Source organism: Aegilops tauschii, chromosome 3, assembly GCF_002575655.3.
Source record: "Aegilops tauschii subsp. strangulata cultivar AL8/78 chromosome 3, Aet v6.0, whole genome shotgun sequence".
In the NCBI taxonomy this organism is placed as follows: Eukaryota; Viridiplantae; Streptophyta; class Magnoliopsida; order Poales; family Poaceae; genus Aegilops; species Aegilops tauschii.
Genome location: NC_053037.3, coordinates 410,414,363 through 410,485,774, shown reverse-complemented (window position 1 = coordinate 410,485,774; position 71,412 = coordinate 410,414,363). Strand labels below are relative to the sequence as shown.

Below are 71,412 nucleotides of genomic sequence, written 5' to 3'. Positions count from 1 at the left end.
GGTTGTATTTGTCCTCCACGGGTTTAGAGGCTGACTTGTGGGCCTACCAAGTTGACGCGTACACAACCAGGAGATGATTGTACGTGGAGAGGATGACAGTAGGGACCCGCCAAGGTCATGGCAGTACGCAAGCAAAGTGCCTCCTTATTTCAATCCAATAAAAAAATGGCTCCTCGTAATGGATTTCTGACATCTGGGTCCCATGCCATTGTCAACGTAGTCAATAAACGAGAGAGTTGCACAACGAGCGGCTGACATCAGGGACCCAGCAGCTCGCCCAGTTATTTTTGTTTTCGGTTAATTTGATAAATGCCACTCCAAATCTGGTGTTTCTAAGAAATGCCATTGCAATTTCCAAGCTTTGAAAAATGCCATTTCATGTCATCCCCAGTGGCATTTTTCGAAGTCTGGAGTGGCGTTTTTCAAAGTTTGCAAATTGCAGTGGTGTTTTCCAAAGTTTGCAAAAATTGCAGTGGCATTTTTCAAAGTTTGGAAATTGCAGTGGCATTTTTATGTATCGCCATATTTGTTGTGGCATTTATCTAATTTGTTTTTGAGACGGAAGCAGGGTGTCAACTGGGCTGTGCGGGTCACTCTGGCATGTCTAGACAGCCTTCTCTTTTATGTTCACCACAGACCAGCCCAGTAGTTTTTTTTTCTTTCTGAAAATGGCTAGCCCAGTATTTTTGTGATTTGCCAAGTAAGTCGCTTTGTCAGGCCTATTGGGCTGCAAATCTTTCAAGACGAGGAGAGCTTCATTCGGCTGGACGAGAAAATGGCCTATCAGTAATGAGAAATGGGTTGTACATTTTTAAAACACATCAAACCGGCAATTACTTTCAAATTTCTTTTTTTCATTTCAAGATTTTAAATTGCATTAATTTTTATGCGTGGACAATTTGTTGGATTTTATATTGATATACATTTATTTTTAAAATCAGTTTGAATGTGACTCAAAATTTCGGGATTAAAAACAGTTCGGACCGCACCGAAATATGCAACATTTCGTATAATTTTTTAACCGTGGCCACAATATGGGCTGTAATGCTAATAAAAAGAATATGGGCTCCAAAAAACCCATTAGAATTAGCAAATGGGTTGTAAATTATTAGAAATAATGGCAGATGGGTTGTATGCTGTTTTCCACAGATTTGAGGCTTTCCTAAAAAAAGGTTGACGCACAAGCAGTGACTGTTGGATGTCCATCCAGCGGCCATCGTGCTTCTTCAATCTCTGTTCTTCCTGCTCGAGCCGCTCAAACAAGCATCGGCGGGACTGCCTGCTCCCTCCTCCCCGCGGCCGGCTGTGCTGCCGCGCAGGCTTTACCGCCCCACCGTACACCCATCGCTGGCCTAGCCATCCCTCTACACACCCACACCTGTTGTTATTCTCCGGCGACGGCAGACGAACCAGTAAACCCTCGTATAGTCGTACTCCCCTTCGCGTGGGAAACAACTGCCGAGTCTTCCCTGCCTCCGTGTCGTTCCCTTCCTAGGCCTTGCCGTCGTCCACCGCCCTGGTGCTCCCAGCGCGGCCTGGTCAACGTGGTCAACGACCGACATGCATCTGAAGTGGACTGTACGTGGAGAGGCTGACAGCTGGGTCCATGGCCGCACGCAAGGAAATGCCTCCTTATTACGCGCAAAATAATGATTCCTCCACCTGACATCTGGGACCCACCGAAAGGGCCTCTGTATTTCGCGAAAAAAATGTTACCGCCGCTGACAGCTCGGACCCACCAGCTATATCTTCGCATGCAAGGAAGTGTGCCCTTATTACGCACAAAAAAATGAATACTCCCCCTGCTAGCTGGGACCCAGTATAGTGGCAGGCTGACTTGTGGGCCTACTAAGTTGACGGGGACGGAGGGCTTTGTCAACTTAGTCAATATGCACGATTCTAGCTCCAGTGACCGTATGATGTCCATCCAACGGTCGTAGTGCTTCTTCAACCTCTGGTCTTGTTGCTCGAGCCGCCCAAAGCAATGTCGGTCGTGCCGCATGCTCCTGCCTCCCGTGGCGGGCTGTGCTACCGCGGAGAACTCACCGCCCCTACTATTCCCACCGCTGGCCAGGCCCTGCTGCGACCACAGCCTCACACCGCAGCCGAACCAGTGAACCCTCGTACTCCTCTCCGCGCGGGCTTCCACTGCCGCGTCTTCCCCGGCTCCGCGGCATCCCCTTCCTAGGCCTCGCCGTCGTCCACCGCCCTGGTGCTCTCGACGCGACGTGGTCAACGTGGTCAAGGAACGGCTTTCATCGGACATGGACTGTACATGGAGAGGCTGATAGCTGGGTCCACAGCCGCAGCAAGGAAGTGCCTCCTTATTACGCGGAAAATAATTATTCCTCCACCTGAGAGCGGGGACCCACCGGACGGCCATCGTATTTCGCGAAAAAACGTTTCCCCCTGACTGCGGGGACCCACCAGCTACATCTTCGCACGCAAGGAAGTGCGTCCGGGCAAAAAAAAAACGATTCGCCCCCCTGACTGCTGGGACCCACCAGCTACATCTTCGCAGGCAAGGAAGTGCCTGACAGTCGGGACCCACCTGGTCGAAGCGTACGTAGCATTGTCATTCTGGTCGCGAACGTGTATGTACATTCTGGTCGATGTAGAGGCGCGCACGTGTCGTAGTAGAGGCGCGCACGTAGCATGTACACGTACGTACAGCGGCCAGTGTGCAAGAAAGAAAATACGGCCACGTACGTACATACGGGCAGGGTCTCGAACGCCTACTCGCGCATACGTACGGCCAGGGCTCGTGTACATAGCTGGGTCAGAACGAAGAAACACTGTCGTCGTCGTGTTCATGGGGAGCCAACTGGCTGGGTCGGAACGAAATGCGTCGTCGTGTTCATCGGGAGGGCTTGGACGGAACAGCCGATGGAAACGAGGCCTGGCGTACCGCAGAACGGAGTAAACGGCCTTGTGTTCGACCAGCCACGTTTGAAACGGGATCCTGTTCATCGGGAGGGGTCTGGCGTACCGCAAAACGGAGGAAACGGACCTCCTATGGTCGAAACGGGGATACTGTTGATCGGTAGGGGTGTGGCGTACCGCAAAACGGAGGAAACGGACTTGTGTTGGAGCGCTACGGTCGAAACGGGGGTCCTATTCATTGGGAGGGGTGTGGCGTACTGCAAAACAGGACTCCACGGGACACTGTTCATCTCCACCGTCGACCCCCTCCAGCCTCCACGGGCTACTGTTCATCCACTGTCGACCTCCTCCAGCCTCCACCAGCGACTGTTCATCCACGGGCTCCTGTTCATCCAGCCTCCACCACACGCTACTCCACTGGCTACTGTTCAACTAGCCCTCTCCACGGGCTCCTGTTCAACCACCCCTCCACGGGCTACTGTTCATCCAGCCCTCCATCGTCTACTGTTCATTCTGCCCTCCACGGGGTGGTCCTGTTCATCCTGCCCTCCACGGGGTCCTGTTCATCCAGCCCCAACCAGCTCGATCGATCGGGGTCCTGTTCATCCAGAGGCAACACCACGGGGTCCTGTTCATCCACCCCCACCGGGAACTGTTCATCCAAACCCCCCCCAGCAACGCTCACTGTTCATCCAGAGGCAGCATCGATCGGCTTCAGTTAGCAGCAGTAGCGAAGGAATCGCTCGATCGGGTTCAGTTAACAGCCATCGATCGATCGCTCGGGTTCAGTAACGCATAGCCTGCAGTGCAATCACTCGGGTTCAGTTAACAGCCATCGATCGATCGCTCGGGTTCAGTAACGCGTAGCCTGTAGTGCAATCACTCGGGTTCAGTTAGAGCCAACACCTCGCACACACGCGCGTACGTGTACGAGAGAAATGCACATCGCTCGGCCCCCGACCTCCCACCGTAACCGGGAACTCCCCGAAATTTTCCCCGCCCTCGCTTCTACCATGGTTTTTTCCGTCATGGACGGCCCAAAGAATGTCATGCAGCTGCGTCTCCGGGCCGCCCAGGACGAAAAGCCCATTTTCTGTCATGATTTTTTGTCATAGAAGTAGGAGCCCACCACATCTATGATGATACCGGGTTTTGTCACAATTATCGTCATAGAAGTGTCATATGTATGACAGAAAAAAATTTCGTTCGGCCCAAAATGTCACGGATGTGTCTTTTTTTTGTAGTGCCTTTTGAGGACGGCACAGTGGAACTCTCAAAGAAAGCACCAATGTCGGTGTCAAAACCGGCGGATCTTGGGTAGGGGGTCCCGAACTGTGCGTCTAAGGTCGATGGTAACAGGAGACGGGGGACACAATGTTTACCCATGTTCGGGCCCTCTCTATGGAGGTAATACCCTACTTCCTGCTTGATTGATCTTGATGAATATGAGTATTACATGAGTTGATCTACCACGAGATCATAATGGCTAAAACCCTAGAAGTCTAGCGTGTATGACTATGGTAATGAGTATATCTATCCGGACTAAGCCCTCCGGTTTATATAGACACCGAAGGGGACTAGGGTTGTACAAAGTCGGTTACAGAGAGAGGAATCTTCATGTTTGGTCGCCAAGCTTGCCTTCCACGCCAAGGAGAGTCCTCTGGACACGGGAGAAAGTCTTCGATCTTGTATCTACACAGCCCATAAGTCCGGCCCATGTCCAACAGGCCGGACGCCCGAGGACCCCTTAGTCCAGGACTCCCTCGCCTGTCACCGTGCGCATGCGCGTCCTCATTGAGATCTGCGGCATCCTAGATCACACATGGGGCCGCGCCTCCGCCGACATCTTGCTGGCCCCCTTCTGCCTCATCGAGGACCTTGCCCCAGAAACGCGCTCCGGCCGCGACATGTCCGTGTTCCGCCTCCCTGCTTGGACGGCAAACCCCGACGGCATTCCCCGTCCGTCCGAGCTGCTCTTGCCGCCGTGAGATGGCTTTGAGCTGGATGCCGACCCAGACTGTGTGTCTGAAGGAAATATGCCCTAGAGGCAATAATAAAGTTGTTATTTATATTTCCTTATATCATGATAAATGTTTATTATTCATGCTAGAATTGTATTAACCGGAAACTTAGTACATGTGTGAATACATAGTCAAACAGAGTGTCACTAGTATGCCTCTACTTGACTAGCTCGTTAATCAAAGATGGTTAAGTTTCCTAGCCATGGACAAAGAGTTGTCATTTGATAAGCGGGATCACATCATTAGAGAATGATGTGATTGACTTGACCCATCCGTTAGCTTAGCACAATGATCGTTTAGTTTGTTGCTATTGCTTTCTTCATGACTTATACATGTTCTTATGACTATGAGATTATGCAACTCCCTAATACCGGAGGAACACTTAGTGTGCTATCAAACGTCACAACATAACTGGGTGATTATAAAGATGCTCTACAGGTGTCTCCGATGGTGTTTGTTGAGTTGGCATAGATCGAGATTAGGATTTGTCACTCCGAGTATCGGGGAGGTATCTCTGGGCCCTCTCAGTAATGCACATCACTATAAGCCTTGCAAGCATTGTGACTATTGAGTTAGTTGCGGGATGATGCATTACGGAATGAGTAAAGAGACTTACTGGTAACGATATTGAACTAGGTATTGAGATACCGATGATCGAATCTCGGGCAAGTAACATACCGATGACAAAGGGAACAACGTATGTTGTTATGCGGTTTGACCGATAAAGATCTTCGTAGAACATGTAGGAACCAATATGAGTATCCAGGTTCCGCTATTGGTTATTGACCGGAGATGAGTCTCGGTCATGTCTACATAGTTCTCGAACCCGTAGGGTCGGCATGCTTAACGTTCGGTGACGATCGGTATTATGAGTTTATGTGTTTTGATGTCCCGAAGGTTGTTCGGATTCCAGATATGATCACGAACATGACAAGGATGACTATGTTTGGACATCGGAATGGTTCCGAGTGAGTTCGGGCATATACCGGAGTACCGCGAGGTTACCGGAACCCCCCGAGAAGTATATGGGCTTATTGGGCCATAGTGGGAGAGAGGAGAAGGAAGCCTAGGAGGGTGCGCGCCCCCCAAGCTCAATCCGAATTGGGTGGGGGGTCGGCCCCCCCTTTCCTTCCTCCTTCCTCCCCCTCCACCATAATCCACCTCGGTCATATTGTTGCAGTGCTTAGGCGAAGCCCTGTGCCGGTAGCTTCATCATGACCGTCATCACGCCGTCGTACTGACGAAGCTCTCCCTCGACACTCAGCTAGATCGAGAGTTCGTGAGACATCACCGAGCCGAACGTGTGCAGATCGCAGAGGTGTAGTACTTTCGGTACTAGGATCAGTCGGGTCGTGAAGACGTACGACTACATCAACTGCATTGTCATAACGCTTCCGCTTACGGTCTACGAGGGTACGTGGACTACACTCTCCCCTCTCGTTGCTATGCATCACCATGATAGATCTTGCGTGTGCATAGGTTTTTTTTGAAATTACTACGTTCCCCAACAGTGGCATCCGAGCCAGGTCTATGCATAGATGTTATATGCACGAGTAGAACACAAAGAGTTGTGGGCGATAATAGTCATACTGCTTACCAGCATGTCATACTTTGATTCGGTGGTATTGTTGGATGAAGCGGCTCAGACCGACATTACACGTACGCTTACACGAGACTGGTTCTACTGACGTGCTTCGCACACAGGTGACTAGTGGGTGTCAGTTTGTCCAACTTTAGTTGAATCGAGTGTGACTACGCCCGGTCCTTGTTGAAGGTTAAAACAGCACACTTGACGAAAAATCATTGTGGTTTTGATGCGTAGGTAAGAACCATTCTTGCTCAGCCTGTAGCAGCCACATAAAACTTGCAACAACAAAGTAGATGACGTCCAACTTGTTTTTGCAGGGCATGTTGTGATGTGATATGGTCAAGACATGATGCTAAATTTTATTGTATGAGATGATCATGTTTTGTAACAGAGTTATCGGCAACTGGCAGGAACCATATGGTTGTCGCTTTATTGTATGAAATGCAATCGCCATGTAATTTCTTTACTTTATCACTAAGCGGTAGCGATAGTCGTAGAAGCAATAGTTGGCGAGACGACAACGATGCTTCGATGGAGATCAAGGTGTCAAGCCAGTGATGATGGTGATCATGACGGTGCTTTGGAGATGGAGATCAAAGGCACAAGATGATGATGGCCATATCATATCACTTATATTGATTGCATGTGATGTTTATCCATTATGCATCTTACTTTGCTTAGTTCGGCGGTAGCATTATAAGATGATCTCTCACTAAATTTCAAGGTATAAGTGTTCTCCCTGAGTATGCACCGTTGCTACAGTTCGTCGTGCCGAGACACCACGTGATGATAGGGTGTGATAAGCTCTACGTTCACATACAATGGGTGCACGCCAGTTTTGCACATGCAGAATACTCAGGTTAAACTTGACGAGCCTAGCATATGCAGATATGGCCTCGGAACGCTGAGACCGAAAGGTCGAACGTGAATTATATAGTAGATATGATCAACATAGTGATGTTCACCATTGAAAACTACTCCATCTCACGTGATGATCGGACATGGTTTAGTTGATATGGATCACGTGATCACTTAGATGATTAGAGGGATGTCTATCTAAGTGGGAGTTCTTAAGTAATATGGTTAATTGAACTTTAATTTATCATGAACTTAGTACCTGATAGTATTTTGCATGTCTATGTTGTTGTAGATAGATGGCCCGTGTTGTTGTTCCGTTGAATTTTAATGCGTTTCTAGAGAAAGCTAAGTTGAAAGATGATGGTAGAAACTACACAGACTGGGTCCGTAACTTGAGGATTATCCTCATTGCTGCACAGAAGAATTACGTCCTGGAAGCACCGCTAGGTGACAAACCCGCTGCAGGAGCAACGCCAGATGTTATGAACGTCTGGCAGAGCAAAGCTGATGACTACTTGATAGTTCAGTGTGCCATGCTTTACGGCTTAGAACCGGGACTTCAACGACGTTTTGAACGTCATGGAGCATATGAGATGTTGTAGGAGTTGAAGTTAATATTTCAAGCAAATGCCCGGATTGAGAGACATGAAGTCTGCAATAAGTTCTACGGCTGCAAAATGGAGGAGAATAGTTCTGTCAGTGAACATATACTCAGAATGTCTTGGTACCACAACCACATGACTCAACTGGGAGTTAATCTTCCTGATGATAGTGTCATTGACAGAGTTCTTCAATCACTGCCACCAAGCTACAAGAGCTTCGTGATGAACTATAATATGCAAGGGATGGATAAGACCATTCCCGAGCTCTTCGCAATGCTAAAGGCTACGGAGGTAGAAATCAAGAAGGAGCATCAAGTGTTGATGGTTAACAAGACCACCAGTTTCAAGAAAAAGGGTAAAGGGAAGAAGGGGAACTTCAAGAAGAACAGCAAACAAGTTGCTGCTCAAGTGAAGAAGCCCAAGTCTGGACCTAAGCCTGAGACTGAGTGCTTCTACTGCAAAGGGACTGGTCACTAGAAGCGGAACTGCCCCAAGTATTTGGCGGAGAAGAAGGATGGCAAAGTGAAAGGTATATTTGATATACATGTTATTGATGTGTGTCGGGTCATGGGTTCCGGCAAAACCCTCAAGGTTCGAACACTGGGGTGCGCGCGAAGGTTTCCTCCCTACCGATCCACGCCCTAGCTCGCTAAGATCTCGCGGACGAACTCGACGAACTCACAACACAAAAGACACAAGATTGATACTGGTTCGGGCCACCATTGTGGTGTAACACCCTACTCCGGTGTGGTGGTGGTGGATTGCCTCTTGGGCTGATGGTGAACAGTACAAGGGGAAGAACAGCCTCCTGAGGTTGAGGTGTTCTTGTGCTCGACGAACTTGTGTGGGTGAGATGCCTCTCAATCCGTTCGGGCTCAGTTGCCTCCTACTGTGGTGGCTAGTCCTATTTATAGAGGCCTTGGTCCTCTACCCAAATATTGAGCGGGAAGGGATTCCACAACGGCCAATTTGAAAGAAGACAACAAGTACAAGCTATCCTGACAAAAGTAGTCTTCGCCTGCCAAAGGCTCTGGTGGTGACGTGCTACCTCTTGAGCACTGCGTTGGTTTTCCCTTGAAGAGGAAAGGGTGATGCAGCAAAGTAGCGTAAGTATTTCCCTCAGTTTTTGAGAACCAAGGTATCAATCCAGTAGGAGGCTACGCACGAGTCCCTCGCACCTACACAAAACAAACAAATCCTCGCAACCAACACGATAAGGGGTTGCCAATCCCTTCACGGTCACTTACGAGAGTGAGATCTGATAGACATGGTAGAATAATATTTTTGGTATTTTTGTGATAAAGATGCAAAGTAAAAATAAAAGCAAAGTAAAAGGCAAAGGAAATAACTAAGTGTTGGAAGATTAATATGATGAAGATAGACCCGGGGGCCATAGGTTTCACTAGTGGCTTCTCTCAAGAGCATAAGTATTTTACGGTGGGTGAACGAATTACTGTTGAGCAATTGACAGAATTGAGCATAGTTATGAGAATATCTTGGTATGATCATGTATATAGGCATCACGTCCGAGACAAGTAGACCGACTCCTGCCTGCATCTACTACTATTACTCCACTCATCGACCGCTATCCAGCATGCATCTAGAGTATTAAGTTCATGAAAACAGAGTAACGCCTTAAGCAAGATGACATGATGTAGAGGGATAAATTCATGCAATATGATAATAAAAAACCATCTTGTTATCCTCGATGGCAACAATACAATACGTGCCTTGCTGCCCCTACTGTCACTGGGAAAGGACACCGCAAGATTGAACCCAAAGCTAGGCACTTCTCCCATTGCAAGAAAGATCAATCTAGTAGGTGAAACCAAACTGATAATTCGAAGAGACTTGCAAAGATAACCAATCATACATAAAAGAATTCAGAGAAGATTCAAATATTGTTCATAGATAAACTTGATCATAAACCCACAATTCATCGGTCTCAACAAACACACTGCAAAAAGAAGATTACATCGAATAGATCTCCACGAGAGAGGGGGAGAACATTGTATTGAGATCCAAAAAGAGAGAGAAAGCCATCTAGCTAATAACTATGGACCCGAAGGTCTGAGGTAAACTACTCACACTTCATCGGAGAGGCTATGGTGTTGATGTAGAAGCCCTCCGTGATGGATGCCCCCTCCGGCGGAGCTCCGGAACAGGCCCCAAGATGGGATCTCGTGGGTACAGAAGGTTGCGGCGGTGGAATTAGGTTTTTGGCTCCGTCTCTGATCATTTGGGGGTACGTACATATATATAGGAGGAAGAAGTACATCGGTGGACCAACAGGGGGCCCACGAGGGTGGAGGGCGCGCCCCCCTACCTCGTGATCTCCTGGAAGCTTCTCTTACGTAGGGTCCAAGTCTCCTGGATCATGTTCGTTCCAAAAATCACGCTCCCGAAGGTTTCATTCCGTTTGGACTCCGTTTGATATTCTTTTTCTGTGAAACTCTAAAATAGGCAAAAACAGCAATTCTGGGCTGGGCCTCCGGTTAATAGGTTAGTCCCAAAAATAATATAAAAGTGGATAATAAAGCCCAATATTGTCCAAAACAGAAGATAATATAGCATGGAGCAATCAAAAATTATAGATACGTTGGAGACGTATCAAGCATCCCCAAGCTTAATTCCTGCTCATCCTCGAGTAGGTAAATGATAAAAACAGAATTTTTGATGCGGAGTGCTACTTGGCATAATTTCAATGTAATTCTTCTTAATTGTGGTATGAATATTCAGATCTGAAAGATTCAAGACAAAAGTTCAAATTGACATAAAAATAATAATACTTCAAGCATACTAACTAAGCAATTATGTCCTCTCAAAATAACATGGCCAAAGAAAGTTCATCCCAAAAAAATCATATAGTTTAGTCATGCTCCATTTTCATCACACAAGAATGCTCTCATCATGCACAACCCCGATGACAAGCCAAGCAATTGTTTCATACTTTAGTAATCTCAAACCTATAAACTTTCACGCAATATATGAGCGCGAGCCATGGACATAGCACTATGGCTCGAATAGAATATGATGATGGGGGTTATGTGGAGAAGACAAAAAAGGAGAAAGTCTCACATCGACGAGGCTAATCAATGATCTATGGAGATGCCCATCGATTGATGTTAATGCAAGGAGTAGGGATTGCCATGCAACGGATGCACTAGAGCTATAAATGTATGAAAGCTCAACAAAAGAAACTAAGTGGGTGTGCATCCAACTTGCTTGCTCACGAAGACCTAGGGCACTTGAGGAGGCCTATTGTTGGAATATACAAGCCAAGTTCTATAATGAAAAATTCCCACTAGTATATGAAAGTGACAAAACAAGAGACTCTCTATCATGAAGATTATGGTGCTACTTTGAAGCACAAGTGTGGAAAAGGATAGTAGCATTGTCCCTTCTCTCTTTTTCTCTCATTTTTTTGGGCCTTCTCTTTTTTTTGGCCTTTCTCTTTTTTTATTCCTCACTTGGGACAATGCTCTAGAAAATGATGATCATCACACTTCTATTTATTTACAACTCAATGATTACAACTCGATACTAGAACAAAGTATGACTCTATATGAATGCCTCCGGCGGTGTACCGGGATATGCAATGAATCAAGAGTGACATGTATGAAAGAATTATGAACGGTGGCTTTGCCACAAATACTATGTCAACTACATGATCATGCTAAGCAATATGACAATGATGAATGTGTCATGATAAACGGAATGGTGGAAAGTTGCATGGCAATATATCTCGGAATGGCTATGGAAATGCCATAATAGGTAGGTATGGTGGCTGTTTTGAGGAAGATATAAGGAGGTTTATGTGTGAAAGAGCGTATCATATCACGGGGTTTGGATGCACCGGCGAAGTTTGCACCAACTCTCAATGTGAGAAAGGGCAATGCACGGTACCGAAGAGGCTAGCAATGATGGAAGGGTGAGAGTGCGTATAATCCATGGACTCAACATTAGTCATAAAGAACTCACATAATTATTGCAAAAATCTACAATTCATCAAAAACCAAGCATTACGCGCATGCTTCTAGGGGGATAGATTGGTAGGAAAAGACCATCGCTCGTCCCCGACCGCCACTCATAAGGAGGACAATCAAAGAACACCTCATGTTTCAAATTTGTTACATAACGTTTACCATACGTGCATGCTACGGGACTTGCAAACTTCAACACAAGCATTTCTCAAATTCACAACTACTCAACTAGCACGACTTTGATATTATTACCTCCATATCTCAAAACAATCATCAAGCATCAAACTTCTCTTAGTATTCAACACACTCATAAGAAAGTTTTTACTATTCTTGAATACCTAGCATATTAGGATTATTTAAGCAAATTACCATGCTATTTAAGACTCTCAAAATAATCTAAGTGAAGCATGAGAGATCAATAGTTTCTATAAAACAAATCCACCACCGTGCTCTAAAAGGTATAAGTGAAGTACTAGAGCAAAACTATATAACTCAAAAGATATAAGTGAAGCACATAGAGTATTCTAATAATTTCCAAATCATGTATGGCTCTCTCAAAAGGTGTGTACAGCAAGGATGATTGTGGTAAAATAAAAGGCAAAGACTCAAATCATACAAGACGCTCCAAGCAAAACACATATCATGTGGTGAATAAAAATATAGCTCCAAGTAAAGTTACCGATGGAAGTAGACGAAAGAGGGGATGCCTTCCGGGGCATCCCCAAGCTTTGGCTTTTTGGTGTCCTTAGATTATCTTGGGGGTGCCATGGGCATCCCCAAGCTTAGGCTCTTTCCACTCCTTGTTCCATAATCCATCAAAAATCTTTCACCCAAAACTTGAAAACTTCACAACACAAAACTCAACAGAAAAACTCGTGAGCTCCGTTAGCGAAAGAAAACAAAAGACCACTTCAAGGTACTGTAATGAACTCATTATTTATTTATATTGGTGTTAAACCTACTGTATTCCAACTTCTCTATGGTTTATAAACTATTTTACTAGCCATAGATTCATCAAAATAAGCAAACAACACACGAAAAACAGAATCTGTCAAAAACAGAACAGTCTGTAGTAATTTGTAACTAACGCAAACTTCTGGAACTCCAAAAAAATCAGCCAAAATAGGAAGACCTAGGAAATTTGTTTATTGATCAGCAGAATTTGGAATCAGTATTTTATCACGTTCTGGTGATTTTTAATAATTGTTTTTGTGAACAGAAAGTTTCTGGAAATTTCTGCAAGATCAAATAACTATCATCCAAGAAGAGCCTATAGGTTTAACTTGGCACAAACACTAATTAAAACATAAAAACACATCTAACCAGAGGCTAGAACAAATATTTATTCCTAAACAGAAGCAAAAGCAAAAAAAACTAAAAATAAAATTGGGTTGCCTCCCAACAAGCGCTATCGTTTAACGCCCCTAGCTAGGCATAAAAGCAAGGATAGATCTAGGTATTGCCATCTTTGGTAGGCAATTCTTCAATGAGACATCTATTATCCTTAGAAATTTCTTTCTTTTTAGTAATTATCAAACTTTTAGGCACAAGATCGAAAAATTCATTTGTAGCAAATGGTTCCTTAATGATAGCAACAGGATTGGGATGAATACTTATAGATTTGAGATCCGCAGTTTCCTTACTAGAGGATTCACCCTTATTTTTAGGAACATACATAAGCTTGGAAATTTTAGTAGGAGGACTTGGAGTATTCTTCACGGAAGAAAAAGCGATTCCCAAGTTGGTAATGATATCTTCAAGTTTATCGATCCTAGTGGAATCCTGATTTATTTTCTAAGTAACTGTGGGTTCCTTCTCTTTAATATTTTTCAAAGTGACTCCTACTTTAGATCCATATTGAGTGATTCGGTTGTGGATCTTTTTATCCAAATTTTCAATTAACTCTATGGTAGCAACCTTATTTTCAATAATTTAAAGCCTTTGCATTACATGCTCCAAAGTTAACATAGTTCCATTAACCAAAAGAGGTGGTGAGCCAAATAAATCTATCATAGCATTATAAGAGTCAAAAGTATGGCTACCCAAGAAATTCCCTCCGGTAATGGTATCAAGAATATATCTATACCAAGGATTAGCACCTACATAAAAATTGCGGAGAAGAACAGAAGTAGATTGCTTCCTGGTAGATCTATTTTGAGCATTGCAAATTCTATACCAAGCGTCTTTTAGATTTTCTCCCTCCCTTTGTTTAAAATTTAGAACTTCATTTTCGGGAGACAACGGAGAAGATAGAGGACTACCCATAACGACAAGCAAAAGAAAAAGAGGCGAACGAAAAAGAGGCGAACGAAAAAGAGAGGGCGAATAAAATGGCAAGGGTGAAGTGGGGGGGGGAGGAAAACGAGAGGCAAATGGCAAATAATGTAATGCGAGAGATAAGGGATTGTGAAGGGTACTTGGTATGTTGACTTTTGCGTAGACCTCCCCGGCAACGGCGCCAGAAATCCTTCTTGCTACCTCTTGAGCACTGCGTTGGTTTTCCCTTGAAGAGGAAAGGGTGATGCAGCAAAGTAGTGTAAGTATTTCCCTCAGTTTTTGAGAACCAAGGTATCAATCCAGTAGGAGGCTACGCGCGAGTCCCTCGCACCTACACAAAACAAACAAATCCTCGCAACCAACGCGATAAGGGGTTGTCAATCCCTTCACGGTCACTTACGAGAGTGAGATCTGATAGACATGGTAGAATAATATTTTTGGTATTTTTGTGATAAAGATGCAAAGTAAAAATAAAAGCAAAGTAAAAGGCAAAGGAAATAACTAAGTGTTGGAAGATTAATATGATGAAGATAGACCCGGGGGCCATAGGTTTCACTAGTGGCTTCTCTCAAGAGCATAAGTATTTTACGGTGGGTGAACGAATTACTGTTGAGCAATTGACAGAATTGAGCATAGTTATGAGAATATCTTGGTATGATCATGTATATAGGCATCACGTCCGAGACAAGTAGACCGACTCCTGCCTGCATCTACTACTATTACTCCACTCATCGACCGCTATCCAGCATGCATCTAGAGTATTAAGTTCATGAAAACAGAGTAACGCCTTAAGCAAGATGACATGATGTAGAGGGATAAATTCATGCAATATGATAAAAAACCCATCTTGTTATCCTCGATGGCAACAATACAATACGTGCCTTGCTGCCCCTACTGTCACTGGGAAAGGACACCGCAAGATTGAACCCAGAGCTAGGCACTTCTCCCATTGCAAGAAAGATCAATCTAGTAGGTCAAACCAAACTGATAATTCGAACAGACTTGCAAAGATAACCAATCATACATAAAAGAATTCAGAGAAGATTCAAATATTGTTCATAGATAAACTTGATCATAAACCCACAATTCATCGGTCTCAACAAACATACTGCAAAAAGAAGATTACATCGAATAGATCTCCACGAGAGAGGGGGAGAACATTGTATTGAGATCCAAAAAGAGAGAGAAAGCCATCTAGCTAATAACTATGGACCCAAAGGTCTGAGGTAAACTACTCACACTTCATCGGAGAGGCTATGGTGTTGATGTAGAAGCCCTCCGTGATGGATGCCCCCTCCGGCGGAGCTCCGGAACAGGCCCCAAGATGGGATCTCGTGGGTACAGAAGGTTGCGGGGGTGGAATTAGGTTTTTGGCTCCGTCTCTGATCATTTGGGGGTACGTAGGTATATATAGGAGGAAGAAGTACGTCGGTGGAGCAACAAGGGGCCCACGAGGGTGGAGGGCGTGCCCTGGGGGGGTAGGCACGCCCCCCTACCTCGTGGCCTCCTGGAAGCTTCTCTTACGTAGGGTCCAAGTCTCCTGGATCATGTTCGTTCCAAAAATCACGCTCCCGAAGGTTTCATTCCGTTTGGACTCCGTTTGATATTCTATTTCTGCGAAACTCTGAAATAGGCTAAAAACAACAATTCTGGGTTGGGCCTCCGGTTAATAGATTAGTCCCAAAAATAATATAAAAGTTGATAATAAAGCCCAATATTGTCCAAAACAGAAGATAATATAGCATGGAGCAATCAAAAATTATAGATATGTTGGGGACGTATCATGACGCCGTCTTGGGCTCCATGGTGACCTCCGTCCCGCTGGTCTTGGTCTTGTTGCACTGATATGGAAACCTTTGCTTGATGCCTCGGTACTCTGCGCCTACACTTGCCTCCTTAGCACCAAAGGGGAAACAAGGACGCTGCGCGCGTTGGCGCCCTCCTGGTGCCCGCCTGATCTTGATCGTCATGGCTCACGTCACGAGAGCCTCGCGAGGTTTACCCTGCCTTGATTTCTCCGCTCCTCGCGAGGTAGCCTGGTGAGGCCGCTCCTGAGGAGGTCTTGCGTCGTCCGCCACGCGAGGCTTGGCCCCTCGCGAGGGTCTTGAATGTCTCGTTGATGAAGATGGGCCGTACATGCCTGCTAGCATAGCCACGTCGTGGGCCGCAGGCAGGAAAGTCTGGGGACCCCCGTTCCTAGAACACTGACAGTAGCCCCCGGGCCCAAGGCGCGCTCGGGCTTGGCTTCGAGGCGAAGCCAAAGGTCAAGCGCGGAGCGCCGCGGGCCCCAAAAGCCTGCGGCCTTGGTCGATGCGTGGCGGTTGATTGGACGTGGGCGTCTCCGCTTCCCCACGCTGCCTTGGAATCCGCCTGGCTGTGCGGCCCCCGCAACCTACATAGTTATTCTTCCATCGCCCACGCCTTGCTTCCCCAATCCCTCTGCTTTCTCGAGACTCTGCTCCTCCTCTCCAATCTGACCTGCACCCTGTCCGCTTTGTCGCCATGGCGCCAAAACAAGCAGACAGGGGGAAGAAACCCCTGTCTTCACCAAGTGCGCCTCCGGCCGTCGAGCCTGCGGTCGGCCGATCCTTGGTGCTCAATGACGAGGCCATGGACAAGGTGCGTCCAATGCTCGCTTCCAGCTTCAACGAGTGGGGGGAGACGATAGCTTGGCCTGCGTCTCGCGCTCGCATTACCCGGGCAGCCACCGAGGTCCCAATCTTCATCGATGCCCTTTGGGCTGGCCTGATTCCTCCTTTCCCTGCCTTCTTCAATGCGGTGCTTGAGCATTATCAGATCCACATGCTGCATCTCGACCCTCAATCCGTGACTCTCCTTGCCGCCTTTGCCTTTGTGTGTGAAGCCATGGTGGGCATCGCTCCTTCTGTGGCCCTCCTACATCATTTCTTCTCATTGCATCTGATTGACCCACAGCAAAGCTCAGGGTGCATGAGCTTCTAGGCCGTGGCCGCGACAGCGGGTGCGGGGATTGACTTCGAGCTTCCTCCATCCACGAGCGAGTTTCAGACACAGTGGGTGTTTGTCGACGCCGGTGTGCTCAGCCCTCTGCTCTACGCCCTGTCAGCGCCTGCCGTTTCCCACCCCGGCTGGGGCCAGGAGAGGCTCGCGAGCCCCCATCTGAGGAGGCTGAAGGACCGCGGCGTGACCGCGCCTATGGTGGTGAAGGAGTTCATCAAGCGCCGGGTCACTCCGCTTCAGCGCCATTCTCGCCCGATGTGGACCTTGCTCAGCAGTCAGGACCATATGATGTTTCAGGAGTCCGGGCTCCCCCTTGGGACGCGGCAAACGGTGCTCGAGGTCCTGACAGGTGTCCCTTCGCCGGACGACTTGCCTGGGAAGAACTGTCTGCTGTACCGCTACAAGAACAAGGCTGAATTTGCAGGGAGCATGCCTCCCTTTGACGAGTGGGGACTGCGTCCGAACGGCCTGGTGGGGTCCCGCGAGAACCCTATCAATGTGGTTCCCTTCTTCGTCGCCGGCGCCGAGCTCGTCCCGAATGTGGGTGCAGGGGGACGAGCGGCGCCAGAGGCTGGCGGCACGAGTGCTGATGTGCGGACCCCGCCTGGGGCTCCTGGGGCGTCGTCCTCAGGAACCCGTGATTCTGGGACGTTGGTCGCTGAGATGATGCAGCACACGGCTCCCGAGGCTGAAACTCCGGAGGCCTCGGGAGGTCGCGGTGAGACGGCGCCCGACTGTTCTGTGCAGCCAGGCACCCCTGAAGTTGTTCTCTCGAGCACTTCTCCGGTTGCACCCCGTACTGGCCGCCACGTTCAGCGCTTCGGTCGGCTTTGTGTGGACTTCGAGGAACTCCGCAAGAGGAAAGGGTCTCCGAGCGGCAGCGGTATCTTCGGGCCGTTGAAGCGACGAAAGTACATCGCCGTTGACGTGTAAGTACTGCACCTTGTGATTTCTTGATTGCTGCTTTCCTCCCTGACGCTGGCTCTTCAGGACCCCTTCTGCCAGGGCCATTGAGTCCCCCGAGAAGCAATCCCTGCCTTCTTCGGCACCCCCATCGGCCTTGAGCATCCCGAGCCTGCATGCCGCGCCTGGAGCTGGGCCGGTCGAGGGGGTGCGCTCACCTTCATGGCGCTTTGAATCTGCGGCTCCTTCGCCCTTCCTCCACGGCCTGGCTTGGAGCATGGCGGGCGTTCCCCGGACTCCTCCTCTGGTCATGGACAGCAGCTGGTTGGCTTCGGTCTTCAGCTCCTCCTCAAGCAGCGGGCCCTGACTGGCCGGGGCCCCTCGTGAGGTCGGGCTGGCACCTGGAGCGGCACCAGCCCCCAGCCCCCTGCTGAGAGGGGGTGCGCCGCTTCACGTCCCGCCTGCAGCCCCCGTGGCGGAGGATGAGGTGGGTCGTGCGTTGGAGTTTGAGTGCGGGCGAAGCGTCGTTGGTCATGAGCTCTTCCAGGAGACGATGGGCGCGATGAGCCGACTTGGTGAAGAACTCGCGGGTGTCGACTCGCGCCTTGAGGCTGAGGGTCTTCGGCTGGTGGAGGAACGGCGTAAGCTGAGGGTGGCCACCAACCTTGGCCGCTACCAGCGTGATCTTGACAATGCGAAGGCCGAGGCGTCCCTCAAGGTTTCCCGTGAGGCTTGCTCCCGAGCCTTGGAGGAGGCTCGCGAGGTTGACCGCCGTCGCAAGGCTGCGGAGAAGCGCGCGTGGGAGCTCCAAGCCTGGAGTGCGTCCCTCGAGCGGTAAGTGGAGGCGCGCAGAGCCGCCCTTGCATCGCTGAGGGGGACGCCCGCCGAGGAAGAGGAGGTCTGGAAGCGCGAGGAGGCGTTGGCTCTGGAAGCCGTGGAGCGTAGCCTCGAGCTTGAGCAACTGGAGATGAGGGAGCGTCAAGTTGCCCAAGCGGAAGATGTCATCGGGGCTCGCGAGGCCAAGGTCCAGGAGGAAGTCGACCGCCGGGTGGCCGAGGTTCGCGCGGATCTTGAAGGTTGGCACGACCTGAAGCTGAAGCTTTCGGGAACTGAGGCAGCGGGCAGGACCGCCGCTCTCAGGCCCAGGTTAGATGAGGCGGAGAGGTGTGAGGAGGCCACGGCTACCGCCCTGGTCATGGCGCAGGCGGACTTGGCCTCCGCCCGCGCCGAGTTGCTTTCTCTTCGGAAACGGGTTGATGACGCCGAGGCCGTCGCGCGGCAAAATAGGGAGGAAGTACTTCAACGGCGGACGCTGGAGCGCGAGCACGCCCCCATGCTTCAGGACCTCCGGAGCAGGGCTAATACCGCCCTGGGCTACATCTGTGATGAGAATGCACCGCACCCCCACTCGAATGACTACGCCATTCACATGAGCTTCTTCATCAACGTGGTGACGCGCCTGGAAGCCCGGTCTGATAGGGCTCGCCAGCTTGTGGAAGAGAGAAGCCGGGGCCTGCTCGGGCGCGTGTTCTCCCGTGTCTTCAGCCATATTCGGAACTCCTTCCCCGACTTCGACTTCGACGCCGCCATTGCCCCTGTACCGCAGGCCATTAGTGGTGACTTGGCGCGGTGGGTGGAGGACAACGTGGACGCGCTGGTCAGGGCCTTCACTTCCGAAGACGAAGCGGTGGTGGTCGTGGCAGATGAAGGTGCCGTGGTCAACGACGGCGATGGAGGCGTCGCCGAAGGCGGCGATAATGCCGGCGAAGACGACGATGACGCGAGTGACGTGTCCGAAGGTGATGCGGCGAGTGACATATCTGGCTGATCCCATGTTCCTCTGCTGTTTTATCCTGTATGCAAAAACTCGGGCATGGCCCCTAAAGATTGTGAGAGCATTTTGAGACGGGGAGCCCCTCGTGTAAACAAACCGCTGCCTTCATTCTCTTATGTCAAACTGAGTGTGCGCCTTCGCGAAATCGTAAATCTGGCGGCAAGTTCCCATCGTGGCTTACCTTAGTCGGGCGGGTCACAAACCGAATCGTGAGGTCATGAGCTTTCGGGACTCCTGGAGAGCCCGTCAATCCACCCGAGGGGGCCTCGTGAGAGGCGAGCACCATCTATGGCGTTAGCGTGCACGCGCGGCACACGTGTGCCTCGCCCAATCCAGCTCGCGAGGGGCTCGTGAGTGGAAGGCGTGGTGCGTGAGTCCAAAACAAGGCGAGAACCAGATAACGAGAAATTGCTCCGAACGAGAAAAGGCACCCCCCCAGCGCGCATCAATGAAAACTCAACTTCAACTCAAATCCAAATCCAAAGGGCAAGGCTAAAGAAAAGGGATTCAAAGCAAATGGCCGCGTCCGGCACCTAGTCTAGTCTTCTTGTCTTCAAGTCTTCTCACCAGCGCGGAGCTAAGTGCTACCACTAGGCGTGGGAGGGAGCCCCCGAGGCCCGAGGGCGGCTCTCCAGAGACTCCGGGGCGTGTACAGCCCCACTCATTATTACGTGAGAGTGTCACGGGCGGCGATCTTCACAGGCACTGGGCCTTCTTCACAGGTACCGGCCTTGCTTCATATTGCCAGATGAGGGCCCCGCCTTGCGCCGCCCTCGACCACCTTTGAGCCAACCGGCAACCAGGACGACACAAAGGGGGGAAAGGGGACGCCGGCGGGGCCCTCGGCGACCACGGGTCTTCTGCCAGGGGAAGGCTCGCCGGCACCTCCCCGGCAGAAGGCCTACCTCCGGGTGACGCCTGGCTTCACGCGCCGTGGGGAGGGGCCTTGCTCCTGGCTCCCTCCATGCAGCCCCCGACGTGCTTCCCCTGGCGGGAGGGGGGCCGCTGCGCCCGGGTCGTCGGCCGACGTTGTGACCTGATTCACTTGCAGCCCACGGTTAGCGTAAGCCTGCTCTTGAGAGATTAGCGGTACCCTGTAGTTGTTTTCACAGGCGCGGTCGTCGTGGTTCCCCGTCGGCACCCGGAAGGCCTCAACTTCTAGCGCCTCTTCTTCCTAGCCTTCTCCGAGGAACGCGCCAGGGTCGTCTACCGGCGTGTACTCTTGGTCCATCATGCGGAGCACGTAGGCTTCCGGGGCTGTTACCCCGAACACCTCGCCGTAGTGCCCCACACTCCACGTTGCTCGGCCCAGCGCGGCGTCCTGAGGATGGTAGCGCGACATCTCGCTGGGACCGTGGGAGGCGACGCTCGTGCCCATGCTTGTCGCAGGCGGCACGGGGGCGGCGGGGCCCCCAGCACCGTCGGTCGTGCTGGTGTCGATGAAGCCCCCAGGCACGCCTGAGGGCGCGTGGTTGCGGCGAGGCCCGCTGTGAGATCCCGTAGTGGCCTGAGAAGGAAGCAGATAGCAGAAAGGCGGCGCTCCCGACGCCGCCGCATCCAGCAGCTCAGCGACGCGTTCTAGCAGTGCATCCCGGCCGCTCTCCATCAGTCGGCACCCCAGCAACTCCCGCGCCACCGTGAGCGCGGCCTGCATGTTCGCCTGCTCCCGCCGTGTGTGTGGCGCCATTGCTGCGGCGTGGCTTGCGGCCCTTGCAGCGGCTCGCGCTTGTCGTGGAGTGAGGGTGGACGGCGCCCCGCCACGCCGCTCATGCCCTGTGGCGTTAGGCGGTTCTCGGGCCGCCTGGAGCGTAGGATTGAGGTCTTCATGGGCAGGTGGCGTCGCCCGGGCTGGCCAGGCTGCCCAGCGGTCGGAGTCGGCCCTCGGGTCGCCGGACATTGGGGCCGCGGAGCGTCGGTGGGTCGATTGGCGGGGAAGAGGCTCCGGCGCACCCCTACATGGCGCGCCAAGTGTCAGATCACGGGTTCCGGCAAAACCCTCAAGGTTCGAACACTGGGGTGCGCGCGAAGGTTTCCTCCCTACCGATCCACGCCCGAGCTCGCTAAGATCTCGCGGACGAACTCGACGAACTCACAACGCAAAAGACACAAGATTTATACTGGTTCAGGCCACCGTTGTGGTGTAACACCCTACTCCAGTGTGGTGGTGGTGGATTGCCTCTTGGGCTGATGGTGAACAGTACAAGGGGAAGAACAGCCTCCTGAGGTTGAGGTGTTCTTGTGCTCGACGAACTTGTGTGGGTGAGATGCCTCTCAATCCGTTCGGGCTCAGTTGCCTCCTCTGTGGTGGCTAGTCATATTTATAGAGGCCTTGGTCCTGTCCCCAAATATTAAGCGGAAAGGGATTCCACAACGGCCAATTTGAAAGGAGACAACTAGTACAAGCTATCTTGACAAAAGTAGTCTTCGCCTGCCAAAGGCTCTGGTGGTGACGCCGTCTTGGGCTCCATGGTGACCTCCGTCCTGCCGTCCTGCTGGTCTTGGTCTCGTTGCACTGATATGGAGACCTTTGCTTGATGCCTCGGTACTCCGCGCCTGCGCTTGCCTCCTTAGCACCAAAGGGGAAACAAGGACGCTGCGCGCGCTGGCGCCCGCCTGATCTTGATCGTCATGGCTCACGTCACGAGAGCCTCGCGAGGTTTACCCTGCCTTGATTTCTCCGCTCCTCGCGAGGCAGCCTGGTGAGGCCGCTCCTGAGGAGGTCTTGCGTCGTCTGCCCCGTGAGGCTTGGTCCCTCGCGAGGGTCTTGAATGTCTCATTGATGAACATGGGTCGTACAAGCCTGCTAGCATAGCCACGTCGTGGGCCGCAGGCAGGCAAGTCTGGGGACCCCCGTTCCCGGAACACCGACAATGTGTACCTATGCTCGCAGTAGAGCCTGGGTATTTGATACTAGTTCCATTGCTAATATTTGCAACTCGAAACAGGGGCTATGGATTAAGCGAATATTGGCTAAGGCCGAGGTGACGATGCGCGTGGGAAATGGTTCGGAAGTCGATGTGATCGCTGTCGGCACACTACCTCTACATCTACCTTTGGGATTAGTTTTAGACCTAAATAATTGTTATTTGGTGCGAGTGTTGAGCATGAACATTATATCTGGATCTTGTTTGACGCGAGATGGTTATTCATTTAAATCAGAGAATAATGGTTGTTCTATTTATATGAGTAATATCTTTTATGGTCATGCACCCTTGATGAGCGGTCTGTTTTTACTAAATCTTGATAGTAGTGATACACACGTTCATAGTATTGAAGCCAAAAGATATAAGTTTAATAATGATAGTGCAACTTATTTGTGGCACTATCGTTTAGGTCATATTAGTGTAAAGCGCATGAAGAAACTCCATGCAGATGGACTTTTGGAATCACTTGATGCTTGCGAACCATGCCTCATGGGCAAGATGACTAAGACTCCGTTCTCCAGAACAATGGAGCGAGCAACAGACTTGTTGGAAATAATACATACTGATGTATGCGGTCCGATGAGTGTTGATGCTCGCGGTGGGTATCGTTATTTTCTTACCTTCACAGATGATTTAAGCAGATATGGGTATATCTACTTGATGAAACATAAGTCTGAGACATTTGAAAAGTTCAAAGAATTTCAGAGTGAAGTGGAAAATCATCTTAACAAGAAAATAAAGTTCCTACGATCTGATCGTGGAGGAGAATATTTGAGTTACAAGTTTGGTCTTCATTTGAAACAATGCGGAATAGTTTCGCAACTCATGCCACTTGGAAAACAACAACGTAATGGTGTGTCCGAACGTCATAATCGTACTTTACTAGATATGGTGCGATCTATGATGTCTCTCACTGATTTACCGCTATCGTTTTGGGGTTATGCTTTAGAGACAACTGCATTCATGTTAAATAGGGCACCATCTAAATCCGTTGAGACGACACCTTATGAACTGTGGTTTGGCAAGAAACCCAAGTTGTCATTTCTTAAAGTTTGGGGCTGCGATGCTTATGTGAAAAAGCTTCAACCTGATAAGCTCGAACCCAAATCGGAGTAATGTGTCTTCATAGGATACCCAAATGAGACTGTTGGGTACACCTTCTATCACAGAGCCGAAGGCAAGATACGTTGCTAAGAATGGATCCTTTCTAGAGAAGGAGTTTCTCTCGAAAGAAGTCAGTGGGAGGAAAGTAGAACTTGATGAGGTAACAATACCTGCTCCCTTATTGGAAAGTAGTTCATCACAGAAATCGGTTCCAGTGATTCCTACACCAGTAAGTGAGGAAGCTAATGATGATGATCATGAAACTTCTGATCAAGTTACTACCGAACCTCGTAGGTCAACCAGAGTAAGATACACACCAGAGTGGGAGTATCGGACATATACCGGAGTACCGGGGGTTACCGGAACCCCCCGGGAGTTTAATGGGCCAAGATGGGCCTTAGTGGAGAAGAGGAGGGGCGGCTAGGGCTGGCCGCGCGCCCCTCCCCCTCTAGTCCGAATTGGACAAGGAGGGGGGCGGCGCCCCTTTCCTTCCCCCTGTCTCCTTCCCTTCCTTTCCCCTCCTACTCCAACTAGGAAAAGAGGGAGTCCTACTCCCGGTGGGAGTAGGACTCCTCCCTGGCACGCCCTCCTCCTGGCCGGCCGCCTCCTCCCCCTGATCCTTTATATACGGGGGCAGGGGGCACCTCTAGACACACAAGTTGATCTATTGATCTCTCCCAGCCGTGTGCGGTGCCCCGCTCCACCATAATCCACCTCGGTCATATCGTAGCGGTGCTTAGGCGAAGCCCTGCGTCGGTAGCATCATCATCACCGTCATCACGCCGTCGTGCTGACGGAACTCTCCCTCGAAGCTCTGTTGGATCGGAGTTCGTGGGACGTCATCCAGCTGAACGTGTGCTAAACTCGGAGGTGTCGTGCGTTCGGTACTTGGATCGGTCGGATCGTGAAGACGTACGACTACATCAACCACGTTGTGCTAACACTTCCGCTTTCGGTCTACGAGGGTACGTGGACACACTCTCCCCTCTCGTTGCTATGCATCACCATGATCCTGTGTGGGCATAGGAATTTTTTTTGAAATTACTACGTTCCATAACAGTGGCATCCGAGCCAGGTTTTATGCGTAGATGTTATATGCACAAGTAGAACACAAGTGAGTTGTGGGCGATACAAGTCATACTGCTTACCAGCATGTCATACTTTGGTTCGGCGGTATTGTTGGATGAAGCGGCCCGGACTGACATTACGCGTACGCTTACGCGAGACTGGTTCTACCGACGTGCTTAGCACACAGGTGGCTGGCGGGTGTCGGTTTCTCCAACTTTAGTTGAACCGAGTGTGGCTACGCCTGGTCCTTGTGAAGGTTAAAACAGCACTAACTTGACGAACAATCGTTGTGGTTTTGATGCGTAGGTAAGAACGGTTCTTGCTCAGCCCGTAGCAGCGACGTAAAACTTGCAACAACAAAGTAGAGGACGTCTAACTTGTTTTTGAAGGGCATGTTGTGATGTGATATGGTCAAGACGTGATGAGATATAAGTTGTTGTATGAGATGATCATGTTTTGTTGAAGTTATCGGCAACTGGCAGAAGCCTTATGGTTGTCTCTTTATTGCATAAGATGCAAGCGCCAAATAATTGCTTTACTTTATCGCTATGCGATAACAATAGTTGCAAGAGCAATAGTTGGCGAGATGACCATGTGACGAGACATTGATATAGATCAAGATGATGGAGATCATGGTGTCATGCCGGTGACGATGGAGATCATGACGATGCTTTGGAGATGGAGATCAAAGGCACAAGATGATGATGGCCATATCATGTCACACATTTTGATTGCATGTGATGTTTATCTTTTATACATCTTATTTTGCTTAGTTTGATGGTAGCTTTATAAGATAATCTCTCACTAAATTTCAAGGTATAAGTGTTCTCCCTAAGTATGCACCGTTGCGAAAGTTCTTCGTGCTGAGACACCACGTGATGATCGGGTGTGATAAGCTCTACATTCAAATACAACGGGTGCAAGACAGTTTTGCACACGCGGAATACTCAGGTTAAACTTGACGAGCCTAGCATATGCAGATATGGCCTCGGAACACTGAGACCGAAAGGTCGAGCGTGAATCATATAGAATATATGATCAACATAGTGATGTTCACCATTGAAAACTACTCCATCTCACATGATGATCGGACATGGTTTAGTTGATTTGGATCACGTGATCACTTAGATGATTAGAGGGATGTCTATCTAAGTGGGAGTTCTTAAGTAATATGATTAATTGAACTTTTAATTTATCATGAACTTAGTCCTGGTAGTATTAGCATATCTATGTTGTAGATAAATAGCTCGCGTTTAGCTCCCCTGTTTTATTTTTGATATGTTCCTAGAGAAACTAAGTTGAAAGATGTTAGTAGCAATGATGCGGATTGGATCCATGATCTAAGGATTATCCTCATTGCTGCACAGAAGAATTATGTCCTTAATGCACCGCTAGGTGACAGACCGATTGCAGGAGCAGATGCAGACGTTATGAACGTTTGGCAAGCTCGATATGATGACTACTTGATAGTTTAGTGCACCATGCTTTACGGCTTAGAATCGGGACTTCAAAGACGTTTTGAACGCCATGGAGCATATGAGATGTTCCAAGAGTTTAAATTAGTATTTCAGACTCATGCCCATGTTGAAAGGTATGAGACCTTTGACAAGTACTTTGCCTACAAGATGGAGGAGAATAGCTCAGCTGATGAGCATGTGCTCAGAATGTCTAAGTACTACAATTGCTTGAATCAAGTGGGAGTTAATCTTCCAGATAAGATAGTAATTGACAAAGTTCTCTAGTCACTATCACCAAGTTACTAGAACTTCGTGATGAAGTATAATATGCAAGGGATGACGAAAACAATTCCCAAGCTCTTCGCGATGCTAAAATCGGCGAAGGTAGAAATCAAGAAGAACATGAAGTGTTGATGGTTGACAAAACCACTAGTTTCAAGAAAAGGGCAAAGGGAAGAAGGGGAACTTCAAGAAGAACGGCAAGCAAGTTGCTGCTCAAGTGAAGAAGCCCAAGTCTAGACCTAAGCCTGAGACTAAGTGCTTCTAGTGCAAAGGGACTGGTCACTGGAAGCGGAACTACCCCAAGTATTTGGCAGATAAGAAGGATGGCAAAGTGAACAAGCTATATTTGATATACATGTTATTGATGTGTACTTTACTAGTGTTTATAGCAACCCCTCGGCATTTGATACTGGTTCGGTTGCTAAGAGTAGTAACTCGAAATGGGAGTTGCAGAATGAACAGAAACTAGTTAAGGGCAAGGTGACGATGTGTGTTGGATGTAGTTCCAAGATTGATATGATCATCATCGCACACTCCCTATACTTTCGGGATTAGTGTTGAACCTAAATAAGTGTTATTTGGTGTTTGCGTTGAGCATGAATATGATTTGATCATGTTTATTGCAATACGGTTATTCATTTAAGTTAGAGAATAATTGTTGTTCTGTTTACATGAATAAAACCTTCTATGGTCATACACCCAATGAAAATGGTTTGTTGGATCTCGATCGTAGTAATACACATATTCATAATATTGAAGCCAAAAGATGCAAAGTTAACAATTATAGTGCAACTTATTTGTGGCACTGCCGTTTAGGTCATATTGGTGTAAAGCGCATGAAGAAACTCCATGCTGATGGGCTTTTGGAATCACTTGATGCTTGCGAACCATGCCTCTTGGGCAAGATGACTAAAACGCCGTTCTCCAGAACAATGGAGCGAGCAACAGATTTGTTGGAAATCATACATGTTGATGTATATGGTCCGATGAATATTGAGGCTCGCGGCGGGTATCGTTATTTTCTGACCTTCACAGATGATTTGAGCAGATATGGGTATATCTACTTGATGAAACATAAGTCTGAAACATTTGAAAAGTTCATATAATTTCAGAGTGAAGTGGAAAATCATCGTAACAAGAAAATAAAGTCTCTACGATCTGATCGTGGAGGAGAATATTTGAGTTACGAGTTTGTTCTTCATTTGAAACAATGTGGAATAGTTTCGCAACTCAGGCCATCTGGAACACCACAGTGTAATGGTGTGTCCAAACATCGTAACCGTACTTTATTAGATATGGTACAATCTATGATGTTTCTTACCGATTTACCACTATCGTTTGGGGTTATGCATTAGAGACAGCTACATTCACGTTAAATAGGGCACCGTCTAAATCCGTTGAGATGACACCGTATGAACTATGGTTTGGCAAGAAACCAAAGTTGTCGTTTCTTAAAGTTTGGGGTTGCGATGCTTATGTGAAAAAGTTTCATCCTGATAAGCACAGCCCAAATCGGAGAATTGTGTCTTCATAGGATACCCAAAGGAGATAGTTGGGTACACCTTCTATCACAAATCCGAAGGCAAGACATTCGCTGCTAAGAATGGATCCTTTCTAGAGAAGGAGTTTCTCTCGAAAGAAGTGAGTGGGAGGAAAGTAGAACTTGATGAGGAAATTGTACCTTCTCCCGAGTTGGAAAATAGTTCATCACAGGAATCAGTTCCAGTGATGCCTACACCAATTAGTGAGGAAGATTAATGATGATGATCATGAAACTTCAGATCAAGTTACTACCAAACCTCGTAGGTCAAACAGAGTACGGTCCGCACCAGAGTGGTACGGTAATCCTGTTCTGGAGGTCATGCCACTTGACCATGACGAACCTACGAACTATGAGGAAGCAATGATGAGCCTAGATTCTGCAAAATGGCTTGAGGCCATGAAATCTGAGATGGGATCCATGTATGAGAACAAAGTATGGACTTTGATTGACTTGCCCCATGATTGGTGAGCCATTGAGATTAAATGGATCTTCAAGAGGAAGACGGACGCTGATTGTCAGGACCCCGATTCCAAGTCACATCGATCTAGCCGGTAACACCTCATATCACTTTGCGGCCTCACGCACGGTATTCCCACGGGTGTCGCCTTACCATGGCCCGGGACCGTTTGCGCCTTTTGGCTCACGTATATGATAGTGTCGCTAGCATCCATATGACAGAGAACCCGGGCCGACATGACTAGTCGTGAACCCAAAGTGGCACTAACTTACGGGGACAGGCATACATGAATCAACATCGAGCATGTCGGTCAGCAGCGTGTGAATCCGGGCTGTAGCACTGGGCTAACAGGACTCCGGGAACCCGGGCTGTAGCAGGCTAGGCAGGACTCCGGATGTCACCGCGTGACATTTCCCCGAAGGGACAGACACAGGAACGAAGTGAATCACATGCGGGCCAGTCAAGTGTTCCGGAGCAGTAGTGCTGGGCTAGCAGGACTCCGGTGAACCGGGCTGTAGCGGACTACTATGGCTCGTGGAAGCACAAGACTACATTTCCCCATAAGAGAGGCTACCAAGGATAAACAACTAGGTTGTCGGATCCCACACATACCAAGCATTTCAATCATACACACAATATGCTCGATATGTGCAAATACAACATGGCATCACAACAAGACTCTACGACTCAGAGTATTTATTCATTAGGCTCCGAGGAGCCAGATATTACAAACATGGGTCTCATGACCCAACATTCAGAGCATACAAGTCAAACACATGCGGAAGCTTAACATGTCTGAGTACAGACAACTATAAATGGAAAAGGCTGAGAAGCCTGACTATCTACTAGATCCTGCCGATGGCACAAGATCGTAGCTGAGGTAACAAGCTAAACGTCGAAGTCCACACGGAACTACTAGCGAGACTGTCGTCTCTCTGCAAAACATAAAATAAGCAAACGTGAGTACAAATGTACCCAGCAAGACTTACATCAGAACTATCTACATATGCATCGGTGTCAACAAAGGGGGTGGTGGAGTTTAACTGCAGCAAGCCAGCATTGACTCAGTGGCTATCCTGAACTACGACTGCAAGTAACTCCTTGAGGTGGCGCACACGAGTCCACAAATTCACCATACCAATACACCACTATGGATCCGCTCCTGTCTCCCTACGAGAACGCCATCCATAGCACTCACGCTTATCTTGCGCATTTTAGAGTATCCACTTTCACTTGTCTATGAACTGTACAGGCAACCCAGAAGTCCTTTACCGCGGACACGGCTATTCGAATAGATCATATTAACCCCGCAGGGGTGTACTTCGTCACACACGCTCTCGCCACTTACCACCATGTACACGTCGTGTACCTCGGCAACCTTCAAGCGGAAGCCTGGCGAGGGAGTCGGCCACGACCTGACTAACCACACAAGTCTCTCGTCCAGGTTTATCGCCTATTCGGGTTCCATCCGCAAGGAGATCCGGCCGGGGTGTCGCTCACGGCCCCAAACGATGTGTGCAGGGTTCCCGAGCCCACCATCCGGGTGCCACTCGGTACACCAGGCCACGTGTGCCTAGTCTGTCCCAAGCCCACCTATACCGGGTGCCACTTGGTAGACTACTAACACTACCTACAAACACCAGAAACTAGTTGCAACTCCTGGACAGAGATCAGGTTGATTAATAAGTCGAGAGAGCTTGGAGCGCCCGGAGCCCAATGTGTGGTAGTAACTGTTCATGGATCACAAACACAGAACTCAGTTCCTGAGGACGGTTTCAATGAGACAACCCACCATGTACTCCTACATGGCCTCTCACCGCTACCTTTACCAAATCGTGTTCACACACTTAGCTCTCACACCGTAGGACATGTTCACCACTTTCCAATTCATTCCCGATGAATCAGACCTGACACAACTCTAAGCAATAGCAGGCATGACAAACAAGCATGAATGAGTAGGCACATCGGGGCTCAAACAACTCCTACTCATGCTAGTGGGTTTCATCTATTTACTGTGGCAATGACAGGTCATGCAGAGGAAAGGGGTTCAACTACCGTAGCATGTAACAGTTGAATCGCTGTTGTCCTAATGCAGTAAAAGAGAGCAGGAGCGAGAGAGTGGGATTGTATCGGAATGAACAAGGGGGTTTTGCTTGCCTGGCACTTCTGAAGATAGTATAACTCTTCATCGGTGTCATCAAACTCATCGTCGGAACCACGTCTATCGAGAGGGGACAACCACCGGCAAACAAGGAAGAACACAATCAATGCAATGCAACAATTATGATGCATGCTAAGACATGGCAATATGAATGTGTTTTGGCTAATGCAACTACAAACAGATGGGTTTGGGTCATTTTGAACCAAAGGTTCAATCCCAAACTCAGATTATGAATTTAAAAAGTGCCTTATCATGTTTTGAACTAAACAGCAAGGTTAAGTTGTTTAGACATGCATGAAACCAGTACAGATGGATAGATTGGATTTTTCTGATCATTTTTCATATATAAATCTTTTCATTCTGAGTTATAGATTATTTTCTATGATTTTTAGAAGTTTATAGGATTTTCTGGAATTTCCTGTATAAGAATAATTCCAGAAAATAATTAACTGCATCAGCACTGCGTCACTGTGACGTCAGCAGGTCAACAGACCGGGTCCAGGTCAAACCTGACCAGTGGGGTCCACTGGTCAGTGAGATAGACACTAATCCCGCGTTGACTCCGGCTTTGACCCGCTGCGGGGCCCGCTGTCAGCGTCTACTGGTGGTCCAACTGGCGGGGTTAGTGCTAATGACGAGGCCACGTCAGCCCTCGCCGGAGTTTCGCCGGCGACAACCAAAACTGCGGCGGCAACTCGCCGGACTTGAGCTACAGACGGCGGTTGGACGCGCGGGAACCACCAGGAGGTAGCCCACGCTCTTCCGCATCCAGGGGAGGTGTCAGAAGGTCGCAGGGTGGCCTGGTTCACCGACGGCGAGCACTTGGGTGGCCGCCAGAGTTTGGTGTGTGCGGCAGCTGCGCTAGAGCATGTGGCGGAGCAAGTTAAGCAGCGGGGCGGCAGCTACGGCCCAGTAGGAGCACAACCATGTGCTCGGACGCAAGCTTTGGGTGCCCTGGCCACGGCGGCGCCATGGCCGGCGACATGGAGCTCTCGGCTCGGGTGGCTAGACTGGCTAGAGGAGGGGATTGACTGCGGGAGAGGGGGAAAATGCTCGGGGGCTCACAGCGGTGCCGTAGAGATGGCCAGCGTGCTCGGGGAAGGCTTGGCGACGGCGAATCGACATCGGCGGTGACCGGCTCCCGAGGTTGAAGACGGTGGCGATGACGACGCTACGGAGCGTCCCGGCTGGCTTGGCTCGGTGGAGATGACGAGGAAGACGGCGCGGAGCTCGTGGGCACAACAGAGGGGCAAGGGGGTAGCTGTGGCCGTGGTGGTTCTCGTCGGCGGTCTCGGGTCCGTACGGTCGGTCATGGGAGAGAGAGTCAGAGAGGGGATGGGGACGAGCAAGCGGTCGAGGAACGCGCGGGAGAGTGTGTGGCGTCCGTAGCCAGCGCTAGGCGTTCGGCGGCAAGCAGGAGGTGCACAGGCGCGTGCCAGCGCGCCGCGGCCACGCGCTCCTGTCCTCCTGGCGTGAGGAGGTAGACGACTGGCAGCAGCCAGCTGGTGTGGGCCGTGCTGGGCCAGGCCAGGTAAGCGCCAGGTGAGTTTTCTCTCTCTCTCTTTTATTTGTTTGTGTTTTCTAGTTTTTTGCTATAGTTTGAGCTTAGGAAAAATACCAAGGCATTTCCTAAAATCCTGAAAATATTCATGGACACTTGCTGGATTATTTCAGTGGCCCAAAAATAGTTCCAACATTATTTGAGCATTTAAATTATTTATAGTACTTAAATGCCCAAAGTCAAATACAATAAGATTTAATTCAAAAATCCAGAATGGCCTAGTAATATGTGCATCATTTTTGTCAGAGGTACTGGACCAAATCAGAAATGATGAACATTTCTAAAGGGCATTTTGGGATCATTGAAAAGATTTAAGTTTGAACCTAGTTGAATTTCATTTGCTGCTAGGGTTTATCATCCCCCATTTCAAGTTTCTTCCAAATATTAAACATGATGCACACATGAAGCTAGCCTAGTGCATTGCCAGAACTAGGGATGTGACACTGATAGTAGTGTTACTATCTACAAAGCTAGAATTGTCACAAAAAGGTTTTCAACAAGTTCAAGGTGTTAACTACGATGAGTGTTTTTCACTCGTATCTATGCTTAAGTCTGTCCGTATCATGTTAGCAATTGCCGCATTTTATGAAATCTGGCAAATGGATAAACAAAACTGCATTCCTTAATGGATTTATTAAAGAAGAGTTGTATACGATGCAACAAGAAGGTTTTGTCAATCCTAAAGATGCTAACAAAATGTGCAAGCCCCAGCGATCCATCTATGGACTAGTGCAAGCATCTCGAAGTTGGATAGACGCTTTGATGAGTTGATCAAAGCATATAGTTTTATACAGACTTGCGGTGAAGCCTGTATTTACAAGAAAGTGAGTGGGAGCACTACAGCCTTTCTGATAAGTATATGTGAATGACATATTGTTGATCGGAAATAATGTAGAATTTTCTGGAAAGCATAAAGGAGTATTTGAAAGGAGTTTTTTCAAAGAAAGACCTCGGTGAAGCTGCTTACATATTGAGCATCAAGATCTATAGAGATAGATCAAGACGCTTGATAAATTTTTTCAATGAGTACATAACTTGACAAGTTTTTGAAGTAGTTCAAAATGGAACAGTCAAAGAAAGAGTTCTTGCCTGTGTTGCAAGGTGTGAAGTTGAGTAAGACTCAATACCCGACCACAGCAGAAAATAGAAAGAGAATGAAAAATCATTCCCTATGCCTCAGTCATAGGTTCTATAAAATATGCTATGCTGTGTACTAGACCTATTGTGTACCTCACCAAGAGTTTGGCAAGAGGGTACAATAGTGATCTAGGAGTAGATCACTGGGCAGCGGTCAAAAAATTATCCTTAGTGGAATAAGGAAATATTTCTCGGTTATGGAGGTGATAAAGAGTTCGTCGTAAAGAGTTACGTCGATACAAGCTTTGACACCGATCTGGATGACTCTAAGTCTCGATCTAGATACATATTGAAAGTGGGAGCTATTAGCTAGAGTAGCTCCATCCAGGGCATTGTAGACATAGAAATTTGCAAAATACTTACGGATCTGAATGTGACAGACCCGTTGACTAAAATTATCTCACAAGCATAACATGATCACACCTTAGTACTCTTTGGGTGTTAATCACATAGCGATGTTGTCGGAGTAAATGGCCATGGGTAGCCATACCGACTCCCCCTGGCTCTTCGAAAATTTATCAGGCCAATCGAGCCTTCAAGCATCCAGAGCATGGGGCCGCCTTCCTCTGGCCGGCTATCCCCAGGGCTGACTACCAGAAGGCGACCCGGCCTCAAGAACCTTCCCGAAGAAAGCTACGAGATGGCCGACTCCAGGAAGCCGGCCCTGAGAGGGCCGACTCCCACAAGCCGGCCATGAAGATGGCCGACTTCCAGAAGCCGGCCATGAAGATGGCCGACTTCCAGAAGCCGGCCAAGACTGCACCCACCAAAACTGCACCCACATAACGGTGATAAGACGGGGCGCGGCCGCAGTACAGCCCACTACCCCCGAATCCCGAAACATGCGTGGCCACAGGGCGCCGTACGGGACAGCCATCCCCCGTCCGGCGCGGCACTGTAGCCATGTTGACCTCAACGTCACCCATGACAGGCGCCAGTACGGCCCGCGGGCGGCGGGCCCCTTTAGCCAGAGAGACGCTCGAAGGCGGCCCGGCCTCCCCTAGTCGGCCTGGGGCGTAGCCGACTCCCAATAGCCGGCTACTTCCCTCCCTCGAAACGTGTGCCTCATTAAGGAGACAAGACGAGGTGAGGCTACAGTGAGAGCCCGCAAGGCGGCAGCACTATAGCCATGCTCACCTCGACAAAGCCCTCGTCATCAGGGACGAGGCAACAGTAACCAGCCGCCGATGAGGCCCCCAGGCGGTGGGGCCGGCCTGTCGGCCAAGAGGCCGGCAGCCGGCGGGACCCACCAGTCGGCGGGCCCCAACGGCCGGCGGAGAAGCCGGCGAGCACAGACACTAACGGCTGGGACCCGCGCCCAGCCGGATTACCATTGTACCCCTGGGGGTAGGCCTATATAAACCCCCCCGGGACACCCATGCAAAGGGTTGATCTCATAGAGTTTCACACACCACATAGAGAGAAAAGGAGAGCTAGCCTTACCCTTCTTCTTCCCCTAGCCAAACAGCTCAAGGAGCACTTGTAGCTACTCGTGTTGATCTAGTGATCATGCGGAGACCCCGCAGAGCAGGACTAGCGGTGTTATCTCCACGGAGAGCCCCGAACCTTGGTAAGATCCGCCGGCATGCATGTCTTCGCCTTATCCCGTTTCCAGGCACCGGCGATGTCTTACTGGCTCCCACAATGATAAGCCACCCGTTGGCATATGTCGCACCTACCACCCGACATTTGGCGCCCACCGTGGGGCCAGGTGCACCGTCGTCCGGAGACCTGTTCTGGACGGGAACCCTTTTCCTCCCCCGCGAGCGTAGCCAGCCCGCTACGCCCGATGGCTCTTGCCCTGACGCGCAGCAAGGCGTCGACGACGCCTACGCGGCGAGCTGCCTCGCCGACCTTCTTGGCGAGACTCGCATCTCCGACGAGCCCGCGTCCGACGCGGGCACAGACTACCCCAAGAGCCGCCTCGTCAGCCTCCTCGACCAGCTTCACGTCTCCAGGGAGCTTGCTCTGGACTTGGAGTCGGTCGGCTCCACCGACCCGATGCTTGTCGACTCCGACACGGCATCGCTTGATGCCTTCCCCACCGACGTGGTGATCTGCGACGACCCTCTCCCTCGAGCCGACAGTGGCAGCAGCGCTGTCACTGAGGTGCTGGTCATCAGCCACGGCGCCAACTCGGGCGAGAACGCCCACGATGCCCTACAAGCGGCGCTACACGACTTGTCCGTCCCCATCCCGGCCGACGCCGACGCCGAGACTCTGGAGGCACGCCACCTCGCCCTTATTGCGGAGGGCCAGAAGATAGCCTCCATGAGACGCCTCACAGAGGCTCACCAGCGCGAAGTCGACCGCGCCGCCTTCGGTACGCCGCCTCCTGGCGGGCCGAGCCGAGCCGGCCCCGTCAAGAAGCGCGGCGCAGCCATCGCCAGCATGCTGGGAGCAGACCGCCCAGTCTACGCCACGCCACTCGAGAACCTGCGTGCCGCTCAGGCGGCCGCAGAAGAGCTGAACGGGCTGGGGGCTGATGAGCTCTCCTACATGACTAGACGCATCCAGCAGCTGATTGACGCGGCCGCAGAACGGCATGAAGCCGGCGCCTGCGCCGAGAGTCCTCCCCCGCGCCGAGAACACGCCGCGACATCCCGGACGCCGACTGCAAGCGGCACCCGCGCAAGGAAAGACAAGAGCCGGCTGCTAGCCGCAGCCAGACTCGGGTCACCATCGAGCGCGACGCAGATGGTCGCCCCCGAGCGGTGGAACGACAAGGCAATCCGCCTCCCCCCCCCCCCCGCCTCGTGGGGAGAGATATCCCACCCCGCCGCCTGTCACGCATCCGACTCTCGGTGGCCGACTAGGCCACCGTGAAGGAGTCGGCGAGAATGATGCCAGCCACCGGATCGATCGCCTAGCGCGATCCCTGGTGCTAGAAGAAGAAGATGATGTCGGCCCGCCTTGCTTCAGCCCCCGCATCCGCGACGAGCCCTTCCCCAAAGGGTTCTCACTCCCCAGAGACACGCAAAAGTACAACGGCTCCGTGAAGCCGGAAGATTGGCTGATCGACTACTCTACCGCTGTCAGCATAGTGAACGGCAACAGGCGCGTTGCCGTGAAGTACGTCCCTCTCATGCTTCAAGGCACGGCACGCACCTGTCTGAACAGCCTCAAGCCCTACAGCGTCAATAGCTGGCTAGACTTCACGGAAGTCTTCGTCCGCAACTTCACCAGCACATACAAGCGGCCTCCCAAGCCCCGCCAGCTCTCCTTATGCGTCCAAGGGCCCAGCGAATTGACCCGCGACTATCTCACGCGTTGGGCTGAGCTCCGCAACTCCTGCGAGGGGGTGCACGAGGTTCAAGCCATAGAATACTTCACCGCCGGGTGCCGAGAGGGCACCCTCCTCAAGCACCGACTCCTCTCCGACGAGCCGAATACCCTCGACGAGCTGTTGATCATAGCAGACAAATACGCCACGGCCGACTCCTCGATAAAGACCGAGCTCCGAGTGGACGCCTCTGGAAAGGTGCTCGCTCCGGCTCCCAAGACGCCGGCTGGTGACTCCAACCAACGCCCCTACCAGAACACCACAAGCGCAAGGCCCCCATGCCGCCTTCCACCAGTCGGCAAGTAGCCACCGTCGAAGACGAACAGCCCGAAGAGCGGCCCGCTCCCAAGAAGAAGGGCGGCAGGCCGGCTTGGCAGCCGGCTTTCTCCTACGAACAAACTCTCGATGCCCCCTGCAAGTTCCACAGCGGCGCGAAGCCGTCCAACCACACTACCCGGAAGTGCCATTGGCTCACGCGGATCTCCAAGGGCGAGGGGCTGGTGCCGCCTCCGCCTCCCGGCCCGCCGCCTCCAGCCCCTCAGCAGCCGGCTGCTCGACCAGCAGTCGGAGCCATTCAAGATGAGTTCCCAGATGAGCACGCCGCCTACGTCGTCTTCACGAGCCAGATTGAAGACAAGCGCAGTCGGCGCCGACAGCACCAAGAAGTCAACGCGGTCGCCTCCAGCAATCCCGAGTTCATGCATTGGTCTGAAAGGCCTATCAGTTGGAGCCAGGCCGATCACCCAGAGGTGATGCCGTCTCCTGGCTCCTACGCATTGTGTTGGACGTCACCCTCGCGACGGAAAGGCGAGCTGCCCGTTTCTCCCGCGTGCTGATTGATGGTGGAAGCAGCATCAACATACTGTACCGCGACACGATGGAGAAGTTGAACCTCAAGGCGAAACAGCTCATGCCAAGCCGGACTGTGTTCCATGGCATCGTACCCGGCCTGTCATGTTCCCCAATCGGCAAGATCAAGATGGATGTTCTCTTCGGAGACAAGGATCACTTTCGCCGAGAAGTGATCTGGTTTGAAGTAGTGGATCAAGAGAGCCCTTACCACGCCTTGCTCGGCCGACCTGCCCTGGCCAAGTTCATGGCTGTGCCCCAGTACGCCTACCTCAAGATGAAGATGCCGAGTTCAAAGGGGATCATCACTGTAGCCGGAGACTACAAGAAGTCCATCGAGTGCGCTGCAGCCAGCAGCCGACTGGCCGAGTCCCTCGTGGTTGCTGAAGAGAAGAAGATGCTGGACCGAGTCGTGGCCATGGCCGGCAAGCAGCCGGCCCTGTCCCCCAGCCCCAAGGAATATGATGCTCAGGGCTCCTTCCAGCCGGCCAAGGAGATAAAGAAGATACCTCTGGACCCGGAGAACCCGGAGAGGTTTGCTATCATTGGTGCAAACCTGGACAGTAAATAGGAAGGCGAGCTCGTTGACTTCCTCCGTGAGAATCGACACATCTTTGCATGGTCCCCAAAGGACAGGCTGGGTGTTCCGAAGGATTTCGCCGAGCACAAGCTACACGTCCGAGCGGACGCGAAACCAGTCAAGCAGCCTCTCCGCCGACTGTCAGAGGAGAAAAGAAGGATCGTAGGAGAAGAGATAGCCCGGCTCTTGGCCGCCGGCTTCATTATGGAGGTGTTTTTTCCCGAGTGGCTTGCCAACCCGGTCTTGGTGTTGAAGAAGAACAACAAATGGCGTATGTGTATAGATTACACCAGCCTCAACAAAGCCTGCCCCAAAGATCCGTTTGCCCTACCATGGATTGATCAAGTGATAGACTCCACAGCCGGATGCGAGCTGTTGAGTTTCTTGGATGCTTACTCAGGATACCACCAGATCAATTTGGACCCAGCCGACCGCCTGAAGACCGCCTTCATCACACCATTTGGAGCTTTCTGCTACCTGAATATGACATTCGGCTTGAGAAATGCCGGTGCCACTTTTCAGCATTGCATGCAGAAATGCCTCCTCAAGCAACTCGGCAGAAATGCCCACGTCTATGTAGACGATATTGTGGTGAAGACGGAGAAGCGCGGCACCCTGCTGGAAGACCTCGGAGAAACATTTGCCAACTTGCGCTGATTCCAGATCAAGCTCAACCCCGAGAAATGCGTGTTCGGAGTACCAGCCGGCCAGCTTCTAGGCTTTTTGGTCTCTGAACGCGACATTGAGTGCAACCCAGTGAAGATCAAGGCCATTGAGAGAATGGAGATTCCCACCAAGTTGCGAGACGTTTAGAAGTTCACCGGGTGCCTGGCCTCCCTAAACCGCTTTTATCAGCTGGCTAGGGGAAAAGGCTCTCCCCCTGTACCGACTCATGAAGAAATCCACCCACTTCGAGTGGAACGACCAAGCAGACCAAGCTTTTCACGAGTTGAAGAAGATGCTGACCACACCACCTGTCCTGGCAGCGCCGACTGAGAAGGAGCCCATGCTCCTCTACATTGCTGCGACTAGCCGAGTGGTCAGTACAGTCATCGTGGTCCAGCGCCCAGAAGAAGGCCGAGCTCAGTTAGTCCAGAGGCCGGTATATTATTTAAGCGAAGTACTGTCCACCTCGAAGCAAAACTACCCGCATTACCAGAAGATGTGCTATGGAGTGTACTTTGCCGCCAAGAAGCTGAAGCCCTACTTTCAAGAGCATCCCATCACGGTCGTATGCACTGCCCCGCTTGCCGAGATCATGGGTAGCCGGGATGCATCCGGCCGGGTGGCTAAGTGGGCCATTGCGCTGGCTCCTTACAAAATCTTCTACCAGCCCCGCACCGCCATCAAGTCCCAAGCATTGGCCGACTTCCTTGTCGACTGGGCCGAGACCTAGTACCTACCGCCGGCTCCCGACTCCACTCATTGGCGGATGCACTTCGACGGGTCCAAGATGCGCACCGGCTTGGGAGCCGGCATCGTCCTCACCTCTCCCAAGGGCGACAAGCTTAGATACACATTGCAAATCCATTTTGCCGCCTCCAACAATGTGGCTGAGTACGAGGCGCTCATACACGGGCTCCGGCAAGCCAAAGAGCTCGGCATACGCCGGATCCTGTGTTATGGCGACTCGGATTTGGTGGTCCAGCAGTCATCTAGCGACTGGGACGCCAAGGACGCAAACATGGCGAGCTATCGATTCTTCGTCTAGCAAATCAGTGGATACTTTGAAGGGTGCGAGTTCCTCCACGTGCCACGGGCCAACAACGAGCAAGCAGATGCCCTCGCACGGATCGGCTCCACCCGACAAGCTATACCAACCGGTGTCTCTCTCCAGCGCCTCCTCAAACCGTCTATCAAGCCGTCTCCAGAATCAGACTCTATCTTCGTACCGCCTGCCCCTGATGCAGTCGGATCCGACTGGGGGAACCCAGCAGACGGCTCGGGGACTTCGACAAGCGACCCGGGGACTGCCGTAGTCGCACCCGGCTCGGGGACTTCAGAACCCGGCCCGGGGACTGCGGCAGTCGGCCCGGGGACTGCAGCGACACAACAGGCGGTGGCCGACTCCAACTCTCCACCACCCAACCCACCCACCCGGGTCACAGTGGCCGTACTGACAATAGAAGAAGTCACAACTCCATCATGGGCCCAGCCCATCCTCAACTTCCTAGTAAACAAAGAGCTGCCGACTGATGAGATCTCGGCAAGACTAGTGCAACGCCGAGCCGGAGCATACGCAGTAATAAACAGAGAACTTGTTAAGCGTAGCGTCACTGGAGTCTTCCAGCGCTGCGTCGAGCCAGAGAAGGGCATAGCAATCCTCAAGGGTATCCACCAAGGCGAATGCGGCCACCACGCGGCCTCAAGATCACTTGTCGCCAAAGCTTTCCGCCATGGTTTCTTCTGGCCGACTGCTTTGGAAGACGCCAAGGAGTTAGTCAAATGCTGCAAAGGATGCCAAGTCTTCAGCTCCAAGCAACACCTGCCGGCTTCTGCACTCAAGACCATCCCCCTCACCTGGCCCTTTGCCGTTTGGGGGCTGGACATGGTGGGCCCATTCAAGACAGCCCGTGGCGGCATGACACATCTGCTTGTCGCCGTGGACAAATTCACCAAGTGGATCGAAGCGAAGCCAATCAAGAAGCTGAACGGGCCGATTGCCGTGACATTCATCGCAGACATCATTGCTCGGTATGGTGTACCACACAGCATCATCACCGACAACGGCACGAATTTTGCCAAGGGAGCACTGGCACGTTTCTGCGTGATACAGGGCATCCGACTGGACTTAGCGTCCGTTTCCCACCCGCAGTCAAACGGCCAGGTCGAGTGAGCAAACGGCCTCATCCTCTCCGGCATCAAGCCCCGGCTGGTCGTACCACTGGAGCGTTCGGCCGGCTGCTGGCTCGATGAGCTGCCGGCTGTCCTCTGGAGTCTGCGTACTACCCCGAACAAGTCAACCGGCTTCACTCCTTTCTTCCTTGTATATGGTGCCGAGGCTGTCATCCCAACTGACATCGAGTTCGACTCACCTCGGGTCACCATGTACACGGAGGCGGAGGCCAAGGAAGCGCGAGAAGACGGCGTCGACCAGCTGGAAGAAGGCCAGCTGTTAGCACTCAGCCGGTCCGCCATCTACCAGCAGGGTTTGCGCCGTTACCACAACCGGAAGGTCAAGCCAAGATCCTTCCAAGAGGGCGATCTTGTGCTCCGGTTGATCCAGCGAACAACCGGCCAGCACAAGCTCTCGGCCCCTTGGGAAGGCCCTTTCGTCATCAGCAAGGCCCTAGGCAACGACTCCTACTACCTGATCAACGCACAGAAGCCAAGAGCATGCAAGAGGGATGATTCCGGCAAGGAGTCGGAACGACCATGGAACGCTAATCTCCTGAGAAGATTTTACAGTTAAAAGCAGTATGTATCATGCTACCCTTTTTGTATTAAGTACAAGACAATGGTCCCCCCGAGGCGCACTCGGGGACTGCTCTCCTTTATCTATGAATGACGAGTGTCATACCCATGAATGTACTATTACATTTGATTCTCTATTCGGCACCGGGTTCGACTAGTTGGCCCGGGGACTAGCCGCCTTGAGTTATATTAAAAGTTCTACCTGAAGTCAGACAAGTAGTGTGCCAGCACCCGAGCCCTCTCTTGTTGTAAGTCGCAGCTCGAAGAACCGACTGTCTGAATGGCAAGAGCCAAAGGCAGGAAAGGATGCCCACACGAAAAACGGCTTAGGACTAACGAACTTATATAACACGAGCCGGCCTCCCACCACGCCTACCGGCTGTCAAAACAGCCGGCTGGCCGACTTCCCAATCACTTCGCTACAATCCAAGAAAGCTAGAGTACTTGCCCTCCCAACCAGCCAAGCACTTCTCCAACCACAGATTGCAGAGCAGCTGTCCGGCTGGGAAGGCGGCAACCAAGGGAGGGCGGCAAAGGAAACAACCAAAGGATGAAAAGCAAGAACAGTGGAAAGCGAAACACATGCATGATTATATTTACACATAAGGCCTTCAACAGGCCGGCAGTCAATATAGTTCGAATACACCCCCAGTGGGTGAAAGTGCGCAAACTTAAGGAAATATTGTTCAAAGAGTAATCAAACAGGAAAGTAAAGGCAGCAGATCAGACTAAGGGCGCAGCAGGGGAGCCGGGCTGGTCGGTGGAGACGGCAGCGCCGGCTGGAGGAGTGGCCGGCTGGCGAGTCTCGGCTTGATCATCGCCGGCTGCAGGCGATGCGCTCGCACGCGCCTTGTTGCTGGAGGCACGGTCAAGCTGAGGCTGGCCGGCTGCTCCACCGTCTGGCATGGCGTCTTCACCCTCCTCCTCCTCCTCGCCCTCGTCGCTGGAGTCGATCTCCTCCGCCGAGTCCTCGCCATCTGCTGGGTTCAGCCCGAACCACTCCTCCGGCTGGGCAACGCCGTTGTCATCCACCTCAGGAGCAAAGGCGCTGGTGTCGGTGTAGTCAGCGATCGCCGAGGCACGCTGGATGATAGCCGGCCGCACCGGCTCCAGCTCCGTGTCAGCCTCCTGCCGCCAGGTGGCCAGCTGGTCCAAACTCAGCTCAGGATACCAGGCCTTGACGAACTCCAGCGCCCGCCTGGCGCCTGACCGAGCTGCGGAAGCCTTCCAGGCCTCGAAGCGGCCGGCCGCTACCTCCAGCCAGTCGGCTGACCGACTGGGGGTGCGGGGAATCACCTCGCCGGGCCAGAGAGCGGCCAACACCTGCGCCCCAACACGCTGAAGCCGGCGGAGCATGCGGTGAGCCGGCTGGAGACGGGCTTGAATCACCAGGAGCTGTTCCTCAAGCGACCGGCGAGCGTTTGGCGCGATCTCAGCGCCAGCCTGCCTTTGCGCCTCGCGGTGGGCCTCGATGACCTGGTTGGCGGCAGTAGAGTTGCCAGGGAAGTACTCTGCACAAGAAAGAAAGAGAAAGAAGAAAAAAATACCAAGTTAGAGAGTGAACCAAACGGCAAGCGGCAAGCAAGGAACGAAGAAGAGGGCGGCCTACCGTCAACCAAGTCTTCGATCTGGCCGTAGCCGTTGATCAACGACTGCCTCGCCTCGGCCCAGCTCGCCGCCTCGGTCTCATATTCGGCTTGGAGGGCGGCCTCGCTATCCTGCACCGCCTTCAGGGCCGCCTTGTGGCTCTCCTCCTGGTCAGCCAGCTTCTTGACCAGGCGGTCACGCTCCCGAGCCAAGGCGTCGAACTCGGCTTCCTTAGCGCGAGGGGCGGCCTGAGTCCCACCCAGCTGCTCCCTCAGTTTGGCGTTGGCCGCTGCAGATATGGCAGAGAAGAAAAGAGCAATAAGAAAGAAGTCGTCAAGAAAGATCCGACGCGACTGCTCAGCAGTCGGCCCGAATCTCGGGGACTACACCCAGTGGGTGCGCTAATGCGCCCCCACGTGAGATAAAAGATGAAGCACTTACCCCGGCTCTTAGTTAGATCAGCATTCTTCTGGGCCAGCTCCCGAGCCTGGGAGTTGAAGGCAGCCGCACGGAGGTTGTGGTAGTCCTGCAAGTCGGACAGAGAAGCGAATGAGAACAAGATAGCAAACAAAGCCTACTAAGAAGTTCCAAGCCGCCTGCTCAACAGCCGACTCGGAACTCGGGGACTACACCCAGTGAGTGAGCTGACGCGCCCCCATGGAAGAAACCAAGATCAAGAAGCAAAAAATGGGAAGACTTACCCGAATGGCCGCCCGTGTCGCGAGGAACTCGTCATTATACTGCCTCGGCACTGCGGCCTGGGACTGAAGCCGGTTCCAGACTTCTTGCGCCACCACATTCACCATGGCCGTCCCACCACCGGGCGTCCACCCCGAGCTGGCGATGGCCATCTCCACGTCCTGGGCCGACGAGCTGGAGCCCGCGGCCTTCTGCGGGTCCGGAGCTGAGGTTGCCTTCCCCGCGCGCTGGCGCGATGGCGACTGGACCACCAGGTCCGTCCTCACAGCCGACTCGCGTCCAGCCGATTGCGCAGGCGGCACCTTAGGCCGGCTGCCTTGGGCCGCCCCAGTTGGCGAGGGCGGTGCCGCCTCCCTCTCCTGGATGACGACGTCTACCTCCCTCTCCAACCCCGGCAGGTCGCCGCCGGCTTCCTCCGGCGGGGGCTCCGGGATCTCGAGCGCCGCGACACGCAGGGGGGTGACAAGCAAGGCCCCCTCCGCTGTCGCTGCGGCTGCAGCCTCCGCCTGGGCCTTGGCCGCTGCGTCGGCACGTGCCTTCACCGACTCCTCCGCCTCCTCCTGCACCGCCTTGGCAGCAGCCGCCCTCAGCTCTTCCGCCTCCCGCTCCTCCCGCGCATTTCGCTCCTTCGCCGCTTGAAGCTCGGCACGGGGGTCCACACGGCGGGTGCTCCCGGATCCTCCCGGCGATCCAACCACGGAGGCGGTAGCAACCCGCTCAAGGGAAAGCGGAGCCCTGATTTTTGAGACAAGACAAGGATTCAGGAATCGACAAGAAAAGAAGAAAGAATATGCAAGAGAATCTACACTTATGCCGAAACCGTTTGCGGCTGCTTCACCACCTTGCGGAAGCGGGCCGCCTTCACGGCCGCCTCATCCCGTCTGGTCGCCGCCGCCCCGCCCTTGGGCTTCTTCGGCCGACTACCGAACAAGCCCGACGCGGCCCGGCGCTTCTGCGCACCGCCTCGAGCAGGCGGCGCGGCGGAGGAACCCGTGCCATGGTCGGACGCCGGCTGGCGGCGTGGGACAATTTCCGCCCCGTCGTCGTCCGGCCAGTCGTCGAAGCTGGCTCCAAGCCCGGAGCCGCCTGCGTCGCCGCCTGCGTCGCCGCCTCCCGCCTCGGTGTTGTCGTCCATGGCGGCCGCCCCCAAGTCATGGTCCTCCAAGTCATGCTCCGCCTGGTCAGGGAGAAATCGGCGATCCGCCCCCGACCCGGCCGCAGGTCGAAGGAGAGGGCTCTACCAAGACGTGCCGATTGGTCAGAGTCGGCCAAGAAAAACTTGGCGACAAAACTAAGAGAAGAAAGGATAAAGAAAGCATACCGTAGGCGGGGGATGTGCACGGGAGTACGGCTCCTTGCCAAACCGCCACTCTGCGGAGAGCTTGCAGTTCGCGAGATAATTCACCATGTGAGCCACCTCGTCATGAGGCATCTCCTTGGTGCACATCCGACTCGGATCGAGTTGGCCGCTCATCTGACAGATCAGATGAGGGCGGCTTTGAAGCGGGAGCACCCGGCGCGTGACGAAGGCGGCCAGCAGGTCGGACCCAGTCAGGCCCTCCGACTGGATCATTACCCGGAGTCGGGCAACGGCCGCGTCTCCAGCTGGCGACAGCGTCACGGCCCGATAGGACCACTGGGGCCGCCTCCCAGCCGGCGGGCCGGCTACGTAAGCCGGCAGGTTGACGTAGTCGCCTTGCAGGGCGACGTTCTTCACGTAGAAGTACGACTTCTGCCAGCGCTTCACCGACTGGATCAGCGTGATGACGGGGAAGGGGTTGTCGGCTGTCGGCCTCCGCATCACGATGAAGGCGCCGCTCTGAGCCGGCACACCCTGCATGCGGGTGCCGAGCTTGGTTTGGAAGAATTTCCCCCAGAGCTCGAGGGTGGAGAGAACGCCAAGAAAGCCCTCGCACAGAGTGACGAAGGCGGACAGTAGCACCACCGTGTTTGGAGTGAGGTGGTGCGGCTGGAGTTGATAAAACTCGAGGAAGGATCGGAAGAAGGCACTCGCGGGCAGACCGAGGCCGCGCAGGAAGTGTGATAAAGACTCGGCTAGACGACGAGTCACTAGTAGGTCTGATCCTTCACGGTACTTGCAAAACAACAACGAGCAGCGACAGTTGTAGAAAATAAATACCACACGTAGAAGAAGAAGAAGGGCCTTTGGATCAAAGGAGATATCAAGAAACCAAAGGAATAGACTTGCACCGAAATTAACCCAAGGTTAATCACGGCGGCGCAGCAGCAACAAATCCCCAATCATGAAGAATTGCAGAAACGCATCGTTGGTGCCTCTCCACTCGAGACGTTCCGTGTTTTTTGTTCAACTAAACTTTCCAAAACTCCCCTCCCTGATCTAACTCACGATACCTTATATAATAGCGACTCCCACCAGCCGTACGTACGGCCGTGCAAAACTCTAACAGAAACTAACCAAAAAAATCCTCTCCTTTTACATCTTGGAGAGATATTTACTTAAGCTAGCCAACTAACTTGTACGCGGATGACTTTTCTAAACTAGTACTCTTTAATTCTGAAACTAATTAATCTCTCCGGCCACGCTGATCACAAGCCTAAACTAAAATAAACTTGGTTGCTTGCACGCCTGGGACTACTTCACCGTACATGAAAAGCCCAATATTATTTCACCTCGGCGGAGTCCTGAAGTTTGGCTTCACCGTGTCCTTCTTTGGCTCGACTGATGAAATCTCAAAGAAAACTGAGCCAAGTTGTAACATGTTCGGGGTCGCACATGGTTCCTGTCCAATACTTGGAGCCGGCCCGAGTAAACCAGCAGCAGGAAGGATAATGGCGGCATTGATGGGCACATCATCCTCTCCCTCTTGAATCGAAGCCGTCCTCGGTTTCGAAACAAGCGTTGCAATCTTTTTCCGAGGAGAAACATTAACATCTACCTTGATGGCATTAGCAAACATTGGTCGCAGCACATGTCGTTTACCATTATTCCAAAATGAATAAATGTTGGACCTCCCGTCATGTGTGGCACCACGATCATATTGCCATGGCCTTCCCAACAATAGGTGGCATGCATCCATTGGCAAAACATCACATATCACCATATTAGTATAGTCGCCAATCGAAAAATTAATGCGCACCTTGTGTGTAACCTTCAGTTCTCCAGTGTGACGCATCCACTTGACACGATGGGGCTGTGGATGTTTCCACACATGTAATCCTAAAGACTCCACCAATCCTCTGCTGGCCCCATTGGTGTAGCTTCCACCATCGATAATCAACTTGCAATTAGTGTCGTTGATTTTGCACTGAGACTGAAAAATATTCCAACACTGTCCTTTATCCTCGATACGATCCTCTTGCACTCGCTGCACCATTAAGGATGGATATGATTCGGCAGCTTCAAAACTAGCAGTCACCTTTTCAGCATCTTCAATTTTTTCACTAGAAGTGTCAGAAACTACATCTTCATCACTCGCGGATGCATAACCATCTCTTGTGAGCAACACCCTTTTCTCATTAGGACATTCACGCCTCATATGTCCCCTTCCTCCACACTTGAAACACTCTATGCCACTAGTATGTGTGGTCGACTGCACACTAGAATCAACCCTCGAAATTCCTGAGTTTAAAGCATCCTTTTGCACAGAATGAGAGCGATTTGATGTTGTCGTCCTGGAGCTAGGGCCGACATCCTCACTCTTATGCTGCGAGCGTCGCCATGTGTTCAAACTGGTACTGGGAACTGTGCTAACTTGGCGTCGCTTAATCTGCTGTTCTGCACGCACAGCTTGGTGCACAAGATCTTGTATGTTGTAGTAGACCACCATCTCAACACGATCCTGCACCTCAACATTTAGTCCATTAAAGAAACGTGCCATGGTTGCCTCCGGATCCTCTGTTGTCCCTGTACGTATCATAAACAACTCCATCTCCTTGTAATATTCATCAACACTCATATTGCCTTGAGAGAGCCGCTGCAACTTGTTATACATATCTCTTTTATAGTGCTCAGGAACAAAACGTCGCCTCATGAATTCTTTCATACCTCGCCAAGTCGTCGGGCGATGCCTTGAACGACAAATTTGATTCCACCAAATTAGCGCGTAACCGGTGAACTCAATTCCAGCAAGTTGAACTTTCTTCTCCTCGCTATAATGATGGGCATCAAAAATTTGATCAACACGCATCTCCCACTCCAAATAGCCTTCTGGTTCGCACTTGCCGGAGAACGAAGGGATTGAAATTTTTATGCGCCCAATTCCATCATCCAAAGGCACACGCACAGCTTGACCAACTCGGTCATGCCCTCCACCACGAACGGAAGTTTCAGGATGAGGCTCATAGTGTCGTGGTCGTGGCGCGTACCCCGTTGCCTCATGGTCAACACCGTCATCGAGGCCATCATCTCCAGCATGTGGTTGTGCCGCCAGACGGCGATCAAGCACGCCGGCATGTCCGTCACGAGCCAGTGGTGCATAAAGCAGTGGAGCAGCCGGAGCAGTCTGTGGTGGTGTAGAATTCGTTGCCGGCATATTGATGATGTCTGCCAAACCATCGAACCGAGTGATCAGGACATCTATCCTTTTGCCGAGCGCATCATGACATTGCTTGATGTAGTTGCATGTGTGGTCAAAACCATCCCGAATATTTTGCGGAATATCATCCGCATACACTGGACGTACTATTTCCTCAGAATCAGCAGCAACCTCATCACCCTTGTTGATCGAGGTTGACATCTTGATCAACACAGTACCGTGAACAACCTTAGCTCTGGATACCACTTGATAAAGACTCGGCTAGACGACGAGTCACTGGTAGGTCCGATCCTTCACGGTACTTGCAAAACAACAACGAGCAGCGACAGTTGTAGAAAATAAATAGCACACGTAGAAGAAGAAGAAGGGCCTTTGGATCAAAGGAGATATCAAGAAACCAAAGGAATAGACTTGCACCGAAATTAACCCAAGGTTAATCACGGCGGCGCAGCAGCAACAAATCCCCAATCATGAAGGATTGCAAAAAATCATCGTTGGTGCCTCTCCACTCGAGACGTTCCGTGTTTTTGTTCAACTAAACTTTCCAAAACTCCCCTCCCTGATCTAACTCACGATACCTTATATAATAGCGACTCCCACCAGCCGTACGTACGGTCGTGCAAAACTCTAACGGAAACTAACAAAAAAACAATCCTCTCCTTTTACATCTCGGTGAGATATTTACTTAAGCTAGCCAACTAACTTGTACGCGGATGACTTTTCTAAACTAGTACTCTTTAATTCTGAAACTAATTAATCTCTCCGGCCACGCTGATCACGAGCCTAAACTAAAATAAACTTGGTTGCTTGCATGCTTGGGACTACTTCACCGTACATGAAAAGCCCAATATTATTTCACCTCGGCGGAGTCCTGAAGTTTGGCTTCACCGTGTCCTTCTTTGGCTCGACTGATGAAATCTCAAAGAAAATGAGCCAAGTTGTAACATGTTCGGGGTCGCACATGGTTCCTGTCCAATACTTGGAGCCGGCCCGAGTAAACCAGCAGCAGGAAGGATAATGGTGGCATTGATGGGCACATCAAAGTGCGAGCGAAAGATTACCCGCTCGCCTTCCGCCGGCGCCGGCGTGATCTCCTTCTCCGGCGCGAGACGGACCCGCACCTGGTCCTTGCCGGGCAACCGCCGCGTTTTGCGGAGGAAGCCGATGTGGTCCATATGGACGTTGGAGCCGTCCCAGTCCCCGTCGTACTGCATGATGGCGAGAAGCTGGCGAGAAAGGGTGTGGCGGTGGAGAAAGCACGGCCCCGCGGTGGCGAAGCTGCGGGGTGGTGCGAAGATTAGTGGGACGGCGCGGCGGCAAGATGCTGCTACGATGGAAAGAAGGAGGAGGAAGATGGCAGAGAGAGGAGGAGCGTGCGAGCGTCTGCCGCTTCCCCTCCTCCCCCTACTTATAGCCTCATGCGGCGAAGCCGAGGAGGCGAGGCGTGGGGGGGGAACGTGGGATTAACTGCGCCCACTCCCCCACGACCCGCGATTATTGCGCCTTAACGACGTGCAGAAACTGCCGCCGGAAGGCGTGCGGCCCGCCCTGGGCCAAGAGAATCCGCGCCTGGGCCTAGGCGTAGGAGTGGTGGGCCCCCGGCCTGCGGCGACGTCCTGTCGCGCGCGTGGGTTGGCAGGCTTTTCCCAGCCGGAGGATGCCACGTGGTTCGCGGGCGGCGAGCGGCCGGCCCGCAGCCCGACGCGTGCACCAACTGACTCCCGCCTTGAGACTTTAGAAATTTTGCCACGACGGCGCGCCCAACCGAAGCCGGCTCCCAGCTGCTGGCACGTCAAGATAAGAAGCTGACCGAGCTTCTCGACCTCCTCTCAGCCTCGAAGCCCAACCAGCTTCGGGGACTACTGTCGGAGTAAATGGCCACGGGTAGCCATACCGACTCCCCCTGGCTCTTCGAAAAATTATCAGGCCAATCGAGCCTTCAAGCATCCAGAGCATGGGGCCGCCTTCCTCTGGCCGGCTATCCCCAGGGCAGACTACCAGAAGGCGACCCGGCCTCAAAAACCTTCCAGAAGAAAGCTACGAGATGGCCGACTCCAGGAAGCCGGCCCTGAGAGGGCCGACTCCCAGAAGCCGGCCATGAAGATGGCCGACTCCCAGAAGCCAGCCAAGAATGCACCCACCAAAACTGTACCCACATAACGGTGATAAGACGGGGCGTGGCCGCAGTACAGCCCACTACCCCCGAATCCCGGAACATGTGTGGCCACAGGGCGTCGTACGGGACAGCCATCCCCCGTCCGGAGCGGCACTGTAGCCATGTTGACCTCAACGTCACCCACGACAGGTGCCAGTACGGCCCGCGGGCGGCGGGCCCCTTTAGCCAGAGAGACGCTCGAAGGCGGCACGGCCTCCCCTAGTCGGCCTGGGGCGTAGCCGACTCTAGCCGGCTACTTCCCTCCCTCGAAACGTGTGCCTCATTAAGGAGACAAGACGAGGTGAGGCTACAGTGAGAGCCCGCAAGGTGGCGGTACTATAGCCACGCTCACCTTGACAAAGCCCTCGTCATCAGGGACGAGGCAACAGTAACCAGCCGCCGATGAGGCCCCCAGGCGATGGGGCCGGCCTGTCGGCCAAGAGGCCGGCAGCCGGCGGGACCCACCAGTCGGCGGGCCCCAACGGCCGGCGGAGAAGCCGGCGAGCACAGACACTGACGGCTGGGACCCGCGCCCAGCCGGATTACCATTGTACCCCTGGGGAGTAGGCCTATATAAACCCCCCGGGACACCCATGCAAAGGGTTGATCACATAGAGTTTCACACACCACATAGAGAGAAAAGGAGAGCTAGCCTTGCCCTTCTTCTTCCCCTAGCCAAACAGCTCAAGGAGCACTTGTAGCTACTCGTGTTGATCTAGTGATCATGCGGAGACCCCGCAGAGCAGGACTAGGGGTGTTATCTCCACGGAGAGCCCCGAACCTGGGTAAGATCCGCCGGCGTGCATGTCTTCGCCTTATCCCGTTTCCAGGCACCGGCGATGTCTTACTGGCTCCCACAATGACAAGCCACCCGTTGGCATATGTCGCACCTACCACCCGACAGATGTGAACTAGATTACTGACTCTAGTAAACCCTTTGGGTGTTGGTCACATATCGATGTGAACTATGGGTGTTAACCACATAAAGATGTGAACTATTGATGTTAAATCACATGGCGATGTGAACTAGATTATTGACTCTAGTGCAAGTGGGAGACTGAAGGAAATATGCCCTAGAGGCAATAATAAAGTTATTATTTATTTCCTTATTTCATGATAAATGTTTATTATTCATGCTAGAATTGTATTAACCGGAAACTTGATACATGTGTGAATACATAGACAAAACAAAGTGTCACTAGTATGCCTCTACTTGACTAGCTCGTTGATCAAAGATGGTTATGTTTCCTAGCCATAGACATGAGTTGACATTTGATTAACGGGATCACATCATTAGGAGAATGATGTGATTGACTTGACCCATTCCGTTAGCTTAGCACTTGATCGTTTAGTATGTTGCTATTGCTTTCTTCATGACTTATACATGTTCCTATGACTATGAGATTATGCAACTCCCGTTTACCGGAGGAACACTTTGTGTGCTACCAAACATCACAATGTAACTGGGTGATTATAAAGGTGCTCTACAGGTGTCTCCGAAGGTACTTGTTGAGTTGGCGTATTTCGAGATTAGGATTTGTCACTCCGATCGTCGGAGAGGTATCTCTGGGCCCACTCGGTAATACACATCACTATAAGCCTTGCAAGCATTGTAACTAATGAGTTAGTTGCAGGATGATGTATTACGGAACGAGTAAACACACTTGCCGGTAACGAGATTGAACTAGGTATTGAGATACCGACGATCGAATCTCGGGCAAGTAACATACCGATGACAAAGGGAACAACGTATGTTGTTATGCGGTTTGATCGATAAAGATCTTCGTAGAATATGTAGGAGCCAATATGAGCATCCAGGTTCCGCTATTGGTTATTGACCGGAGACGTGTCTCGGTCATGTCTACATAGTTCTCGAACCCGTAGGGTCCGCACGCTTAAAGTTAGATGACGATCGGTATTATGAGTTTTGTGTTTTGATGTACCGAAGGTAGTTCGGAGTCCCGGATATGATCACGAACATGACGAGGAGTCTCGAAATGGTCGAGGCGTAAAGATCGATATATTGGACGACTATGTTCGGATACCGGAATGGTTTCGGGGAGTATCGGACATATACCGGAGTACCGGGGGGTTACCGGAACCCCCCGGGGAGTTTAATGGGCCAAGATGGGCCTTAGTGGAGAAGAGGAGGGGCGGCTAGGGCTGGCCGCACGCCCCCTCCCCCTCTAGTCCAAATTGGACAAGGAGGGGGGCGGCGCCCCCTTTCCTTCCCCCTCTCTCCTTCCCTTCCTTTCCCCTCCTACTCGAACTAGGAAAAGAGGGAGTCCTACTCCCGGTGGGAGTAGGACTCCTCCCTGGCGCGCCCTCCTCCTGGCCGGCCGCCTCCTCCCCCTGGTCCTTTATATACGGGGGCAGGGGGCACCTCTAGACACACAAGTTGATCTGTTGATCTCTCCCAGCCGTGTGCAGTGCCCCCCTCCACCATAATCCACCTCGGTCATATCGTAGCGGTGCTTAGGCGAAGCCCTGCGTCGGTAGCATCATAATCACCGTCATCATGCCGTCGTGCTGACAGAACTCTCCCTCGAAGCTCTGCTGGATCGGAGTTCGTGGGGCGTCATCGAGCTGAACGTGTGTTGAACTCAGAGGTGCCGTGCGTTCGCTACTTGGATCGGTCGGATCGTGAAGACGTACGACTACATCAACCGCGTTGTGCTAACGCTTCCGCTTTCGTCTACGAGGGTACGTGGACACACTCTCCCCTCTCGTTGCTATGCATCACCATGATCCTGTGTGTGCGTAGGAATTTTTTTGAAATTACTACGTTCCCCAACATGGTTGACTTGCCCGATGATCGGCAAGCCATAGAGAATAAATGGATCTTCAAGAAGAAGACTGACGCTGACGGTAATGTTACTGTCTACAAAGCTCGACTTGTTGCGAAAGGTTTTTGACAAGTTCAAGGAGTTTACTACGATGAGATCTTCTCACCCGTAGCGATGCTTAAGTCCGTCCGAATCATGTTAGCAATTGCTGCATTTTATGATTATGAAATTTGGCAAATGGATGTCAAAACTGCATTCCTTAATGGATATCTTAAATAAGAGTTGTATATGATGCAACCAGAAGGTTTTGTTGATCCAAAAGGTGCTAACAAAGTGTGCAAGCTCCAGTGATCTATTTATGGACTGGTGCAAGCCTCTCGGAGTTGGAATATACGCTTTGATAGTGTGATCAAAGCATATGGATTTATACAGACTTTTGGAGAAGCCTGTATTTACAAGAAAGTGAGTGGGAGCTCTGTAGCATTTCTGATATTAGATGTGGATGACATATTATTGATTGGAAATGATACTGAATTTCTGAATAGCATAAAAGGATACTTGAATAAGAATTTTTCAATGAAAGACCTCGGTGAAGCTGCTTATATATTGGGCATCAAGATCTATAGAGATAGATCAAGGCGCTTAATTGGACTTTCACAAAGCACATACCTTGACAAAGTTTTGAAGAAGTTCAAAATGGATCAAGCAAAGAAAGGGTTCTTGCCTGTGTTACAAGGTGTGAAGTTGAGTCAGACTCAATGCCCGACCACTGCAGAAGATAGAGAGAAAATGAAAGTCATTCCCTATGCTTCAGCCATAGGTTCTATCATGTATGCAATGTTGTGTAACAGACCTGATGTGTGCCTTGCTATTAGTTTAGCAGGGAGGTACCAAAGTAATCCAGGAGTGGATCACTGGACAACGGTCAAGAATATCCTGAAATACCTGAAAAGGACTAAGGATATGTTTCTCCTTTATGGAGGTGACAAAGAGCTTGTCGTAAACGGTTACGTCGATGCAAGCTTTGACACTAATCCGGATGACTCTAAGTCACAAACCGGATACGTATTTTTATTGAATGGTGGAGTTGTTAGTTGGTGCAGTTCCAAGCAGAGCGTCGTGGCGGGATCTACGTGTGAAGCGGAGTACATAGCTGCTTCGGAAGCAGCAAATGAAGGAGTCTGGATGAAGGAGTTCATATCCGATCTAGGTGTCATACCTAGTGCATCGGGTCCAATGAAAATCTTTTGTGACAATACTGGTGCAATTGCCTTGGCAAAGGAATCCAGATTTCACAAGAGAACCAAGCACATCAAGAGATGCTTCAATTCCATCCGCGATCAAGTCAAGGAGGGAGACATAGAGATTTGCAAGATACATATGGATCTGAATGTTGCAGACCCGTTGACTAAGCCTCTCTCACGAGCAAAACATGATCAGCACCAAGACTCCATGGGTGTTAGAATCATTACAATGTAATCTAGATTATTGACTCTAGTGCAAGTGGGAGACTGAAGGAAATATGCCCTAGAGGCAATAATAAAGTTGTTATTTATATTTCCTTATATCATGATAAATGTTTATTATTCATGCTAGAATTGTATTAACCGGAAACTTAGTACATGTGTGAATACATAGACAAACAGAGTGTCACTAGTATGCCTCTACTTGACTAGCTCGTTAATCAAAGATGGTTAAGTTTCCTAGCCATGGACAAAGAGTTGTCATTTGATAAACGGGATCACATCATTAGAGAATGATGTCATTGACTTGACCCATCCGTTAGCTTAGCACGATGATCGTTTAGTTTGTTGCTATTGCTTTCTCCATAACTTATACATGTTCCTATGACTATGAGATTATGCAACTCCCTAATACCGGAGGAACACTTAGTGTGCTATCAAACGTCACAACATAACTGGGTGATTATAAAGATGCTCTACAGGTGTCTCCGATGGTGTTTGTTGAGTTGGCATAGATCGAGATTAGGATTTGTCACTCCGAGTATCGGAGAGGTATCTCTGGGCCCTCTCGGTAATGCACATCACTATAAGCCTTGTAAACATTGTGACTAATGAGTTAGTTGTGGGATGATGCATTACGGAATGAGTAAAGAGACTTACCGGTAACGAGATTGAATTAGGTATTGAGATACCGACGATCGAATCTCGGGCAAGTAACATACCGATGACAAAGGGAACAACGTATGTTGTTATGCGGTTTGACCGAGAAAGATCTTCGTAGAACATGTAGGAACCAATATGAGCATCCAGGTTCCGCTATTGGTTATTGACCGGAGATGAGTCTCGGTCATGTCTACATAGTTCTCGAACCCGTAGGGTCCGCACGCTTAACGTTCGGTGACGATCGGTATTATGAGTTTATGTGTTTTGATGTACCGAAGGTTGTTCGCAGTCCCGGATATGATCACGGACATGAAGAGGAGTCTCGAAATGGTTGAGACATAAAGATCGATATATTGGATGACTATGTTTGGACATCGGAATGGTTTCGAGTTAGTTCGGGCATATACCGGAGTACCGAGAGGTTACCGAAACCCCCCGGGAAGTATATGGGCCTTATTGGGCCATAGTGGGAGAGAGGAGAAGGAAGCCGAGGAGGGGGCGCACCCCCCCAAGCCCAATCCGAATTGGGTGGGGGGGCCCTTTCCTTCCTCCTTCCTCCCCCTTCCTTCCTCTCCTAGTCCAACTAGGGAAGGGGGGGATCCTACTCCCGATGGGAGTAGGACTCCTCCACGACGCGCCATAGAGGGCCGGCCCTCCTCCACTCCTTTATATACGGGGGAGGGGGGCACCCCATAGACACACAAGTTGACATTGTCTTAGCCGTGTGCGGTGCCCCCCTCCACCATAATCCACCTCGGTCATATCGTTGCAGTGCTTAGGCGAAGCCCTGCGCCGGTAGCTTCATCATCACCGTTATCACACCGCCGTGCTTACGAAGCTCTCCCTCGACACTCAGCTGGATCGAGAGTTCGTGGGACGTCACCGAGCCGAACATGTGCAGATTGTGAAGGTGTCGTACTTTTGGTACTAGGATCGGCCGGATCGTGAAGACGTACAACTACATCAACCGCGTTGTCATAACGCTTCCGCTTACGGTCTACGAGGGTACGTGGACTACACTCTTCCCTCTCGTTGCTATGCATCACCATGATAGATCTTGCGTGTGCATAGGATTTTTTTTTTTGAAATTACTGCGCTCCCCAACAGTGTCGCGCTTCGCGTGCTCCCTTGTCCGGTTCCCGGTGTCGATCCACGTCTCGGAGACCCACGACTACCGCCTTCCGTCCCTGCCGCCGCCACCTCCTCCTGCTGGGACAGATTGTGATGACCCGGTTCGCCGCCTGTCCCCGGCCCCTGGCCTCGGCGACATGAGTTCCCCCCTCGACGCTTCCCTGGCACCTCGCGATGCTCTAGCTGTGGCGGCGCCGCCCGTCCCTCCGGTCGCCGGCCGCCTCCCCATCGTGGCTGGCAAGGGGTGCTGGGCCTGCACCCAGATGCCTCCCTGCCCGCGCCTTGGATCCCTGCCTCCTGAGGTTGGGCCCAGCATCACTTTTGGATAAAGCATGCACTCCTTCGTCAGCACCTGCGGCTGCTCCTGTTGTCCTGACCAGCACCCCTGTTCAAATTCCCCCGCTGACCGGTCTCCCCACCAGCTCGCACGAACCGCATCGGGTTCCACCCTCTCCGGGCTCGACACCTGGCGCTTCCGCTCTGGCCGAGGGGACTCTCGAATCTTCCCTGTCTCCGGCTCGGTCCTTGATTGGCGCAGACACCCCTCAGGCTACTTTGTCGCCTTCCCCAGCTCCCCCCTCAGACCCGCTTTTGGTTGGCACTGCCCCCGAGCCCGCCCCCACCGCTCCGCTCCTGCTTGGGGATTCCCGCGCTGACAGTGGCATCGCCACTCCGCGGCCAACCAGCCCCGAGCCATTGGCGATTCCCAACGCCGACAAGACCGACGAAGGCGCTGATCCCTAGGAAGATCTCCTCCCTGGCTAATTTTGTGGGCCACGAGGCCAATGCAGTGCCACCCCCTCCCCCACCACTAGAATTGGTCGCGTCGCCAGCTCCCCTGGCCGCTTCCGTGGGCCCCGAGGACCAAGTGGTGCCCCCAACCGCTGCATGGCCAGGTCCAATCGCTGAGTCCCTTGGCCCAGAGTGAGCCACGTCTCCCCACCCCATCTGCCGCCATGCAGGCTGCCCACGCCACCGCCCCCACACCGCTGCTGGGCTTCCTCAACTCTGTCAGCGTCGCGGTGTCACCAATTCTTGCCACCCCGGGCCCTCGTCGTGGCCGCCTAACGATCCCTCCCAACTTCACGCCTCGCCGCAGCACCCGCATTGCCAAAGCGGATCGGGGCCTGGACTCTGAAGCCAAGGCCAAGAGCATCCTCCTCCTCCACTTGAGGACCGTCTCCATCTCCGCCAGGACTGCATGGTGCCTCACCTCCTGAGCCGCCAGGACGCTCCGCAGGCTGCGCTGGAAGGCAGATACCACGCTCGGCAGGCCGAATGGCATGCGAATGTAGCTGTGAGGTGGGTCCTCGCAGCGTCCCACACACGAAGGCCAGAAGAGCTCCTGAGATGCAGCCCTGTTGAGTCCTGGGATGTCTATGCAGACGCGCAGCCCGGCATCCTCGCCTGGATGGGGAGCTGCGCCCAGTGAGCGGCGGTCGCCGCGCATGGCTCTCGCGTCTTGTAGTTCCTGAGTAGTCTTGGCAACGAACTCCTGAGCGCTGGGCGCTCCTCGCCCCGTGCCCTCCCGAGGGAGACGTGCCGCGAAGCACGCCTCCAAGTGGTGCCCGAGCGCGTCCCTCATGATGTTGGCGAGGTCTGAGGCCCTCCAGAAGAGATCCCCCGAGCCCTGCCCGAGGAGGGCGCCGGGCGCGCCTTCCTATGCAAGGGAGGGAGGCGCCCCAGGCGTGGGCGCCGATCCTTTCGCGGCACCGCTTGAGGCGCCGCTCCCCTGAGGCCCTGTGTTGAGTAGCTGCTTCTTCTTCTTGGGGTTGGCCTCAGGAGGATACTCGCCCTTGCTGCCTGGGTCTTCGATTGCTGCGGCTTGGAAGGCACGCTCGAGGGAACACACCGCGTCTCTTTCGTCGCAGGGTACCGTGATGATTCCGCCGCTTCCCGGCATTTTGAGGATGTTGTAGCCGTGATGAGTCACTGCCATGAACTTGGCCAGTGCTGGGTACCCGAGGATGGCATTGTACGACAAGCGGATGTGGGCGACGTCGAAGTCGATGAGCTCGGTGTGGTAGTTGTTGCGTTCTCCGAAGGTGGCGGGAAGGCGGACTTGCCCTATCGGCGTGGTGGAGCCGTCAGTCACTCCTGAGAAGGGCTTGGTAGGCTGAAGCTGATCGTATGACACTTGGAGGCTGTTGAACGTCTCGACGGACAGGACGTTAAGCCCTGCGCCGCCGTCGATGAGGGTCTTGGTGACTTGTACGTTGCTGATGACGGGTGAACAAAGCATTGGGAGAGCGCCAGCGGTTGCCGTGCACTTGAGATGATCCGCCGAACTGAAGGTGATCGCGCACTTGAACCACCTGAGCGGGCGCGTGGCCTCGAGCCTGGGGAGGACTACATTCACCCCACGAGCAAACTGCTTGCAGATGCGTTGAGAGGCTGGGGCTTGAGCTCCGCCCAGGATGCAGGTGATTGCACGCGGCTCTTGGAAGCCCCCAACTCCCTCGTCCTGATGGTGGTCGTCGTTCCTTCTTGGTGGTGGAGGCAGAGGAAGAAGACCGGCGTTGCCCTGAGGGCGGTCCTCGCGAGGCTGATCCCTCCAGGCGCCCTCGTGAGGCTGGTCCTGCCAACAGTCTTCGCGAGGCCGGACACGCCACTCCTGGCGCGGGCCATGGTCGTCCCAGCGTCCTCCGCCATGTCCTCCTCCTCGGCCGTAGCCCCGGTCGTTGCGCTCGGGGCGTCGACCGAAGCGTCCATCTCGAATGGCCCTGAGCTCTTGACAGTTGTTGGTGTTGTGGCTATGCACGTTGTGGAAGGCGCAGAACGGTCGGCTGCTCTTGGATGACTTAGACTGGTCTCTGCCGCACTTCGTGTATGGCTCTGCCGCGAGCACAACCACTCCCTTGCGCTTCACGTCCTTGGCCTTGGCTTTCTTCTCCTCCGGGTCAGCAGCTGGGAGCTCAAGGAGGGAAAGGCGCCCTTCATCAGCCCTTGCACACTTGGTCGCCAGGTTGAACAGCTCCAGGGATGTGCACAGCTCCTCGTGGATGGCGAGCTCCTCCTTCATCTTGATGTCGCGGACGCCATCAGAGAACGCCGAGATGATGGCCTCATCCGTCACCTTGGGGATCTTGAGGCGAACGTTGTTGAAGCACTGGATGTACTTCTAGAGGGTCTCTCCTGGTTGCTTCTTGACGCGACGCAGGTCACCCGCTGCCGGGGGGCGGTCGCGAGTGCCCTGAAAGTTGGCGACGAAGCGGTCGCGCATCTCGTCCCAGGAGGAGATCGAGCCCGGAGGTAGGTTCAGGAGCCACGAACGAGCGCCGTCCTTGAGCACCATGGGGAACCAGTTCGCCATGACTTTCTCGTCGCTGTTGGCCGCCTCGATGCTCAGCTCGTAGAGCTGCAAGAACTCTGCGGGGTCGGGGGTGTCGTCGTAGCGAGGAGGCAGATCCGGCTTGAACTTGCCCGGCCAAGCGACGCTACGGAGCTCGGGGGTGAAGGCGCGACAGCCTGCTGTGGTCACCGGGGCCCGCCGTGGAGGTGGAGCTTGATCTTGGTGCCTGCGCGCTGCCACGGCAAGTGGTGCAAGGCCCTGCCGCGGCAGGCGATCCTGACGTGGCGGTGCGGGGAGCGGTGGAGCGTTCTCTTGTGGTCGAGGAACTTCTTGACAGCTTCTTTCTTCACGCGCGGGTGCTTGGCGCAGCGGGTCGCGCTGCGGGGCCGCGCGCCTTGGCGCCAGGGCGCCGTCTTGGTGCAGAGGTGGTGGAGGCGCTCCGTGAGCTACGTCGCCCGTAGCCGGCGGTGGGTGAGGCAGCGAGAGGGACGGTGCGGGGGAGCCCCCAGCGGCGCTGACGAGCTCGGCGATGCGGTCCAGCCAGTCCGCATAGAGGTCGTCGACTGGGCGGTAACGCAGGAGCTCGTGCGCCATGAGGAGCGCGGCCCGTGGGTCCGTGGGAGCACAACGAGCGTGAGACGACGAACCGGCGGGGGTCAGCGACGGAGTGGCGGTGCGACCGTCCCGCCGCACCGAGGGGTGCAGCGAGGACGCCTGCTGCTCGTTTCCAGCCGGGGCGGTGGCAGCGTTGGCGGCGGGTGACGGAGAACGACGGGGAGGCCTGCCAACAGGAGCCGTCTGGGCGACGCGGGCGGCAAGGGCGGTCCGGCACTCAGCGCGGGCGCGACAAGCGTCCGACATGGTTGTGGTGGGGCGGCGAAGCACGGATCGACGAGAGGAAAGCTTCATCGCACCCCTACCCGGCGCGCTAAATGTCGGATTTCGGGTTCCGGCAAAACCCTCAAGGTTCGAACCCTTGGGGTGCGCACTAAGATCTCTCCTCTCCCAAGCTCTCGCGCTCCACGATCTCACGGACTAGCTCGCCGAACCCAAAGAACACGGGGACACAAGATTTATACTGATTCGGACCACCGTTGTGGTGTAATACCCTACTCCAGTGTGGTGGTGGTGGATTGCCTCTTGGGCTGAGGATGAATGGTACAAGGGAAGAACAGCCTTCTAAGGAGAGGTGTTCTTGTGCTCGGTGAACTTGTGGGTGTGAGGATGGAAAATGGAATCGATCCCCGATCCGTTACCTTCTACGGTGGTGGCTAGTCCTATTTATAGGGGCCCGGGTCCTCTTCCCAAATATTGAGCGGGAAGGGATCCCACAACGGCCAAGTTTGAAGGGGGACAGCTAGTACAGCTTATCCTGACAAAAGTAGTCTTCGCCTGCCAAAGGCTCTGGTGTGACACCGTCTTGGGCTCCACGGTGACCTCCGTCTTGCCGTCCTGCTGCTCTTGATCTCGTTGCACCGATATGGAAACCTTTGCAATGCCTCGGGACTCCTCGTCTGCGCTTGCCCCTTTAGCACCAAAGAGGAAACGAGGACGCTGCGATTTCTGGCGCCCGCCTGGCCTTGATCGTCACGGCTTACGTCACGGGAAACCTCGCGAGGTACCCCTTGCCTTGATTTCTCCGCCCCTCGCAAGCCAGCCCGGTGAGGCCGCTCCCGAGGAGGTCTTGTGTCGTCCGCCTCGCGAGGCTTGGCCCCTCGCGAGGGTCTTGAGTACTTGCTGGTGAAGATGGGTTGTACGGGTCCGCTTGGAGAGCCACGCCGTGGCTGCAGGCAGGCAAGTCTGGGGACCCCCGTTCCCAGAACGCCGACATATTTGTTCTCAAACTTTGGCCAAGAATAATAGAATATTTAATATAAGGTCGACCATGTATCATATAACGCTTAATTATCTCTGAGCATAATTAAGCTTCGATTTTGCTAGTAGGTAAAATAGAGAAAATTGCACATAGCAATAAAATATCTTATTTTTCTTTAATAATAATATAAATCAAGATTATTTAACAACATTATATGGTATCGAGCTAAAATCGAGCGAGATAGTGTTGGCTTAAGATCAACTCGTTTCTCCCTCGAGTTAATAGAACGGTCATACTTGGATCATTTCTTTGAAGATCGATCTGATTCGAGCCAAAATATGAATCAATCTCGAGAGACTCACGAGGCTCGAGCTTTTGGTCATGTTTGGTTCGGCTGTGGATTTCTAAATGCAGCTATGAAAAATCTGCTGTGGAAAAATAGCTGTGGAAAATCTGATGTAAAAAAGATGAAGGTCATTTGACAAACCAGCTGATACAGCTTTTTCAGATTTTGGCCCGCAGCGAAATCAGATTTTGGAAAGCACGTCATAGGCTGCTTCCGCTTTTGGTTCAGATTTTGGCAGCGGATTTCTGAAATCGAATTCAGCTGGGTTCGCCCTTTGGTTCAGATTCTGCTGCGCGGCAGCGGAATCCGTCGATAAAAACTGAACCAAACAGGGCCTTTATTGCAGACCTAGCATCCGGAGATTAGGGAAACGGATGGGAAGGGCGAGGGAGTTTCTCCTCCGGCCGCGAAGGTTCACCTCCTGGTCGGTGCTTACCCCCAATCTCACCTGGAATGCGTTACGTAATTTTTTTTCTAAAATCTCACCCGGAACCCTCCTCCCCAAGGGCCAAGGAGGAAGAAGGCCAGCAAGGAAAGCATACTCGTTCCCCACTTGCCCAAGCCACGCCCATCATTAAACCCCCCAGTTGCTGCTCCCCTTCCAAACATGACCGTTGGGCGCTGCCCCCCGCCGAGATCCCAGATATACCTCTTCTCCCACGCCACCACCAAGACGACGCTCTCACGAACCCCCGCCCCTACCCCTCGACGACATTCTCGTCCTCCCCCGTGCTCACGCGCCCCACGCTTGCCCTTGTCCCCGCGCGGCGAGCGGGGCGGCCGGGAGGTTTGATCTGCGCCGCCATGGCGATGGACTTGGTGTCGCCCGGGCCGGCCGCGGCGGCGGCAGGGGAGGCGAATCCGGAGGCGGTTAAGGGGGAGGAGGAGGAGGATGTGGTGATGGTGGTGGGGGAGGTCGGGGGACGGTGCGGCGGCGACGCCGTGGTGGTGGCCCCGGCCGACGCGGAGGTCGAGGGGCACCCCTACGCCTTCCACGTCTCCGGCCCGCGCAACCTGCCGCCGCCCAACTGGAGGGAGATCATCAGATCGAGTTGGTAATTTCTTTCGCTCTCGCCCTTTAATTCCATATATCTTGCAGTTTCCTTGTGCCTTAAATACAGGATTGAGACGGGGTGTGTCGGGTCACTCCGGTTTATGATGAGTTTGGCACGCGCCGTGGATTCGATGAACCCTCGGGGGGTCTGCCGAGCCCTTTGGTCTGTTGTTGAGATGGAAACGAAATTAGTTTAGGAAGTGCCGTCCGATTGCAATGCTCGTCCTGCGAATTGAAATTGCGGGGAGTTTATTGATTGATTAAATTATGAGAGCAAAATTTGCTCTCTCTTAGTTTGCTTATTATTTGCAGTATCCCGTGGTGTGATGTGCAAAATAGGTTTGCTGTACTTTTCCTGCAAGTTTAGGTTATGAAAGGACTGGAAACAAAAGATTGCCCTCCATCTCGTTTTCTGTTTCCTGGGCCACGGACGTGCACATGCTCCTCCTACCTTTCCTTAGGAACCGTGTTTTGTCTTTTGAGTACAAATAAGAAAGCACCAATTCAACCAGTTAAGTTTCCTTTAACCTACGCATCCTCCCTTGCACAGACTATGAACTAGCACGTACCTTCCTAGTTTTAAACTTTGATTTCATGTTAACCCACTTTGTTTGTGTGGCTCTTGTTTTCATGGCAATTTAGGAAGTTTTTAACCTCTGCTTCAAGTTAAGTTTGCTTCGTTGCCTAAAAAAGGACTTAAGTTATCTAGTTAACTCTGAGTAGTATGATCTTAGTATGTAAGACTGCAAGGTAAAACAGCCCAACAAAATGGGAAAGATTTGCATCATGTGATTCTTGTTGGTAATATTTGTCGCTAGTGATGTTTACAGAAAAATGGGGGGAATGGCCATAGAAGAATGAGCTTTCTGGATTATAAACTTAAAAATCAGGGGACGGGAAGGGTATCATAATCATGTAAAATGATGACCAACGGAAATCCACGTTGCATATTCCTGCTAAGACTTATGTTGGCATGGAAGGAACACCAGCTTACAGGGCTTTTGGGGGCAAATTATATTGGAAATGAACATAACTGAAGTCTGTAGGGAATAGGCGAAACATCATCACTGCAAAACTGTAACTTGTTGCTATATATATATTTTATGAGAGGCCAGCCTGATACCATTGTCAAGTGCCCATATCAAACAGGATTTATGTTCCTTTTCTCGTAATTTTAATGAACTATTACTTCAACAAATGAAGTTCTGGACTCTGAAACGCTTGAAGCCTGATACCAATGTTGAAGTGCCCATTTCAAACAGGATTTATGTTCCTTTTCTCGTAATTTTAATTAACAATTACTTCAACAAATGAGGTTCTCTGGACTCTGAAACACCTACTTTACTTAGACATTCCCACATGAGGTATATGTAACATTTTCTCCTAATGCCTGATTTGCAGGAAGGATCCAAATTACAAAAGGATGGTAATGGCATGCTTCATTCAGGCAGTGTACCTTCTTGAAATAGACAGGCAAGATCAGAAAGGAGAGGAGGATGGCCTTGCTCCAAAATGGTGGAAGCCCTTCAAGTACAAGGTCACACAGACACTAGTTGATGAGAGAGATGGCTCCATATACGGCGCCGTCCTTGAGTGGGACCGGTCTTCTGCATTGTCTGATCTTATCCTCCTAAGACCAAGTGGCGCACCAAGGGCCGTGCTAGCTCTCCGAGGAACATTGCTGCAGAAACCTACAATTAAAAGAGACCTACAGGACGATCTACGTTTCCTGGTTTGGGAGAGCTTAAAAGGATCAGTGAGATATGTTGGCGCTTTAGAAGCACTGAAGGCTGCAGTTGAGAGATTTGGGAGCGCAAATGTTTGCGTCGCAGGGCACTCGTTGGGAGCTGGCTTTGCCCTTCAGGTATGCAAAGATCTCGCCAAGCAAGGAATCTTCGTAGACTGCCATCTGTTCAATCCACCTTCTGTTTCACTTGCCATGAGCCTAAGAAGCATGAGCGAGAAGGCCAGTCACCTGTGGCAGAAAGTGAAGGCAAGCCTGCCATTGAAGGAAGAAGCAGCGCTTGACTGTGCAAAAGATGAGGGCAGCATCAAGAAGAGACTACGTGCAGAGAAGAAATGGGTGCCACACTTGTATGTGAACAACAGTGACTACATCTGCTGCCACTACAATGCTCCCTCTTCCTCCGGACCCGACGGTGGTCCGGATGAGCAGCAGCAGCAGCGCAAGGCGAGTGAGATTGCTGGCGATGTGGTCGCGAAGCTCTTCGTCACGTCGTCGAAAGGCCCACAGAAGTTCATGGAGGCGCACGGGCTGGAGCAATGGTGGTCGGATGGGATGGAGCTGCTGGCCGTGTCTGACAGCAAGCTTATACACAGGCAACTGAAGTCTCTATACTCGTCCACAGCAGTACCACCTACAAAGTCATAGGGGGATGGCTGTTTCAAGGGTAGTTAGAAATGCTCTTTCTAATCGGTTTATACCTCAACTGAAACCCCTCGAGATGTTTCGTTATGGCCATGGTCGAATTATTCGTATAGGTTAATGTTGATCAAACGGATATGTAAGAATACTGTGGGCTAATAATAAATCCATTTAAGTAATTTATTTCTAGGTAATACTGAAAATTATTACTTTATACTCCCTCCGTTCCTAAATATTTGTCTTTTTAGAGAAATCAAATGGACTACCACATTTAAGTAATTTATTTCTAGGTAATACTGAAAATTATTACTTTATACTCCCTCCGTTCCTAAATATTTGTCTTTTTAGAGAAATCAAATGGACTACCACATACGGATGTATATAGACATATTTTAGAGTGTAGATTCACTCATTTTGCTCCGTATGTAGTCACTTGTTGAAATATCTAGAAAGATAAATATTTAGGAACGGAGGGAGTATATTCCAATGTACAATTGCATCTGTTGTCAGGATAATATCCATGTTCGCATGCTCTCCCCCGGAACCCAAGTTTTGTAACTTGTTGCTCTGTAGCATGCCATTTTTTTTTTTTTTGAGGGAATGCAGCATGACTAGTGAAGAGAGAGAGGGAGGAAGGCCCCAAAACGCTAAAATTTGCAGGTTGCTGACAAAGAACTTATGCATAAGTACAGTCCCCCGTTTGTTTTCGTAATGACTGATTTATTATTTTTGGTTAAGTAGATTTTACCTGTCATGCGCAAAAAAAAGAGAATATACCTGCCCTTTTTTATGGGATTCAATTTTTTTTAGGGATCCAAGGGATTCATTTTACAGAAAAATAAGGTAAAAGATTTTACCTGATCTGCACAAAAAATTGTAGGATTTACCTGCCTTTTTAAATGCATAAGTACAGTCCCCTGTTTGTTTCGTAATGACTGATTTATTATATTTGGTTAAGTAGATTTTACCTGTCGCGCGCAAAAAAATATTGTAGAATTTACCTGCCCTTTTTTTATGGGATTCAAATTTTTTTAGGGATCCATGGGGTCCATTTTACAGAGAAAAAGGTAAAATATTTTACCTGTCCTGTGCAAAATAATGTAGAATTTACCTGCCCTTTTTTATGAGATTCAATTTTTTATAGGAATCCATAGGATTCATTTTATAGAAAAAATTTAAAAATGAAAAAACAACTGAAAAAAGGTAAAAGAATTTACCTGTCCTGCACAAAAGAAATTGTAGAATTTACCTGCCCTTTTTTTATGGGATTCGATTTTTTTTAGGGATCCAAGGGATTCATTTTACAGAAAAATAAGGGAAAATATTTTCGAAAAAACTAACGCCCACACGTGTGGCATGTTGCACATCGCCCACACGCCTCCATCACCACTCATTTTGCCACGTATGAACAGATGACATCAGCAGAAATCTTTTTGATTTTCGGCTTAAAATGTTTTATCTCCTAATTAAAAAATCAAATTAGAAATCCGTTTTCATCATTAAAACCGTCTCGACGAGATCTTCAAAACTAGACTCCATGTTGATATGTTTCGATGAATTTTTTTTCTGCCCAAAAGTTGCCATGATGTTTACATTCTAATTGCCATAGTGCTTAAACTAAAGTTGCCATGTGGCAATTTTAGTTTGTAGGGCATGTCAATTTTAGTTTTTTGATGATGGCAATTCCAGTACTTTGACCATAATTTTTTTTTTATGAATCATGGTAATTTTAAGTGCATGTATCATGGCAATTTTAGTTTATGGTTCATGGCAAGTCTAGTTTATTAATTCTCCATTTTATAATATGTCAAAATTTACTTTGAAATGTAGAAAAAATAACTCAAACATATCATGGCAACTTCATTGTAAACATCATGGCAATTCACGTGCAATAGACATGGCAACTTTTAACCCTAAAAAAATTCATCAAAATATATTGATATGAGACCTAGTTTTGAAGATCTCGTCGCGAGGGATTTAATGGTGAAAACGGATCTTCAATTGGATTTTTCATTTAAGAGATCAAATATTTTAAAAACTGAAAATCCAAAAAGATTCCCACATGCATGAATGCGGTGACGTGGCGCAGTCTCTGTGTTATAGGGCGTGTGGGCGGTTTTGGCTCCCATTACACGTGTGGCCGTTAGCATTGTCCAAGATTTTACCTGTCCTGCACAAAAAATTGTAGGATTTACCTGCCTTTTTTTATGCATAAGTATAGTCCCCTGTTTGTTTCGTAATGATTGATTTATTATATTTGGTTAAGTAGATTTTACCTGTCCCGCGCAAAAAAAATTGTAGAATTTACCTGCCCTTTTTTATGGGATTCAAATTTTTTTAGGGATCCATGGGGTTCATTTTACAGAAAAAAGGTAAAAGATTTTACCTGTCCTGTGCAAAAAATTGTAGAATTTACCTGCCCATTTTTATGAGATTCAATTTTTTATAGGAATCCATGGGATTCATTTTACAGAAAAAAAACTAAAAATGAAAAAACAACTGAAAAAAAGGTAAAAGAATTTATCTGTCCTGCACAAAAGAAATTGTAGAATTTACCTGCCCTTTTTTTATGGGATTCAGTTTGTTTTAGGGATCGGTGGGATTCATTTGACAGAAAAAAAAGGTAAAAGATTTTACCTGTCCTTTGCAAAATATTGCAATATTTACCTGCCCTTTTTTTATGGGATTAAGATTTTTTTAGGGATCCATGGGATTCATTTTGCAGAAAAAAGGTAAAAATGAAGGGATTCATTTGACAGAAAAAAGGTAAAAGATTTTACCTGTCCTCTGCAAAAAAATTGCAGTATTTGCCTGCCCTTTTTTTTATGGGATTAAGATTTTTTAGGGATCCATGGGATTCATTTTACAGAAAAAAGGTAAAAATGAAAAAAAAAATCTGAAATTTACTTTTAAATGTAGAAAACAATAACTGAAACATATCATGGCAACTTCATTATAAACATCATGGCAATTCACGTGCAATAGACATGGCAACTTTTAACCCGAAAAAAATTCATCAAAATATATTGATATGAGACCTAGTTTCGAAGATCTCGTCGCGAGGGATTTAATGGTGAAAACGGATCTTCAATTGGATTTTTCCTTTAAGAGATAAAATATTTTAAAAACTGAAAATCCAAAAAGATTCCCACATGCATGAATGCGGTGACGTGGCGCAGCCTGTGTGTTATAGGGCGTGTGGGCGGTTTTGCTCCCATTACACGTGTGGGCGTTAGCATTGTCCAAGATTTTACCTGTCCTGCACAAAAAATTGTAGGATTTACCTGCCTTTTTTATGCATAAGTACAGTCCCCTGTTTGTTTTGTAATGACTGATTTATTATATTTGGTTAAGTAGATTTTACCTGTCCCGCGCAAAAAAATATTGTAGAATTTACCTGCCCTTTTTTATGGGATTCAAATTTTTTAGGGATCCATGGGGTTCATTTTACAGAAAAAAGGTAAAAGATTTTACCTGTCCTGTGCAAAAAATTGTAGAATTTACCTGCCCATTTTTATGAGATTCAATTTTTTTATAGGAATCCATGGGATTCATTTTACAGAAAAAATTTAAAAATGAAAAAACAACTGAAAAAAAGGTGAAAGAATTTATCTGTCCTGCACAAAAGAAATTGTAGAATTTACCTGCCCTTTTTTTTATGGGATTCAGTTTGTTTTAGGGATCGGTGGGATTCATTTGACAGAAAAAAAAAGGTAAAAGATTTTACCTGTCCTCTGCAAAAAAATTGCAGTATTTGCCTGCCCTTTTTTTATGGGATTAAGATTTTTTTAGGGATCCATGGGATTCATTTTGCAGAAAAAAGGTAAAAATGAAGGGATTCATTTGACAGAAAAAAGGTAAAAGATTTTACCTGTCCTCTGCAAAAAAATTGCAGTATTTGCCTGCCCTTTTTTTTATGGGATTAAGATTTTTTAGGGATCCATGGGATTCATTTTACAGAAAAAAGGTAAAAATGAAAAAAAAATCCGACTCCGCGGGGATCGAACCCAGAATCTCTGGTTTCGTAGACCAGCGCCTTATCCATTGGGCCACGGAGTCCTTGCTGGTAAAATTGGAATTTACGTGTCCACTTTATATAGGACACTCTTTTTTTGAGGAATTTATGAGAATTTTACAACCAAAAAGGTTTAAAATGAAAAATCAACCGACTCCGCTGGGGATCGAACCCAGAATCTCTGGTTTCGTAGACCAGCGCCTTATCCATTGGGCCACGGAGTCCCTGACGCGACAATTAATTCCTGAGTATATCCATTGCAGATTGATTCGTTCCCTGTTTCTTTCCACTATTGTTTTTGTTAGGGCATAAGTAAAATTTACGTCTCCCACTATAAAAAAGCAGAATTTACCTCCCCCCTACAAAAAAGCAGAATTTACCTCTCCCTTTAAAATAAAGTACACACTCTGCTTCGGAATGTAAGACGTTTTGACAGTTTAATTTAAACTGCCAAAACATCTTATATTTAGAAACATAGGTAGTAGAATTTACCCCTCTTTTAGAATGGGATTCATTCCCCAAAAATGATAGAAATGAAAAAACATATGCAGGATGACTGACGTTGGGGTTTTCAAATGGAAAACACGATCATAGAGCTACCTTTTATCTACTGGAATGATGGTTAAAAAATATGTGTCGAAGGTGCTACATGGGACACTCCATGTTTTGGAGTCTTGGCTAACAAACACCTACTGACCTACCATCGATAGTTATTCCAATCCGTCCATCCAGGGTCAAAGATATCCAACACTGCCTCTTCTCGTGCTCACGAGCTGAGGAGGTTAACTGGTGTGGAATGGTAACCATGGAGTATCGCGGCATCATCGGATGAATTGGGGATGACAACCTTGCAGCTGTAGCACCTTAGTATATCTATTGGCAAAGGAGGAAGCTCCTTTTTGGGGAGGCAATCTAGTTCCGAGAGAAAAAAAAATCAGCCTTGGAAGGTCCTTGTGACTAACTGCATAAAAGTTGCCAATACAAAATTGCCCGAGCGAAGAGACAATCAAATGTGGAAGAAGCCCAATCATGAAGTTGTTAAAAGTCAACGTGGATTTAGTAAAGTTGTTGATACCACAAGTGTGGTAAATTGTGCCAAGCGTCTCAGTTGCAATCATAGCAGTGGCATGCCATACTTCTTTTAGTAATATACCCCATTTATTATACACTCAGTTGCTATAACCAACTTTTGTCACAAGTTTGGCCACCACAAAAACTATGGCATGTCAAATTTGAGGCACAAAAGTGTGGCTAAGTGTGGAACCCAACCAAACATGCCCTTCGATACCATGTCAGGTGCTTCAGGGGCCATAGTATGAGATAAATGGGAACAGATCCTGCGGCAGGGGCGGGGTTTATACCACATGTGAGCAACATGGAGTCCACTGTAATCGTAGGGTTGAAAAATGTAGTTTTATGCCTGCTCATATGGGATTCAGTAAAGCTGTTGCGGAGATAGATTGCGGCGGCTGTAAGCAATTGGGATGTATGAATACCTTGGCACATATGCAACGGTTATCACAGAATGTCTACACCTTACAAAAGACTTTGCACAATTTCTATCCCAACCATGTATTCGGGAAGTGAATGAGTTAGTAGACTCTCTAGCTAAAAGCCTAAAACAACATTTAGTACTAGTTCATCCTATTTGTGGGACTCTTAACATCCCAAGACATTATTTCATCATTGCTAGTAAGCGCACCTCAGCGACCAGCCTAAACCCGAATTGGTCTACTGCCGCCGTCACACCGCTC

General features: G+C 50.8%; 2 protein-coding genes and 2 non-coding genes across 4 annotated transcripts; 2 read left to right on the top strand and 2 right to left on the bottom strand.

The window, feature by feature from the left end:
- The first annotated feature begins 19,289 nt into the window (after nt 1–19,289).
- Nucleotides 19,290–57,078, top strand: LOC141042987 (uncharacterized). Its single transcript, XM_073511902.1, has 3 exons — nt 19,290–19,544; nt 40,046–40,913; nt 56,726–57,078. Exons 1-3 carry the CDS (start codon nt 19,290–19,292, stop codon nt 57,076–57,078), a joined length of 1,476 nt encoding a protein of 491 aa, XP_073368003.1.
- A 5,725-nt stretch (nt 57,079–62,803) lies between these two features.
- Nucleotides 62,804–65,822, top strand: LOC109752938 (GDSL esterase/lipase At4g10955). Its single transcript, XM_020311860.4, has 2 exons — nt 62,804–63,258; nt 64,659–65,822. Exons 1-2 carry the CDS (start codon nt 63,008–63,010, stop codon nt 65,647–65,649), a joined length of 1,242 nt encoding a protein of 413 aa, XP_020167449.1. The 5' UTR covers nt 62,804–63,007; the 3' UTR covers nt 65,650–65,822.
- A 3,808-nt stretch (nt 65,823–69,630) lies between these two features.
- Nucleotides 69,631–69,702, bottom strand: TRNAR-ACG (transfer RNA arginine (anticodon ACG)). The gene has a single exon. It is a non-coding gene; the product is annotated as a tRNA-Arg (tRNA).
- A 107-nt stretch (nt 69,703–69,809) lies between these two features.
- On the bottom strand, nt 69,810–69,882 carry TRNAR-ACG (transfer RNA arginine (anticodon ACG)). The gene has a single exon. It is a non-coding gene; the product is annotated as a tRNA-Arg (tRNA).
- Nucleotides 69,883–71,412: the final 1,530 nt, after the last annotated feature.

Coding starts and splice junctions, on each gene's coding strand:
- LOC109752938 (XM_020311860.4), top strand. CDS start 63,008: ATGGCGATGGACTTGGTGTCGCCCGGGCCGGCCGCGGCGGCGGCAGGG. Junction 63,259..64,658: donor GAGATCATCAGATCGAGTTG/GTAATTTCTTTC, acceptor CCTGATTTGCAG/GAAGGATCCAAATTACAAAA.
- LOC141042987 (XM_073511902.1), top strand. CDS start 19,290: ATGGCGCAGGCGGACTTGGCCTCCGCCCGCGCCGAGTTGCTTTCTCTT. Junction 19,545..40,045: donor TGAGCTTCTTCATCAACGTG/GTGACGCGCCTG, acceptor TTCTTCGTCTAG/CAAATCAGTGGATACTTTGA. Junction 40,914..56,725: donor ATTCAAGACAGCCCGTGGCG/GCATGACACATC, acceptor GCTCCCCAACAG/TGTCGCGCTTCGCGTGCTCC.